Below are 60,948 nucleotides of genomic sequence, written 5' to 3'. Positions count from 1 at the left end.
GTGATCACAGCAAGCCGACGAGTCCTCTCTCTTTCCTCGGTAGCATGTGCATTACACATCAATTCGAAGTCAGACAAGTTCCTCGATGCCACTCAAATCTTCATCAGTGGAATCAGTGCTCGACTCATCAGAGGAGGAGTTGCACGAGTGAGAAATGCTGAAGACAACCTGTTCAATTTCAGCGTCAACAATCATATCGCGTTGCCATGCTTCAGCCTCAACTTGGTCCACATGAACACAACAGTTTTGCCAGTTTTCCTGGCTTACTGACGCCAGTGCTTCCGGCAGGAGCTTTTCCACTTCAGCCAAAGTGAAACATTTATTGCGACTATGAATATTGCATAGGAATTAAATCTGCCAAGTGACACAAATGCTACCGTTGAAAAACACATTAAAATGCATGCATGAAATAGCTGGAAAAATCCATGCACTTATTACATCCGCAAACATGAGGTAAAACATAAAAATTATCTACACTGTGTGTAAAACTGCTCAGTTACTGATAAACGGAAGCTGTTTTTGAGGTTCAATGCCCCAATGTAACTCAAGCGATGAGGCATGCCATGGTGAAGGGCTGCCAATAACTTCGACCATATGGGGTTCCTTAACATCCACTGAAACTGCACAGTACACGGACCACTATCACTAATCAATGGGAGAACATTCCATTAACCATAACATGCATGAAAGGAAAAACAGAGCATTCTTACAACCATTGTGTTCAATGCATAATGTGCCTTCCTCGTGAAATAGTTGGCCTTCACCATGTCAGGGCTGGACTTCGAAGGGGCCTTTACGCCAATGTAGGTCACGTGGACGCATCCCACGACGTCTGTGATGCCGCCGCGCAGAAGGAAACGCTCCTTAACATACGCACGCTCGGCCGCAGTCGTGGGCAAAGCGAGCCACCGGTTCTGCACAGCCGCGTCGATAAGGGCGTCGGAGACGTCCCTCACACAGCGGCTCACAGTGCTTTGATGGCGTCCAATAAAACGGTCTGCGCCGACGCTCCCCTGGAAGCTCCCAGCCGCGAAGAACCGGAGGGCGCAGAGGACTTGCTCTTTGACCGAAAGCGAATGAGGTCCGGTACGCACTCTCCGCAGGCGTTGGTCGTCGCCTAACTCTACACAACCATCGTACCGATGTTTTGAAGAGGCGAAAATGTCGCTGGAATTCGTCGTCGGCCATGGCAGTAAACGGGTCCAGCCGGCCGTACTGACATTTGCCGTCAGAGGAAGCGATGACCCAGGCTGCTGCTGCCGCCATGACAGTCCCGAGATGAATTCGGGGCACTTCACCGTTCACGAGTTTAGCTCCGAGTTCTCCTGTCAGTCAAAACCATTGGTCACGCCCCCGGCGTGCCGTACATAAATTATAGGCGTACGCGCTATGGGTGGGCCACTCCCAACATCCTTGCCGGCTACAGGTATGCTGCGCGGCTGTGCTGATTGCTGACAGACATCCACGATGTTGACCATGGAAATATAACAGGCAAAACGGACGTGATCGCGGATTAATCTAAGCACCTCTGCGAAGGACACGCAACGTGACGACAGCTGCCGATTTCTTCGCTCGCATACCAAGATTGCACAACACTATAGCCTGTTGCAACCACGTAAGACACAGCACAACGCTGACGCCGCGTCATACCTGCTTGCAAGGCGTCTAACACGGAGCACGGCGACGAAACGGTGCTTGAAGCACGTCCTACTCCAACAACGTCGCATCACAGGTGTTTGGCTTGGCCGTCCTTTCATCGCTGATAGAGGTCAGCATCAATGTGTCAAACACATTCCGGATGGACAAACGGTCGCTGCTCCAGACCCAGTGCAATAAAGAGTTTGTAATTTCCAGCACACAAGCACTGCGCAATTCACAACCGTAACCCCTTTCTCTGTTATAAGTCCGATTCCATTATTACAAACAGGATCCCTCATCTGCCCGAACGATATTATTGCGATATCACTGCGGTATACAACGGCGATCGACGTTAGTGACAAAACCAGTCCGCAAAACCTTGAAGTGCTCGACGTAAACAAATACTACGCACATACACGCGCCACCACCTTCACAGCTTTTAGTCAGCGTCTGATGACATAGGATGAGTTGTGTCACTGGGTAGCACGCTCTTCGCATCCGCAGTGCACTAAAGAGGCGTCACACACAACAGGCATACGTAATGAATCATTGAATACAGCCAAACAGCATTTTTTTTTCTCACACCGCATCACAGCCGCTCGCCAGGCCAATTTCTACCGTTGAGACTCGCCAAGAGCGCACTAAAAGCAATGGTTGGCCATAGCGGGGTGCGGCAGCGGCCGTATCAGCGGAGGATTCCACCTGAGGTCACTGCAGAGAGCAGCAGTGACGCGGGGGTGCAGTGCAGTTCAGTTTTTTGCTTTTGTGTATTATGCAAGCCAAAATATGCATGACTGTTATATTTAGCTATACAACACAATAAAATATATTATCGCAATGGCCGAAAAATAAGACAGATTCAGCGTGTAGTAGTTGTTCAGTCTTTCCAGTCGAAGGCAGCGCTACCGGCGGCGTGTCAGCGCAGGAGCTCTCTCGTGTTCGGCACGGTGGGGTGCCGCTCTAGTTCGTATGCAAGCCACACTGCAAGCAATAGCCTCACTATCGCCACTAGCGGCAGAAAGTGTCAAATCTTTGTTAATTTTCTAAAGCTATGCTTTTCAACAACGCTCTATTGGATTCAGATTTTAAAATACATTTAGAAATGAAGATAATGTTCGTAATATTATCTGTTGCCTTTTAACGTATTCGAGAGAAGAGAAAGGGTTGATACAAGAGTGCACCTAGTGCGCACTGTTCGTCTTCGGAAATGGAGAGACAGATAAAGCCTGAAAGAGAAGACACACCTTTGACGATCCCGAAAAGGCGTGTCAAACAGCTAGCGGCGAGTGTGCAGATAGCAGAAAAGTCACGATTTCGCGATTGCTGATATGGCGCTGATAACTTCAGGCAGCGCTGCGGCCTGGTATTGCGCGGTGTATTGTGTTTGAAGTGTGAAACAGGCGCGCAGGGTGCGCTTGTGTCGCCTTTACGTGGCTTTATCTCTACATTTTATTGTCCGCTGCCTGCGCACGTTCCGCGCTATCTTCGTTCACTGACTGCTGTCATCGCAAAATCGGATGAAACTCGGGCAAGCGCCAAACTCGGGCCTTCCGGCATAGCGCCCCAATAAAGAGTTTGTAATTTCCAGCACGCAAGCACTGCGCACTTCACAACCGTAACACCTTTCTCTGTTATAAGTCCGATTCCATTATTACAAAGAGGATCCCTCATCTGCCCGAACGATATTATTGCGATGTCACTGCAGTATACAACGGTGATCGACGTTAGTGACAAAACCAGTCCGCAAAACCTTGAAGTGCGCGACGTAAACAAATTCTACGCAGATACGCGCGCCACCACCTTCACAGCTTTTAGTCAGCGTCTGATGACATAGGATGAGTTGTGTCGCTGGGTAGCACGCTCTTCGCATCCGCAGTGCACTAAAGAGGCGTCACACACAACAGGCATACGTAATGAATCATTGAATACAGCCAAACAGCAATTTTGTTTTCCCACACCGCATCACAGCCGCTCGCACAGCCAATTTCTACCGCTGAGATTCGCCAAGAGCGTACTAAACGCAATGATTGGGCATAGCGGGGTGCGGCAGCGGCCGTAGCAGCGAAGAACTCCACCTGAGGTCACTGCAGAGAGCAGCAGTGACGCGGGGGGTGCAGTGCAGTTTAGTTTTTTGTTGTTGTGCATTATGCAAGCCAGAAGATGCATGACTGTTATATTTTGATATACGACACAATAAAATTTATTATCGCAATGGCCGAAAAATAAGACAGATTTAGCGTGTAGTAGTTGCCCAGTCTTTCCTGTCGAAGGCAGCGCTACCGGCGGCGTGTCAGCGCAGGAGCTCTCGTTTTCGGCACGGTGGGCTGCCGCTCTAGTTCGTATGGAAGCCACGCTGCAAGCAATGGCCTCACTTTCGTCACTAGCGGCAGAAAGTGTCAAATCTTTGTTAATTTCCTAAAGCTATGCTTTTCAACAACGATTCATTGGATTCAGATTTTCAAATAAATTTGGAAATGAACGAAATGTTGATAATATTATCTGTTGCCTTTTAACGTGTTCGAGAGAAGAGAAGGGGTTGATACAAGAGTGCACCTAGTGCGCACTGTTCGTCTTCGGAAATGGAGAGACAGATAGAGCCTGAAAGAGAAGACACCCCTTTGGCGCGCCCGAAAAGGCGTGTCAAACAGCTAGCGGCGAGTGTGCAGATAGATAGCAGAGAAGTCACAATTTCGCGATTGCTGACTTGGCGCTGATAACTTCAGGTAGCGCTGCGGCCTGGTATTGTGCAGTGTACTGTGTTTGAAGTGTGAAACAGGCGCGCAGGTGCGCTTGTATCGCCTTTACGTGGCTTTATATCTACATTTTATTGTCCGCTGCCTGCGCACGTTCCGCGCTATCTTCGTTCACTGACTGCCGTCCTCACAAACTCGGATGAAACTCGGGCGAGCGCCAAACTCGGGCCTTCCGGCATAGCGCCCCTGTTATGCAATTAATGCAGGCAGACAAAATTCTGCAAACATTTTCAGCGTTTGCTGATGTAATTTGAAACGTATTCGTATTAGGTCAATTGCAGAAATACTGAGAACTAAACATTTACGCATTATTGAGTGTCCGGTGGAGTTTGATAACTTATATTAAACTGCCAGACATCCCAAAAAACAAGTTTTTAATACGAAAACCCCCACGTTTCGGAACCGGCTCGGCTTCTTCTCCAGGGCAGACAGGGAGCCGGTGGCTTGAAGCTTTCAGTACACAGTTGAGAGGAAAGAACGAGTGGGGGATAGTGAATAGTGCGACAGGGATGGGAGGTGGGGGGGGGGGGGGGTGCGCCAACTTGGCGCCTACGACTTGCAGTCACGCTGCCTGGCTGTGCAGGGTTGGCTGCTGGCATTTTCGTTTGAGAGCTGCGGTGCGAAGTCCCGAGCAGACTCAGGGGGAGGTTTGGAGTGGTTTGAATGTGCCAAGATTTTAGTGGGACTCTTTCGGTAAACGGCTTCGGTTCCGAGGACAGGGGTTTCTTCGAAGTGGTTTTGTGAGCTGAGTCTTCAGATTGCTCGGCTACCGGTATTCAGTGCTGGTTCAGTCACCTCCCCTTTCCGTTAAGCTTATTCCTTTCCTCATAGCGGACCCGCGGGATAGCGGAGCTGTGCAAGGGACGGGAAGACAGTGTGCGTTGCTGGTGGAGCGAAGGGCGCTCGTCGGTCGCACAGCCGACGTAAAGGTTGATTCGTGGGACACACAGTTCGGAGGGGGATCACGTCTGGAGGACGCAGATGGCACATCAATGGACGCTCATGGACATCAGCGTCGGGAAAGTGCGAAAATTGGATGGAAATTTAAGGTCCTTCTTAAGCGTATCACTAGACATCGTTAATGGTTTTTGCTACTGTCTTTTTTAAGTAGTACGTACGATTACGTAGACTAATCAGCATATTTCAGTAGGCATACTTGATCACGTGATGCACCACAGGACACAATCCACATCGAACGTACGTGTCTCAGTGGTATGAAGGCAACGTATCCTACTCGAAATTGAAGGATCATTGGCTCAATTCCTAACAAATTACTAAAATTTTCTTTTCTGTGCAGTTTCATTCCACAGCTCAACGTGTAACGTCACTATCCTCTAGATTCATACTGAATTAGTGTTGCAATGCGCACGGCTTTTCCTTCGTCCGCCTGCTCTATCACTGTCACGTCAAAATCATGCCATGTCTGGCCCTCCCTTTTCTAGAGCGCCACCGCTGCACGGACTGGCCAAAGAACTCAGTTCCGGCTGTGGCTCGTGATGATTTTTCATGAGCGGTTTACAACGGTCGCTCCTATTCGTGCCACTTCAGACAGAGCTACCGAAGGGCGGAAGATATTTCAATTCGTTCACTGAGGTAATTTCTGGTTATCATTTCAGTTTCGGTTTTGCTCAGTACCTGACTTCTAGCCTTAGCTCTATCATTTAGCATCTAAATGTTTAGCTGCTAAGAGGGGGGCAACAAACTTTAGAGTCAGTTCTTTAAAATATGAATGGTGCCCACTCTTCTGCAACTACAGCATCCCAATGACTTCTTGTACTCTTGTTCTCAGATTATAAAAACATATAAAAATCAAAGTGTGGCCACCCCTGCTTCAGCATTGCTCTGCCAGGCTTAAACCAATTCAGATATAAAATCCAAAAAGTGAAAGGCTTCAGACAAAAAAAAAACTGAGAAAAAAAAGCAGAAATGACAAATAAACTCATAGTAATAATTCCAGAGAAAAACGAAACTGTGGTCGTTTGCAAAGGCTGACAAAAAGAATACCAGAATACTAAGCGAAAAATGCGGTGCAGAACGGCAGGGCAAAGTCGGGGCAGTAATCTATAAAGATGCTTTTGCCCATTTCCTATCTCGGATCCGTTCGGTCCTCCGGCATCGGTCAGTGATGTTCGGTGACGTAGCGGCGGCTTTCAAGCACCCGTGGGAAGAAACCGGACTATTGGCTCATTGGTGAGCGGAGCTTGTCGACGGTGCATATCGCAGGTAATGGCTAAGCGCAGCGTGCTGCTAGTGGCGAAGGCTATCGTGGACGTTGGGACCCGCTGTCTTGTGATTTGCGCGATTGGTCACTTACTGCTTTCGTGCGATGCGGCCGTCATGATGACGTCAGTCCAAAAGAGACTAAAAATGAATCCTTAAATATAAGAGGAGCGGCGGTCTTTAAAGTAGCCACACATGTAAACAAAAGCAAAAAGATAAAAACACGAAAGCACACTACGGCCATTAAGGAAAGTGATGAGTATTGTAGACATATAAAGAAAAAAATGAAGAAAAAATATATACGGTTTGGTTTGGTTTATGGGGTTTAACGTCCCAAAGCGACTAAGGCTATGAGAGACGCCGTAGTGGAGGGCTCCGGAAATTCCGACCACCTGTGGTTCTTTAACGTGCACTGACATCGCACAGTACACGGGCCTCTAGAATTTCTCCTCCAAAGAAATTCTAGCCGCCGCGGCCGGGATCGAACCCGCGTCTTTTGGGTCAGCAGCCGAGCACCATAGCCACTGAGCCACCGCGGCGGCTAAAAAAAAAAAAATAAAAAAAATATGTACGAGGCATGTTCAGAGTAAAGACACCACGGCCACCAAGCCACTGAAAACTTTTATTCCATAAACCTTTAACTCAGAACTAATCACATCACTGCCTTTATACATCCTCACATTTACCGCCAATATCCTAACAACCTGGGACAGACTGTTTAGATGAGAGCTCATGGAATTCTCCGGACTGCCCTGTAAACCACGTCATGACTCTTTGTGCCGACTCGTTGTGATCGGCGAGCGGCTTCCGAGCGAGACGTTTCTTGAAGTGAAGAAACAAGTGAAAATATGTGGGGGCCATGTCCGGGCTCTGGAGATGGTGCTGAAAAACGTCTCTCTTGATTCTCGAGCAAAACGAGGCGATGGCGTGCGCCGTGTGGAACCGAGCGTTGTCGTGAGGCATGCGTACGCCACGCGTCAGGCATACGCTTCGTGTGTCTTGGATTAACCGCAGTAGGCCTTCTAAGATTTCCAGTATGCAGAGAACATAATTGTTGTCCATGAAGGCAAAAAGTCATTGCTGAGTTAAATGGTGGGGAACAGTTTAAAAAACGTGGACGGGAAGAGGGTGACACGGGCACACGCTGACTAATAGCTGATGCATCAGTTGTCGGTCAGGATGTGTGCGTGTCATCTTCTTTCTCTCTACGTTTTTTGCGCTGTTTCCCACCTTTTAAAATATACACGAACTATCCCAACAACAAGCTTTATTAGAGTTCATTACTGAGTCCAGAAATTGGTCTCATTCCTGTGCACACAGCGTGAAAAATTTCTAACCCGTCTTTTTCGTTTTGTGCTCGTCGGTGAGCATCTTTGGCATCCACTTTGCCCACAACTTGTTGAACCTTAGTTCTTCAGCTGCGGCTTCATGGTTCACGGCCATCGACAGTCCGGGAGTGATTTCATGCAATTCCTTTATCCTCACACGCCTAATCGAAAGAATTTCATCGTCGATTTTGCAAGGAAGCTCATAAGCGACAAGCAACCCCCTCCCGCGCCGTTTGCGTCATGAACATCTGTTCTGCCCTGCGAGAATTTCAGGTTCGTGTTCTCCACATATTGTTGATTCATGGTATCACCATCAACAACAGAAACCTTTCTGTAAATTTATTTTATTTATTTATTTATTTATTTATTTATTTATTTATTACTGCCAGCCTCCATTTGGTGGCCAAGGCAGGAGCCGTACAAGGATGCATCGTACATCGCGACAAAACAAAGCAAGTAAACATGCGAATAAAGAAGCAAAAGCTAACACACAGGATTTTATAGAAAGACAAAGAGCAAGGTTAAATGCACTCGGTTACCTAAAATACAAAAGAAAGCAAACAAAAGAGCATGAATGAATACACTGCGCTTAAAATGACGATATGACAGCAAATAAAAAAGTCTTCTGATCTGCCAAACGGACCACGTCACACGGAAGCCCGTTCCATTCCAATATCGTTCTTGGAAAAAAAAGAAAACATACGCTTTCGTTCGGCGCCGTGGCACCATGATTGTCAAATTGTGTTTATTGCGCGTTGGTCGTAAAGTGTTGTATGCCATGTAGGTCTCAAAATTAATGTTTGTTAAGTTATTAACAATTCCATGCAACATCTTTAGACCGTGCAACTTGCGACGAGATTGAAGTGTCTGCAGTTCAGATTGCCTCAGTACATTAGTAACCGAAACGTGCCTTCCATATGCGTTGTAGATAAATCTAAGCGCCTTCCTTTGAACGCCTTCAATGCGCTGTACATCTACTTGGGTGTGCGGATACCAAACCACATCTGCGTATTCCAGTAATGGCCGTACGAGTGCAGTGTAAGCTACTAATTTAGTTTTAGATGTGCAGTGCCCTAGACGAATTCTTAACAGCCAAAGCCTGTTGAACGCCTTGGAGACTATATGCCCGATGTGCGATCTCCAACTCAAGTTACTATTGAATACAACCTCCAAATATTTGTATTCATTTACGGGGGAGACAGCTTCACCGTTAATTGTGTATGTGTAATTAAGAGCGCACTTTTTACGCGTAAATGTCATTTTTGAGCACTTAGACGTGTTTAGTGACATTTGCCAGACTAGGCACCACCTTGAGACCTCTGAAAGGTAGTCATTCAGCACATGGTGATCCTCCGCATTTTGAATAGGCAGATATACAACGCAGTCGTATGCGAAAAAACAGCACCGTACAGGGGAGTCGAAGTTTAAGTCGTTTAAGTAAATAACGAACAACAGTGGGCCGAGAACGGAGCCCTGGGGTACTCCTGAGAGAACTGGAGCTGGCATAGAATTGGAACCTGAGATCTGGACGTACTGGTGCCGTTCAGAGAGGTAGGAATCGAGCCATTGAACAAGACGCTGATTTTTTAATAGATGTTTGAGTTTTATTACGGTGCGAAACGCGATCAAAGGCCTTCGCAAAGTCGAGAAATATTACATCTGCTTGCCCACCCTGATCAATGCATGCCAAAAGTTCATTGGTTGTGTGAATTTGTTGCGTTACGGTAGACAGGCCACGCCGAAACCCATGCTGGTTACTAGAAAAGAAGTCACTGCTTTCTAGAAAAGAAATAGTGCTTGAAAATGAAATGCTCCATAACCTTACCCGAGGTGCACAGGAGTGAAACTGGCCTGTAGTTGTTTACACAAAGTTTGTCACCCGATTTGTGGATAGGGATGACCTTTGCAGTCTTCCAGTCAGCCGGAACTTCTGAATTTAAAAGACTTTCATTGTAAATGGTGACAAGATATTTCGCACACCATTCTGTGTAGCGGGAGAGAAACGCATTTGGAATGCCATCGGGCCCAGGAGACTTCTTTTTGTCTAAACTGAGTAGAGCTGCAAAAACTTCTTCGACAGATATTTGTAGGTCTGGTAAGATAAGGCACGTGGATCTAAATTCAGGCTCTTGCCTACTGTCAGTAGAAAACACTGAAGAAAAGTAATTATTGAAAGCTGATGCAGTGTCGTAAGAATGCTTACTTTCTTTGTAATTCAAACGAATTTTACTAACTGTATCCTTCTTCTTTGTTAAGTGTATTCAAAATTTGTGTGGGTCTGCGGTGAGAAAGTTATGCATTGAAACGTTTAAAAAAGTGTACTTAGACTGTTTAATTTTCATGCGGAACTCTGTGCGAAGTGACTGTAGGGAAATGTGCCCTGTTTTAAATCGCTTGGTTCCTAGACGCTTGATACGACGCTTGAACTGGAGCAGTTCGCGAGTAATCCAGGGACTACTGCGATTCATTTTTCTAAGTTTAGTCGGCACGTATCTTGTGATACATTTGTGTACAATAGACTTGAAGTGCACCCATAGGTCATTAATTTTCACGAGACCAGCCGCGTGTTTCTCAACGAATTCAACGTAGTCTTGTTCCAATAAATCTAAGATACTTTCGTCTAGGGCATTGTTGAAGTCAAGGAATGGTTTTCTTAACTCACGGACAGGCGGTCGCATCATGTTACTTTTGAAGAGTACAGCAGAAATGCCTGGTATGATATCAACAAAGATGCCAAGTTCTTCAATAGTATCGGTAATAAACACAAGGTCTAGAAGGGAGCTCGAACCTGATGCAGTACATGTCGGCCCCTGCACGACCTGCTTTAAATTAAATGCAAAGGCGATATCAAGCAAAATATCAGAATGTTGACATGAGGCTACAGTACGCAGAAGTTCCCAGTTGATTTTTGGTAAATTAAAGTCGCCACACATCATTACATAAGCATATTTTTTACCATGTTCTAAAATTCGTGCAGTCGTTCTAGAACCGAGACGTCTGCATCCGAGGGTCTATACACAGAACCAATAAAAATGTTCGAATTGTTAAACCGAAGCAATATCCAAACCATTTCGATGCCTGTATTATTAGGAATAACTGTGTAATCTAGTCCCTTTTTTATAGCTATGGCTACGCCCCCTCCCCTTCTGCTACGGTCGTGCCGTACTATCTCATGAGTGTTGGGTATTACTTCTGAATCAGGAATAGCTTCGTAAACCAAGTATCGGTTATGATTGTGATGTCTGCGTCGTGTGTGATAAGAAGACCTTCTAAGTCATCGCATTTATTCCATATGCTTCTGGCATTAATGTTGAACAAAGAAAAAGAGCCCGCAGTGGGGCGGACTTTGAGGCATTGGCTGGGTAACATCAGAGTCTGCGCATGTCTGTGATATTTGCGAGCGTCCGAACAGACTGGTCAGGGATCATTTACGGGCACTCTTACCTCGAGAGTTTCATCCCATCGGAACAGTTTTCCGTTGATCTTTATTTTGTTAAAAAAGAGCCCCACCTTCGCACCATTTCCTTTTTTCTGATGGGCGATGTCCCAAAGCTTCTTACGTATCGATTGAACCCGTGGCGAAAAGTCTTCCGAGATGATGTATTTCGTGTTGTTTAGCTTGCTGCAATTTTGAAGGATCCTTCCCTTGTCCCTTCTTTCAACAGTTTAAAGATTAGTGGGCGGCATTTCTTTTCAGCAGGTCTTCCAAGTGTGTGAATTCTCTCGATAGCTACATTAGGTACCTTCAGTATGTCGTTGAGAATTTTTTCAGACACAATTGCGTCTAAGTCCTGGTGCTGCTCTTCATTATTTTCTGGCACTCCGTAGACAATTAGATTATTTCTCCTGCTTCTGTCTGCTAAGTCGTCAACCTTACGAAGCAAAGTTTCCACAGTTTTTTGCATTTCGTCGACTCTCTGTGAATAAGATGTAACAGTAGAAGTCAATCCGTCCAGTTTTCCTTCGATAGCAGCTGTCCTGTTATTTGTTTCGCCAAGTTGTTGATGTACTGACTGCGTGGTTTGCTTTAGGACATTCAGTTCAGCCAGAATTTGTGCAAACATAGTTTCAGTGCCAGGTCCAGGATTAAGTTCGACGTCGCCACAAGAACAAAGCAAGCCCACGAAACAGTGGTAAATCGCCAAAATCACTACGCTCAGGGGCCGTAATGTTCGCTGGTGGCCCGAAACTTGCGAGCAGAAAGGAATATTGTAAAAACGAAGAAGGCTACACGCGTGGGCCGTATGGTCATCGCCTGGTGCACGCTCCTGGCTGGGATGGCTGATCTCGGATTTCTGTTGACACTGCTACCGTTCAGAAGCTCCTCCAAATACCCCCCCCCCCCGCCCCCCTTACAGTACAAGGGATCGTACCTCGCATTTGACGGAAGGCTGTCCCATCACAGACCTTTCTAAAGCATGCTTCATGGCGGCCAGGCACTGGCGGAGCACTGCAGACCGGACGAGAGGGGGAAGTACAACATGACTAGCTTTGTGACTTATCGCAGTATTTATGCTGTACGGATGCGCCTCGTATGGGTAAAAAAAATTGCTAATACAATTACACATGCATAGAATGAGGAATAGATAGAAGGACACTTCCTGAAGGCATGTCCCAAACAAAGGAGGCAGTAGTAACAGAATATCATGGAGGGAAAAAAAGAAGAGGTGTAAGTAGCAAATGAAAAAGTTTGAAGAATACGAGGAAATATAGTACAGTCATATTCAAAGAGCGCCAAAGAGAAAAGAGGAGGGTGCCAGAATGCCAGGAAGAGGCGGGTACCGGGAGTTGAGAACAAAAATTGCGCAAGCGGAACAGTCGTGGAGCTTCAGCGCACATAATTGACAGGTGGAAATGTCTTTATGAAGCGAGAAGGGGAAGATGGTGTCCAGAATAGAGCGCGGCATCCTGCCGCAGAGCAGGCCGAAGGGAAATAACGGGTGGCATCATGGTTCGTGGTGTTGTATGCGCAGGTCACGAATGGTAACACGGCATCCCAGTTTTGCTAATCCGATGCAACGTACATATACAGCATATTGGTGAAGGTGCGGTTTGTGCGCTCTGTAAGACCGTTGGTCTGGTTGCGGTAAGATATGAAGTGGCTGTAGCTTCAGCCGCACAGTAGAGGTAGCTTGTGCTACGAAGACAAAAGTAAACTGCCTTCCACGGTCGCTGATGATAACACGGGGCGCACCATCGCGAAGAATAGTAGAGTGCAGAATAAAAGGCGCCATCGTTGACACAAGCGCTCAAGTTTCCACTTATCGCGTCAAATCTACACAGACTATAACGCAGCTGCGTCCTTCTGAAGAATTCGGAAAGGGGCCAAGAAGGTCAACACCAGCTTTGTCAAAAGGTGTCGATGGTGGCTTGCCCGGCTGTGGAAGGCCTGCAGCAGGAGCTATGCGAGGTTTTAGATGTTGACATTGGTCACAGCTTGCGACGTTCTCCTATATAGGTTTGGACAATTGAAGCTCTGACGATGTCTCTGCAGTGTACGGGCGAAGCCCTGGTGGCCCAACCTGATGTCGTCGTGCATGATGTGTAGCACATCATTGCGAGAGATTTTCTGGGACAATGAGAAGCATGGAGGCACCATCGATCGGATAGTTTTTGTACAGGATTCGGTCTTGAACGATGAATGTTGTATACCGTGCTCCCGTTCGGGCCGCAGGAAGGAAAGGTTTCAATGCAAGGTCGTTTTGTTGCTTGCGCCGAAAGGCCTCTATTTGGGAACGGTGAGGAGAACAAAACGAGACACCCATCGAAGTCTTTCTCCCCGCTGGATGTAGGTGGTAACGGACGGCACAATAAGCGGTCGCCATCGCTGTGGCGCCGACCAGTTTTGTAGGCGAGAGAAAAGTACTCCTGCAGGCGTAGAGCCCAACTCGCGAAACGACCAGACGGTTCGCGCCATCCTATGAGATAGCATAGGGATGATGGTCGGTCTCGCTCATCCTAATCGGATGACCATAGCGTAAGAGCGAAACTTGTGGACAGCAAAGCCAACAGCCAAATATTACACTTCAGTTGCAGTGGAGTTGCTGTCGGTCGTCGGTAATCTGCGACTCGCATACGCAAAAACGCTTCCGGCGCCAGTGTGAATCTGGACAAGCAGCGCCCAAGGCCGACGCCACTGGCATCAATGTGAATCTCTATAGCAGCGGTAGGATAACCATCGTCATCATCATCAACCTGAGTATGCCCAGTCCAGGGCAAAGGCCTCTTTCATGCCTCTCCAATTATCTGTCCTTTGCCAGTTGTGGCCATCTTATCCCCGCAAACTTCTTAATCTCATTCGCCCACCTCCCAGCTCCTGAAACCCACACCAGCGGGCCGTATCTGCACTCTCCATGCCTATTGTCCCTCGAGGTCCTCGTCATTGCGCATGCGCTCCAGTCATTTGCCCTCCTTCGCTCTCTCCAAGAGTACACAATCTATTCAGACTCACAAGTCTCTATACACCACATACCGAAGCGGGCCCTGACCCCTTCTCTCCAACAGGAGGTGGAACGAGCGGTCTCCGCACTGCAGCCTTCCACCGTTTTCCTCCACTTGGTCCCTGGGCATTCAGGGATTGACAGCAATGAGCTGGCCCATTAGCTCGCCCTCGACACACTTTTCCGGGCACCGTCGATCCCCTGGCCCAAGCCTTCAGAGGACAGTGGGAGACACCAGTCGCCGCACGATAAGAGATGTCTACCTCGAGCTCCGCCTCGACAAACGCCTTTACCCTCCCCCTTATCCATCACTCACGGTTCCGGAGTCTCTCCTTCTTCGGCACATCCAAATGAATGCAGTCATCACCCCGTCCCGCCTCTTTCTCTTTCGCTATCGATCGGACCCTTCCTATCCCAACTGCCCCTGTATCTATGCGGACCTGGCACATGGCCTCTTCGATATCCCGGCTGCTCAGCTGTCAGGTTCCTACTCCCCACCCTCTCTATCCATCATCACCTGGCTCGACGGGCTTAGCGCTGAAGGGGAGTAAGAACAGCGACTTCTTGTCGCCCAGGGGTCGACATGCTCGGCGTATAAATTATGTCTTTAAGGAACGAAACAGCGCAACTAAAACGAAGGACCAAGAAAAAGAGAGACACGAACACGCGCTGACTTACAACTGACTGTTTTAATCGGAAAACCACATATAAATATAAACCACATATCTCTAATCGCTGCGTCACAGGCTCACGTCGTCATCGCAAACCACTAACATAAAAAGAAAGGAAAAACCATTGTCGAAAGGTAGGCACCTACAGGCTCCCACGCTTTTCCAACAGATATATCTCGCGCTTAGACAAGGCTATCGAAGTGCTGCTCACACATGAGTCACCTTCTGTGCAGATATGATACGCCTCTACTACTTCCCGTACCAGTTGTTCTTTATGGCGTAACATGGCCAGTTGTTCTTTATGGCGTAGAGGCGTAACATATCTGCACAGAAGGTGACTCATGTGTGAGCAGCACTTCGATAGCCTTGTCTAAGCGCGAGATATATCTGTTGGAAAAGCGTGGGAGCCTGTAGGTGCTTACCTTTCGCCAATGGTTATTCCTTTCTTTTTATGATAGTGGTTTGCGATGACGACGTGAGCCTGTGACGCAGCGATTGGAGATATGTGGTTTATATTTATATGTGGTTTTCCGATTAAAACAGTCAGTTGTAAGTCAGCGCGTGTTCGTGTCTCTCTTTTTCTTGGTCCTTCGTTTTAGTTGCGCTCTTTCGTTCCTTAAAGATGCAATACCAACTCGCCCACTATGCTATGTTGGTATAAATTATGGTCGAATAAAGGTCTTTTCCTACATTACTTTGGTTTTCTGCATGTTGATTTTAAGAACTACCGTTCAGCTCTTTCCTATCTGACTCATTGACCATGCTTTGCAGCTTGTCTCCTGAGTGATCGAGCGAGGCAATGCCAGCAGTGAATCACTAATTACTTAGGTATTCTTTATTAACTCTTATACCCAACTGGTCCCAATGCAGGCGTCGGAACACCTCCTGTAAATAGGCGGTGAACAGCATTGGCGAGATCGGGTCTCCGGGCCTGACACCCTAACTTATTGGAATTTTATTTCGGACTTTATTAAATACTATGGTAGCCATGCAGTCGTGTGCAGTATTTTTACATAATACTCTTCTACAGCCTTATTCCGCAATGCCCCTTGGCTGCTGAGGTTTCAGCTGAGTCAAATGCTTTCTCCTAATCAACGAACGCTATATATAGGGGTTGGTTATAGTGTGCACTTCCCTATCACCTGCTTGATATTGCGAATATGGTATACTGTCCTGTACTGTTTACGAAATCCTGCCTAATCATTTGGCTATTCCAAGTCTAAGGCTGTCCTTATTTTATTTGCGGTTACCTGGTTAATACCTCGTAGGCGATAGAGAGTAAGCTGTTCGGAATGTAATTTTTCAAGTCCCTGACGTCTCCTTTACTGTGAAGTAAGGTAATGCTAGCGTTTTTTCAAGCTTCTGGTGTGCTCAAGGTCATAAGGCATTGCGTATAGAGGATGGCTAGTTGTTTTAGCACAATACCCCGTCCATCGTTTAAGAGATCTGCTGCTACCTGATCCTCACCAGCTGCTTTCCACATTTGCGTTGCTCCTTAGGCTTTATTTAATTCCCCTTTCTTTACTGGCTGGATTTCCCATTCCTGTGCTCTACTGCTGCTCTCATTAACGTTCCGTTTACATTGGGTAGTGTATATATTTGTGTAGAACTCTACAGCTGCTTTATGTATCTCATCCATATTGCTAATGACATTCGCCTCTTTGTCTCTTAGTGCATAGATCTGGTTTTTACCTATGCCTAGCTTGCTCTTGAATGCTTTTAGGCGATCTCCATTCTTTAAAGCATACTCGATGTTCTCCATGATAAACTTCCGTACGTCGGCTACCTTGCGCTTCACTGGAAACACTGCGCTGGATGTCTGCACAAGATCTCCGATAATTTTCTTGAATTATCTGCAGCTTTGCCCACAGGGAAACAAAGCTTCCGACAAAACTTATTTTGACTTCGACGTCGGCGTAACCTGATTTGAATAAAATCTACTGGGATACAAGAATCAGGTTTATTGGAGTTTTGCTGAAATCGATGTGCTTTGATCAAATCTGTGCGTTCTCAAAGTAATAGGAAATCGACCACTGCCTTTCCTGCGCAGGTGAATCCAGAATGTCAACAGACTGCATCACGGAGGAAAGTCGAAGCGACGACTCCAAGCACTACAGCGCGTGCTTTGCTGTAGTGGTGGCGATTGTAGTCCTCACGGCTGCGCTTGGCGTCTTCTGGCTCCTGCTGGTTCCCAGGGATTGGCAGGGCGCCCTCGCCTCGACTTTGCCTCCGGGACCCATTTGCAAGAACAGCCAGTGCGCCAGCGCGGTGAAAATATTCAAAGCCATTATAAAGCCGGAGGTAGACCCGTGCCAAGACTTTTACACACACGTGTGCGGGAACTACAAGCACCCGTGGGGCCAATTTCTTGGGCAGCTGGATTACGAGATGTACCAGGCGCTAACCCGAACACTGGACGCCGCCTCGTCACGTCCAGCACGGGACCAAAGTGCTGCGCAGAAGGCAGCCGCCCTATACCAGAACTGCGCCGCAGGTCACGTGGACGAAACCGAGGAACTACGGAAGTTCGTGGAGTCTGTAGGCCTGGGTTTGCGCACCTACGCAGACGCAGATGTCCTTGACAAGATCATCATGCTCTCCTTCAAATACAACATCGCCATCATTCTGGAACTTTCCCTGGACGACAATAAGCTCTCTGGCCGAAAACGTGTCCTGGTGCTGGCGGTGAGCAGCTCTCAGGTGCGCTGGATGAGCCAGCGAGGCGTGTACACGCTGCTGGACGATTTCTACCTTGTTCACATGGCCGCCTTTGGGCTGAAAGTTTCTTCGGATGAGGCGCGTCACATTGCGGAGAACATCACCCGCGCCGAAATCACGGCCATGGCCGTCTACTTCTTCGACCGGTCTGTGAACTTATTCCACTTCGCTGCATCATCACGCGTGAAAAATCTGGATGTCCTGACACACAACATACAGCCGCCCCGTTGGGCGTCCCTAATCTCCACCCACTCTGGCGGTGTTTATGGCGCCGAGGACGAAATTCAGGTGAGGAACGCGTCGCCATATCTGCCCAAACAGGCTTGTTTCTCTCAGCGGATGAAGTTGATCGCTGGGTGTATTTGTAATGTGTGTAGAATGTCCCCAAAGTTTGTGTGAGAGGGACAGGGAGGAAAAATATAAGTTGGCCTGTGTCCGTAGGGTGCGCTATTGTAAGCACGAAGAATCCACTTTCAGCGAGAACGGAGCTCTTATAAGATAGAAAAGATTAAAAAACCAAGCACAGGTGTCGCCATTAGCGATCGATTTCGCAAGTCAAATGCATGCGATGGCGCTTTGGGCGCTGATCTCAGAGGCTGTGCTACACCGCCATTAATTTCCCGTCTGTTTCGGTAATGACGTCACGAGTTTCAAACGACTGAAGTGTATGGGGTCACCCGCGAGCAGCCGGCCGGGAAGGCGCGCTTCCGTGCCAGCTATGCGCGGGCGTTCTCGTGTCCCCAACCCGTGGCGCAGTCACAGCCACGGCGGGTTCGGACGAAGTAGGCAACGAACAGAGTACGCTAGGAAACCGTTTATTACCCTAGCGCAAGGCAAAGCACACTGCGGAAGAATGTTCTATCCGATAGTATATGGTTCAGCAGCTTACCAGGTCGTCGTCGACCGGCGTTGAATAATCCAGGGAGGCGCGGGCAGGAGACGGGGTCGGCGGGGCAATCGGGCAGTCACCACGGCGAGAGGGGAGACTAGACAGCCCCTTGTTCCCGCGTGAGCTCTCCTTAAACCCCTATGACATTGCACCCCCCTTGAGCAACCGGTTGCAACCAAGAGGGGTCGTTCACCCCGTTCCTAAGACGCCAGAGCGTAGGCGTGACGTCACGTCCGAGCTGAGAGTGAGGAGAGTTGCCGGGTGCCCTCCTCTCCCCATTCCCTGCGGCATGCGCTCTCGTCTCGTGACTCGGCGCGGGCAGGCGAGGGATATCTGTATATCCCACATCCTCCCCTCCTTAAGAAGCCTCCCGGACAGAGAAGCGGGCGCAACGTTACTTAATCTTCTCCGCCATCCAGGGATCGAAGTTCTTCGGCTCCCGCTGGTACACTTGTTGATGTCCGCGCCACGCCCGCACCGATCAGCTGGTCCGAAGGCTTGACCACCCGCGAGATGATGACGTTGAAAGGCAACTTGCTGCCGGTTGCCGTCTTCCGAGTACGCGCGGCTGCGCCGCTCCGGTGAATATGGTCGACCGCCTCCTTGGCCCCGGCTTCGATTGCTTGGAGGCCAGGTCTGTGGCTGCGTCGCTCTGAGAGACCGGGTCAGGTGGCTTCAGAGGCGAGGGCCGCGGCGCTTTCATGTTAGAGGCCGCGGTTGGGCCGCCCTGGCATACTTGATCAGCTGGCCAGGGCCCAGGGTTGAGGTGGTAATGAGGCCACGGCTGCTCTGACTTCGTTTTGCCAGCTTGCTCTTGGGTAGGCGGGTGCAGAGGCGTACAGTCGGTAGGCAGGCGGTTGGCTCCGATGCGGCGTGGCAGGTAGCAGGGGTGCCCAGGTGGCGGCAGGGTGGCGGCTTCAGGTCGCGGGCTCTGCGTAGCGGCGGGCCATGGGCGCGGCGCGTTGCCGAAGCTGGATGGTGGCTCTAGATGGTTCTAGTTGGTGGTAGTTGCGAACGATGTCGTTCTGATGCGCCCTGCTTCTTTTCCATCTGCGCTGAAAAGGTCAACACAGAAGTAACCAAGTCCCGCAGCGCGTGCTACGTAGCTGTTCGGCCCTCACGAGAGTCATGAGGGTTAACGCAAGTAAGTCTTACGTAACATTGATCGGCATGAGCGGCCCGTACGTTCATGCATTTAACGAGACTGCTTGTCGGCCTGCGCCCTCGCTCTAGTCCGCGCAGGCAGATTTTATTTCTGCCTACGGCGCAAGTTATAGCGGGACGCGGAGTTCGCCGGCTGATCGCAGCGCTCGTTCTCCGACTGCGGCGCGGGTCGGGCTGTGTCCTGAACCCACTCATCTCGCTGCACGTAACGTTTCAGGTCGCATACGTGCACCGGTCCGCCTGTCGGTTTCGACCGCAAGTCCTCGAGCCTGTAAACGAGCGAGGAAAGCTTCTCTCGCACGCGAAACGGCCCGATCCATTTCGGCGCCAACGAGGCCGCGAACTGTCTGCTAGCATCGCTCAGAACGTGTTCGCGCCGAAGCACCAGATCGCCACTTCGTAGTGAACATCCCGGTGCGAGCGGTCGTACTGTGCTTTCTGCTGCGCTCTAGCGGTGCTCAGGTTGCGGCGAGCCTTGCGTAAGGCCTCCGTCATCTTAGCGCGCAGCTGCGTCGCGTATTCAGCTCGTGCTGACGAAGCGACTGGCGTCTTCCTGCTGTCCGTTAGAACCCGGTCCATCGGATTTAGCAGCTCTCTACCCAGATTGAGAGAAGACGGCGCATACCCAGTCGAGCGGTTAACGGTCGAACGCAAAGCGAACGCGATCTCCGGCAGATAGGAGTCCCAATCTTTGTGCCTCTCAGAGTACGCGACAAGCATGTGCTTAATGTTGCGGTTGACTCGTTCCGTGGGGTTCGACTGAGCATGATAGGTGGTCGTTTTCTTGTGCTTAATGCCGAGTGCAGCGCACGAATCTACGAACACCTTCGCAGTGAAGTAGGACGCGTTGTCCGTTATCAGCTGCTCTGGGAAACCGAACCTGGTGAATACGTCCATCAGCTTCTCCATGATCACTCGTGCCGTCAGCTTTCTAAGGGGGAAAAGTTCAACCCACTTGCTGAAGTGATCCGTGACCACCAGCAAGAACTTGTTCCTGCTTGGTGTCGTGGGATACGGTCCCATGACGTCACACGCCGCGATTTGCCAGGGAGTCTGGCTGTTAATCGGCTGCATGAGGCCGGGCGGTCGTCCACCCCGGGGCTTCACGCTTTGGCACACATGACATGAGCGGGCGTAGCGTGTTACGTCCCTTTTCATGCTAAGCCAGGTAGCAAAGCGACACAACTTAATGTAAGTCTTGGGGCCGCTTGCATGCCCAGCGATGCACGAGTCGTGAAAGTAGCGTAACAGTGCCGCTCTCAACACCCGCGGTATCACCACCTTGAACGCCTCACTTGTGTCGTTCTCGGATGGGATATACCTCAGCAGGACGCCGTCGGAATCCAGCAGATAGGAATCCAGCGCGCTCACAGCACTACCAGCTGTTTCCAAGCGCTCCGCACCGACAGCAAAACCAGCTGTCCCCGTGTGCGCGGCGGCCCGGCCGCCCGGCTCCCTGAGCCCGTCGAACACTTTTCGACAAAATGAATCCATCTGCTGAGCTTCGAGCAACTCCTTTCTGCTGAACGCGATCCCCACGGAACTCGCGTAGTCCACGTGGTTCACGCTCTCGCCTGGGGTCAACGGTCGGTCCGTGTCCCTTACATCGGCTACGGCTGGCGACAATCCCACACTCTCTCCCTCTGTCGGGCGGTCGGTCGCGTGACCTTCCGCGCTCTGGACAGGCGCTCGCGAGAGTGCGTCAGCCACGGCGTTGTTCTTCCCTATGCGGTAGCGCACGGTAAAGTCGTAGCGCTGCAGCAACAGGGCCCAACGCGCCAGGCGGCCGCTCGGCTCGCTGAGGCGTCTCAGCCAGGTGAGCGCCATGTGATCCGTCTCGATCACAAATGCCACCCCGTCGACGTAGTAGTCGAACTTCCGCAGAGCAAAAACTATCGCGAGACATTCCTTCTCTGTCACCGAGTAGTTCCTCCCTGCCGGCGTCAGTGAACGGCTCGCGAATGCTACCGGTCGGAGGACGCCTTCATGCTCCTGAAGCAACACTGCTCCTAAGCCCAGGTCGCTTGCGTCGGTTTGAATCACAAACTCCCTGTTTAGGTCGGGTAGCTGCAACTCAGCCGTGTCCGCGAGCACCTTAACGAGGTTGCGCAGTGCAGCCTCTTGCTCGGGACCCCAACTCCAGCGCTCTCCCTTCTTCAAAAGCTTTGTCAAAGGTGCCTGCAGCGCTGCGCAATCTGGGATGAACTGGCGATAAAAGTTCGCCATTCCCAGGAAGCGTCTGAGACCAGCTAGATCTGACGGCGACGGAAACTTAAGCAAAGCCTCGAGTTTATCCTCGCACGGCAGAATGCGGCCTTTGTCGATCGTGAACCCCAACAGTGTTATTCGGGTCGCGGCGATCTGCGCCTTCTTCGGGTTCAAAGTGATTCCCGCGGACCTCAGCCTCTCTAGGATGTCCCTCAAGTGGCGCAGGTGTTCCTCGAACGTTTTCGAGTACACCACGATGTCGTCTAGGTATGCGAGCGCGTGGTGCCACTTCGCATCTCCCAGAACACGGTCCATTAGGCGCTGATAAGTAGCGGGTGCTCCTACCAAGCCAAAAGACATTCTCTTGAATTGGAAAAGACCTCTGTGACAAGTGAAAGCAGTCTTCTCCTTATCACGCTCATCCATTTCAACCTGAAAGTATCCGCGGCTAGCATCGAGCGTAGTAAAGTACTTCGCCCCACCTAGGTTGGACACTAGGGAAGAAATGGTTGGTAGAGGGTACGCATCCTTTCTCGTAACCTCATTCAGTCTGCGGTAGTCCACGCAAAGCCGATATGTATCGTCTTTCTTTGGGACTAAGACCACCGGGAAGCCCCAAGGGCTGTTAGACCTCTCCACAACGCCAGTATCGATAAGTTCGTCTAAGGCGCCGTCCAGTGCTTTTCTCTTAGCCAAGCTGATTGGTCTAGGATTGCACTTCCAAGGCAATGCATCACCCGTGTCTATTCTGTGCCTTACTAGTGTAGTGAGGCCAGGCCGGTCTGTGAATGTCGCGTTGAATTCGTAGAGGAGAGATGACAAACGTGCCTTCTCCCTTTCCGATACGCTGTTCACCTCCGACAACAAAGGGTGCATTGCCCTCACTGGCACGGTAGAACAGCTTTCTACCGCGACAACATTCTCTGTGGGCCCTCTTTCAGCGGCGACTGTCCGCTCGCATGCTTGTTTCCGGGCCGGCGGGGGTGATTTTCCACGGTCACTCCCCGCTAGCTCCGCGTTCGGAGCCGTAATTGACTGCGAGGGCGCGGGCGCTTTTGCAAAAAGCTTCAAGGCGCCGGTGGTGCGCTCTCGATAGCCTCCGCTGGCTATGTCTATCACAATGCCTGTCTTGGCTAGGAAGTCTCGCCCAAGAATTACAGGAACGGATAAACAGGGAAGATGAACGAGGCGTTGTCGCCGCACGCGTCTTTTCCAGCGAACCACTATCCTAGCTGCACCGCTGGATTGCGCTGTGCCGCTCGCGAGGCGAAAAGTGGTATCGCACTCTCTCAACCGGATTTTGTTCTGGCGGAGATGGTTTAGCACTTCGTCACCGAACAAAGAAGCGCTTGCCCCTGTGTCGAGTAACGCGGTGAATTTCTTTCGAGCTATCGTTAGCTCGATGAACGGCGCTGGCAAGTCAACAGAACTTCCTACGCGACATGCCAAAGGCGCTAATAAACCGGGATTCTCTGTGTAAGCCGCGCGGGATCGCAGGTCGATCACCGGCGGCTGTTGCCGTTTCCCGACTGTGTTTGGTCACGGGTGGGGAGGCGGCCACAGTCGCGGGCGATGTGCCCCGGTTGGTCACACCTGTAGCAGCGGTTGCTCGGGCTCCGACGGGCTAGGCCAACACCACCTGCTAGGCGCTGGTCGCCACGTTCCGGTCGGTCGTTTCGATCTCGATCTCGCGGTGCGGACGGTGGGGGCCGCTCGTGCGGCCGCGTGTCGTCCTCGCGATCTCGGCTACAGGTGTTCCGCTCTGCGGCAGCGTGTGCTGTTCGCTGCGCGTAGCTGAAGGGGTCCAAAGCGCGGTCGGACAATTCCCAACCCCTCGGGACACGCTCGTCAGCAAATTGTGCTGTAGCTTCAGCTCTAGACGGACTACGCGCTGAGCTGCCATTCCACGCGCAGCGCGGCTCAAGTGACTGCGATGCAGGTGGCGGCGGCCGATACGCTCGCGCAGAGAGGATGTCTCCCTGAATGCGCTTCGCCTCAGCTGCTAGCTCGTCCAGGTCTCTAAACCTGCCTCCTCTCAGGTAGGCCGCGAAAGTCGGGTGCGCTTGTCGTGTGACACGCTCAACTTTCTCCATGTTTGTGGCGCGAGGGTCAGCGAGGCGATACAGTTCGTCCATCGCTCGGACGTACTCTAACAAAGACTCGTCAGGGTGCTGGGTGCGGAGTTCCAGCTCCCGCCTCAAACGCCACTCGTAGTTTGCGGGGAGGAATTCGTCGCGGAAGCTTGCGCTATACTCCTCCATTGTCCTCGCTCGGTTACCGGTTAGTCGGTACCAGCGGGCCGCTTGCTCCGTCAAAGAAACAGGCACAACACGCGCGAGCAGTTCGGCGTCTGCGATTCCTGTCGCTTGCTGATAACGCAGCAGACGGTCGAGGTACTCATTAGCCCCTGTTCTGTCATGGTACCCCGTGTAGGTAGGTATGTCTATCCTAAGACGGGGTGCCTGTGCCGGGGCTTGCAAATTGTTTTGCAACATACCCGCTAAGCTCTGCACAACTTGCATCGCGTTCTGCAAGAGCACCTCGGATGACTGCGGACTAACGCCCCCGGAGTTGGGCGCAGCCGCTGATGGCGTCGAACAATGAGGCGTAGGTGCCCTATTGTTCGCACCACGGAGCGGCGGGGTGCCCGATGTGGTGCCCTCCGTACCAGGCCTAAGTCCTGCCGACGCGCCCGGCAATGCAACTCAGCTATTCCGCGTGGAACACTCAAGATTTACGCCTTCCATAGGCAAGTCAAGTAGGGAGCCCTGGCTCTGTGCCGCTAGCTCTGACAGCATGAACAAAGACTGGAAGTCAGGCCTATCAGCTGCCATTCTTTGTTAGCGCGTCGACAGTCGTTCGCTCCAACAAAGTACACTGCTCAATGCCTAGTTCGCCCCACGTTCGGGTGCCAAGATATGGGGTCACCCGCGAGCAGCCGGCCGGGAAGGCGCGCTTCCGTGCCAGCTATGCGCGGGCGTTCTCGTGTCCCCAACCCGTGGCGCAGAGTCACAGCCACGGCGGGTTCGGACGAAGTAGGCAACGAACAGAGTACGCTAGGAAACCGTTTATTAACCTAGCGCAAGGCAAAGCACACTGCGGAAGAATGTTCTATCCGATAGTATATGGTTCAGCAGCTTACCAGGTCGTCGTCGACCGGCGTTGAATAATCCAGGGAGGCGCGGGCAGGAGACGGGGTCGGCGGGGCAATCGGGCAGTCACCACGGCGAGAGGGGAGACTAGACAGCCCCTTGTTCCCGAGTGAGCTCTCCTTAAACCCCTATGACATTGCACCCCCCTTGAGCAACCGGTTGCAACCAAGAGGGGTCGTTCACCCCGTTCCTAAGACGCCAGAGCGTAGGCGTGACGTCACGTCCGAGCTGAGAGTGAGGAGAGTTGCCGGGTGCCCTCCTCTCCCCATTCCCTGCGGCATGCGCTCTCGTCTCGTGACTCGGCGCGGGCAGGCGAGGGATATCTGTATATCCCACAAGTGAAGATCTTTCAATCCTTTTTACCGGCGGTAAATTCGTGTTTTGCTGCCGGTCAGACGTCAAAATAGAAAGGCATACCCACAGAATTCTCTTTCATTAACAACAATATATTGATAGAGTTCTCTTTAGTATACCACTTTGACTCAAAGAAAACGTGGTATGAATAGACACGTACCCAAGGAAGGAGCCAATGCGACCAGACGAACGCCACGAGTGACAACTATTTTCTTACTGTGAGCGGCTCCTGGACTAATAGAATACGAGTAGAATATTCCATTTTGTTTCCATTGTAAATTTTTATGGCTTTTGTGTGACGACACGCCCCAGGTTCACTGTTGATCAACGTCTCCAACCTAGTAATCCCAGACATATGACGTCGCTTCAGAAAAATAAAAAAAAGGAATTGAGACGGAATTACGAGATTATACCGCCCTTCTCATGACGACAAGCTTTACGGAGCCGGTGAAGAGCTGCGCTCGGTTTTTGTTTATTTCCCTAATTTTGGGCAGGCTTCAAAGGTGCCTGCTTGCTTTCCGCGAGTGATAAAATTACGCGGAAACTTCTCAGCTCATTCTGTGTGGCTAACCGTTTCTGTGAAGTTCTATCGGCGTTAGCGGTATCGAATTTAGTCTATGGACTCAGTAGTAGTGGATGCAAAAATTAGAGGAAAAAGTGCAAGACGCTGTAGATGAACTTAATACCAATATTTTCTAAAGTTTGTTCGCCACTTCATGCTTTGCGCTGTTTTGTGGAATTTTAAGGAAAGTTGTCTCGAAGGCAGGTAGCGGTAGTAGCGTATTTGCATATAGAGGGGCTCTAATTGACGGCACTAGGCAGCGGCTGTTCATCGATGACGCTAATTTTCTATCGCACCTAAGCCAGTTCCGCTGGATGAATATTTATAAGAAATGCACCAACTGATTGCGAGAGTACTTGAATAATTTTTTTTTGGATGTGAACACCTTGGCTCGATCTGTCAGGCCGCTAATATGTCGCACGCTGAAGCCCCATTGCCATGTTTGCCTTTGCGTATGCGTGTGAACGTGGGCATACGAGGCCACGGTCTAGATATATTGTTACGTGCTTAGCACGCACGGGGGGTTATTCACAGAGGGGATCGGTCGGAGCAGGATGGAAGCAGGAAGCCTACCAGCGTCCCTCAGCTCTTTTTCTTCCTTTCTCTCTGCTGGTCCTTCATCTTCTGCTTCTTCCGTCGAGGCTCTGTGCAAGCACGTGACATTTCCCTCCTCGCAGACGAAGCCCGTCGGGCGAGTTAAATAGACCGTCTGGGATGGAATCGCTTGAGGCGGGCTACATGCACCACCTGAGACTGGCGTGACCGTCGACCACTAGCAGTTAGTCGCGATATAACGTAATTAACGTCACTAATGCACTCCAACACAACAAACGGTCCAGTGTAGTGGGATAGCAGTTTCTGACACAGACCACGCTTGCGTAGAGGGGTCCACAACCACACAATGTCACCAGGAACATAAGAAACTTCTTGGTGTTGGACGTCGTAGCGGTTCTTGGAACGCTCTTGCGAAGATAAAATTCGAACGCGGGCAAGCTGGCGAGCTTCTCCAGCTCTGCAGAGTGTGGTCGCAAGAGAAGGTTCGTCCTGGATGAAAAATGGTAGAATGGTGTCAAGGCCACAGCGAGGCGACCGGGCATAGAGCAGGTAAAAGGGGCTGTAGCCAGTTGTCTCATGTTGCGCTGTGTTGTATGCATGAGTAATGAACGGGAGGACGCCATCCCAGTCCTTATGATCTGCAGCGACGTACATAGCAAGCATGGTGGTGAGCTTCCGATTAGTGCGTTCTACCACACCGTTCGTTTGGGGATGATATGGCGTGGAGTGGCGAAAACTGCAGCGAAAATGTGGCGAAAATGTCACGTGCTTGCACAGAGCCTCGACGGAAGAAGCAGAAGATGAAGGACCAGCAGAGAGAAAGGAAGAAAAAGAGCTGAGGTACGCTGGTAGGCTTCCTGCTTCCATCCTGCTCCGACCGATCCCCTCTGTGAATAACCCCCCGTGCGTGCTAAGCACGTAACAATATAACAATAAATACGGTTCCCGACTTTGAAAATAATATGTAACCTATTTGTTGGAAGGCAAGTTTCATCACGCCTAGGGAAAAACTTACCCGAGAAATTCATACAATCTTGTCAGTTTCCGAGATATTGTTGTCAGATTCCGAATACGACACCCTTCAGTGTCCGTGGCAAGTCACCGCCGTTTACATTGCTTTTTATGGTGTGATTGCAGGCAAAGGTTAGCGGAGTTAATGGCGTGATTCTAACCTTCGAGAAGCGTCCCGTTTGCGGGACTATGCTTTCGAACCATGCGATGCGATTATTGCGCATAGCAACCAGCCCTCACCACGGTCGTTAGAACGGTCAGCAGTGGCGCAAGCATGAATGCGGAGTATGCTGCGTGTGCTATAGCTTAAATGAAGCACAGAAGTGCTTTTCGCAGCATACGGCCGAATTACGATTTTACATCAACCGTACATGGTTAGGCGAGATAACTCTTTCAACCTTGCGTCTGGTGCAGGTGGCGTTGTCCGCTCTGACCTACATCGACCAACTGCACGTCTACTTGGGGCGACAACTAAACCTCCTTGCCGCATGGGAGCTGATTCGTAACCTAATGCCGCTCACTTCTCGGAAATTAGCCGCCTCCATTTACCCGATGGAATTCACCAAATCAGCTTGCCTGCTTGCTGTCAAGCGAGCAATGGAGGTTCCTCTTCTCTCTTGGTACCTGTTTAAAGAGGTGCCGCAGAGCACGGTGACAGCGGCACGAGACATGACGGACCACATTCGGAAGTCCATAATGGAGGAGATCGACAGCGCCACTTGGTTAGACAATGCCACCAAGACGACGGCGATGTACAAGGTCCATACAATGGAACTCCACGTTGGTTACCCGACTTATTTTACCTCTGAGGAGGAGCTAAACAATGTCTACCGCTCGTACCCAGACGTCGGCAAGACCTTTTTTGCGCCATGGCAAGAGGCAATGGGCAAGACAACTGCTTGGCGGATCACCAACCATTCTAGTTATTAGTGAGTACCGATGATAAATACGAATAAACTTTCGATACAGGTGAGCCGATAATCTGTAGGATATACGATTCTAAATTAAGCAGCTTGAAAGGCAAGGGCATGAAGTAGACACGACAAGCACTGACTAGGAACTGAAGATTATCGATGGAAACACAGGTTATGCAGCCGCGCCACGGAACACCGCAGAACGCACAATTACCTGAAAGCATACAGAAAATCAAAATTCATGAACGGCTTCGAAAACCGCTCTCATCAAAACAGCCTAATTCACTACTTGCCAACGCGACAGACACCTCGCTGACACATTCGTTGCGTAGTCGCACGATATGTCTACCCTAAGAGATGTCACCTCTAATCTGTAAAGGATGAACAGCGAAAATTTTCGCAGCAGAAAAATATGGGCCGCAATCTTCACACGCCTTAAGTTAAACCAAGTTTGAACCTGTACCTGTTTTTAAAGACCCCTCGTGCTCTCTTAATCGTACATTATTACACCTGCCAGCTAAGAGCATGACTTCTTCATGTCTGACCTCGGGTCGGACACCGCAATGCCATCTTTAACAATATTGGAATGGTTAGGTCAGTAATCGAGTAGCGGCTTAACGATCCTAGGCGATTATCGCCAACACACAAGTCATTCAAAGTTAATCGAGTAAGTCATAGTCTCGTGGTCTGATAGGCTCATAGTCTCAAAAAGTTTCATGGTTGCACTGTCGGTCAGGGAGGGGTGTTTCGTCTTCTTTCTGAGCGCTTGCACAAAGAAATAGCGTTAGATGCCGGGGACAAGAAATGTAGGCGGGTGACTAAATATACAGGAAGGTCATACGAGAGGCTGTGCGTCTGCTAGGCGAAATGAACCTAATTAAGCTGGTGCATGTTTTAAAAGACTTTAGGGAAGGTGTCTATGACATATTTATTTTCGGGGGAATCTCACGAGTTAAATGAGCCATTTAGAGCGATTCTTTCAGACAATATTGTGGCAAAATTTACTCTAGAGTTATCTGCAACAGTATCTTTTTACTTTGCGTCTGGAAGATCTTTTAGAGGGTGGTTTAGTATCTAAGGGCTGATAATCGAGTGGATTGTTTCGTTGTTAGCGTCAATGCGGAAGATTTATTTTATTCGAACCCGCACAAGACCTCATCACAAATATGCAAATGCGTATAGCGAACATAATAACGAGACTGCTTTTAGAAACAGCTGTGGAATTGCAACAGCGCAGTTTTTAGGAGTAACGTTCTTTTATTTGAAGAGCATGTTTGTGCATTATGACTGCGCGATATATGTCTGAAAATCCGGTGTATATATTGGTTCAAAGTTTGCCCTGTACTGTGTGATACCTTCCTAAGCCAAGTGGACAGAATGATTGCCAAGACCTTGCATTGGCTGGGGGATAAATCTTTAGATACGCTGATGATGATTTGTTCTTCTACAAAGGCCAATATACTCAAGTCGTTTAAGGTGCAAGGTTGCGGTCTTAGGTTTAGAATGGGGCAAATGTCGCAAGAAAGGGTGCTGCGGTTTCTGAGCCTCAAAATGATCGACCGCACGCCCCATGTGCATTAGCGATATTCACCTGATAGTGTTAAGCCGCTACTTGATTGCAGGCCCAACTATTGCATACTTATTATTAAACATGACATTGCGGTGCCCACCATGGTGTTAGTCATGATGATGTCATGCTGACACACCATAGGGATTAGCTTCCATGAGCAGGTTTCTATGCTGACGAACTCAGAATTTCTGAGCTACGGCATTGCAAGAGCGCGCGATAAAATGATGAAAAAGCTAAAACCACTGTGTGCTTATTTATGGAAAACTCTTGAGAGTGTGCCCTAATTCCCGATGAGCTCCCTGAATAACCTATATTATCGGCATTTTCGCTTATTTCCTCTTTTGCTAGCATGGGGGCTCTTCTATGCGATTTTTTCGGTGTGGCTGGCGCGGTTCCGTCGTCTGCCATTTTCCTTTTCGCTGGTGCTGTTTTGGAGTGCGGCACTTGCCTCGATCTTGGAAGGGAAGTGCGAGAAGGGCAAGGTAGACAGTGACAAGCAACGAGAGGGCGACGCTGCCTGAAGTTGAGGCTCACCAGCGCTGGTTTTCCCGTTCGTCCATGCCGTCGTCCGCTCCCGCCGTCCACCACGGACGAGGCGGAGCCAGTCACGTTAGGCGTCGAAAGGCTCCGTCCGCGTTGGAATCAGTGATTTAGTCTGTCATGTTAATAGGCGTTTATAAATTACCGGGAATATGTAAAAATGTTTAGAATAAAGAAGCAGGTATGTTTCCAGAAAGAAACACGTATTGGGTGAGACATGGGAATATTATATAGTGCCTAGCAAAACGAATGTGGTTTACAGATTATCGATATTTTGCGAAACGGTATATGTAGGCCACACTGGCAGATGTATTAATGTACTAATACCGGAGCCCAAGGGCCACTTACAGAATGTTAGCGGTTCAAACTTGGTTTTGCTTTGCAAGGCTTTTGAATGTTTGCACCGTATCTTTCGGCCAAGGACATTTTGGCAGTTCACTCTTTGCAGATTAACCGGAAACTGGTAACCGGCATATTAACTCACTCGATGACGGTTGATTAATCTTCAGTGAGTCAAGACTTATCTTTAGACCCGGTAGCGAATGTGTCAGTGAGCCGTCCATCGCGTTAACCAGCAGGCACTCAACCTATCTTGATCGGAGCGGTTTTAACCGATTAGGGACCAAGAAGAATCTAACAGCGCGATTTTGTTCATTTTTTGTGCATCATGTTCACTGATAAAGAAAAACTGGTTACTGAAATTTCTTCATTATTGCTGCATGCGTTCCGAATGTACACCGGTGTACTTTTTCTAGTACTCTGGGTCCTCCCCATACCATAAATCGGAACTTCGCTCCACTCCTACTTGGTTGTGTGAATTTTGTTAATATGTCCACGATTTTTACGCAGGCTGATAAAACACTACTTGTAGGCTCTCATGAATCTTTTCTGGCTACACTGGCACCGCAGTTATTCGATCTGCGCGGGAAGCTTTCTCGTTTTCAAAGGAGCATCAGACACGATTGAGCCAGAGTGTCTGCGAACCGCTGGTTGCTGCATGTCAAGGCTTAGATAGTGATGAGTAACGTTCTTACCAAAGCAAAATACTCAGCAGGTGCGTCTCTAGCAGCTTGGTAGATTGTTCAGGGGATCACAGTTGCAAAGTAGAGCTTTCGTGTCAACAGCCACCCCCCCGTTTTCCCTTGATGCTGATATATTAGCAGTTGACGGCTTGATCAGAAAGATCGACACCGGCCATACCACTGTTATAAAAGGAAATGAGTTTTGGCTTACAAAATTCCTTTTTTTTGCGCGCTCTAGGCAACCATCGGCTTTTAAAAAACTGTAGGTTCAGTGGTTTGATAGTTGCAGGCCATAGTGACCACACTGTTGTCCTTAGACTTCAGTACAAGCACGTAACCCACACTATGGAAGCAAGAACCAATTTTTCCAGGCTGCTTCTAATCAGCTGCTTTTTTTGGGCCGAGTGGACGCAACCTAAACTCGTTTTGGCGAACGGTGCCTGTAGCCCGAAATTCCACCCAGCGGAGCGTTACAAGTATGCCTTGGCTGATAAAAAAATTGCCAAAGAAGATGAAATGGTCATCAAGCGTTGAAATATTCTCAGGCAATGACAGGATAACGCGTGCTTCGGAAAGTTTCGCTTCCAAACACAAGGAGTTTCCACAGTAGGTGTGAAATGCATGATGGTAACCATCTGCTTTGGAGAACTTCCAATTCTTATAACCAAAACTTCATTGTAACGAATTAGTCACACCATCTTCATATTCAGGATAGGTAGCGGCAAGTACAGCAGTCTCCGATGCCTCGCTAAGCACGCTATGCGGTTTTTTTTCCCGAAAAATTGCAAGGAACCACGAGAACTATGACCTGGAATAGATAGGCGTTGTTGTGCACACAGGAAGACCCAGTGTACTATAGAAAGTACAGCAGCATGTAATTTGTCGTAGTGCAAGAAAAGCCAAAGTCGCGGGACATTCAGAGCCTTCATTGTTTACCTTCGTCTTTCGTGCTTCTTTTTACTTGAAACTAGAATACTATTTACATAAACGCGGCCATGAGAAAAATATAAGCCCACGCCTACCGATGCAATTCGTGGGAAACAAACATCCTGAAATTTTACTATGGAAAGATGACATACTGGGGGGGGGGGGGGGGGGAGGGGGAATGCGCCTTTTTAGTTGAGGGGAGTCAGTTGATCTACTGGTGACAAGAGCATGATCTACTTGAAGAAAAAAAATCGATCTTTGGTATTGAAATGATAAAAAGTTAAACTGTACATTTAAAAGTACGCTGGCCGCTAATGGTTTAAGGGCCGCTCAAGAATTTTGATTTTCTATATGCTTTCGGTGATCGTGTACACTTTGAGTTTGGCATGGCGTGTCTGTATAATCTGTTTGCTTCAGTAAACTTCAGGCGTGAGTCAGCGCTTCCGCTGTCTACTTCGTGTGCTTGTCTATCAGTGTGGGAAATTTAAAATGCCCCCTAATCAGCTTACCGAGATGTCTATTCTAGTTAGTTATGTCTTTGACCTGCGGCATAAGTATGCGCGTTGTTGTGGTCTTATATGCAATATTTGAGTTGTTACTGCTCTTAGTAGGCTTCGAAGCACTTAATAGGTATGTGTTCTAAGCAGGGCTCAGCATCCTACCGTGCTTAGAATCGACTTCCTTGTACTTTCTTCACTGTGTCCCTGATATGGTTAAAATATGTTCTGCGTATAAGCGGTTTGAAGCCGATTAAGTGGGCGTCCCAGCATTTCCACCACTCAGCCAACTTTCCGCTCCCTGCTATAGGATACAACAGTTAATGCCTGCCGTCGGACAACCTGCTTTCATGCCTGTTTAGCGATGAGTTTTTGCCCAAAGGTAGCATGCAAATTGCAAGTGTAGCAGGCAACGAGTGCTGCGCAGATTAACCTATTACAGTGCATGCGCAGCTTTTCGGTGGCTTCGACGAACGCGGCGTACTCCCCTCTGCGGAACAAAATGCTTCTTCCGGCTCCGATCCTGCGACCGCCATTGTTCTCGCCCGCATTGCCCAAGGCGGTCAACTACGCCTCTCTGGGTGGGGTCATCGGCCACGAGATTACGCACGCCTTCGATCTGCAAGGCAGCCTATGGGACGCACATGGACGCCTGCGCAACTGGTGGTCAAACCACTCCAGGGAACAGTTCGGGCAACGGGTCGACTGTCTGCGTCGGTCACACGGAGACACTGACGTGAGTTCCCGCTCGCGAATAGGAAAAAGCCAGAACTGATCACTTTGGGAATTGAACGCAATATGACGTCTTAAGTTAGTCTTGTGAGGGCTGCGGGGCTCAGCTGAGCGCTCGGATGCATTACAACCACCCGTTTTGAAAGACTGACCAGTAGATGTCAATGGATGTGCGTTCTTGATTTTCATCTCCGACGAATGAGGCTTTCCTAGACGGTAGTGAATCTGTGATGCTAGTGCTCGCGACCGGAGTGCCGTGGCCGCAGCTGTGCGGCAGAGGGGAAGAGTACACCGTGCACCCAGGGCAGCGCGGTGCAAGAAGGAACGTCTTCAACACCATGCATGAGCAAATGAGATGGGGCCTGTGGTTGTGGTGAGAATTCCAGGCTTCCTCATTTGTGCGTTCCTGCGTGGCAGAAGTCTGTGTGTTGAGGATCGCGCGAACGAAACACAGTGGCCCTACGTAGCATATTCTTGAGTGCTGAATACTGCCTATCAAACACAGCTTTAAGGATGCTTTTACCTCTTGCTAATTGGCATCCTTGGCGTATTGTGGGTTTTTATAAGCGCGGTTGTACAGAACGACGAGGCCAAGATGATCAAAGGTTAAGTGTGAGAACTTGTGCAGCTTTTGAGCCTTTTCTATCAGACAACTACGTTTAAATGCCTGTTCTAGCGATTTTTAATTCTAATAGAACTTGTTTTCCTAATGGAATCCTCCCATTAGGAAATCTAGCATATAGAAATTGGAGAACTGGGGTCTCCAGAGCGTGCGTGTTTTGTTGCCTTCTTGAGCGATGGTGTCATTCATTCTCATCTAATTGAGCTGTTGTGACAAATTTCCTCCCTTTGCTTCATATGGGTTGGCGTGTTTTGTGCAGTAGCAGTTTCGTAAATTTTATTATATCTGCTAGCGACTTCTGCTTGCGCGCTTAGCCTTCAGCAAGCTGTGATTAAAATGAAATAAAATATATTACAGGGAATTTTATTTATGGCGCACTTGAGCTTGGTCGCGCAAACACTCCTGTATGCATAGATCCGGCTCTTCTTAACGCAAGGTTAACTCCCTTAAACTACCTCCTCCAAGCTGAAAAAATCACCGGAAATTCCTTTTTTTTTGCGGCGAACCTGTGTCTCATCCGGTATCATGGCGGAGAACGGCCGATAGAACCGCACTGTGAGGTCATTCTTGCGGGCCTTCAGTCGTTGATAGGATTTTCCCACTTCACCTTTATAACACACAACCGCGTTCTCGCATTGGTTATTCTGAATAAGCGCCTACGGTTGCTGACGGCATGCCGAAGAGAAAAGCGCCGTGAGGAGCCACTGCGTTGATCTCCGAAACAGCAGGGATGCGAAACTGTCGTGAGCGGCCTATAAGGCGGGAAATTTATAGCGCTTGGCCAAGCAGTGAATCAGAGCGCTGTAATCGGGGCGCATTCGGGCGCACGGAGAACATTGTCATTAGGCATTTTAAATATTTCTGATGCTCTTTATTTTTGCACAATTAAAAGGTCTACTTTCAGGCTACTCTATCTGAAGCGCCTGGGCGGGACCATAGCATGTCTCTACACAGCTTTTCTATTCACAACTAATCGTTTAAAGCGATAATTAAAAAGGTAATTGAAAAGCTATTCGTAATGCACGTAGGGAGAGGGAAAAGGCAAGAGACAGCAGATGAACTGGACGCCGAGGCTCGGCTGGCACATAGTGATGGTGCTTTCATTGAGATAGCCTTTCCTAGATCAGACATCGGAGCCTTGTTGGCGGATTTAATGCAAGCCGCAATACAGTCGCACTGGAATGATTCGAACCATCAACAGGACCGCGTGTCTAAGCTTGACGCCAGCTCACGATTTCATCTGCCATCTAGGGTGGTGCGACGTCACGGGAGTTTGCTCCACCGGTTACGGCTTGGCGTTACCTACACCAAACACTATCTTCACAAGATCGGCATCGAAAGTAACTCAAATTGCGTACAGTGCCACACTCGAGAGACTATTGGACACCTTCTTTCCGAGTGCCAGAACTATACTGCTGAAAGAAGAACATTGGAGGCGACCGTGAAACAAGCGGACTGTCACCCTCTCTCTGAGGAAAGTCTTCTGGGCGCCAGGACGAGACGTTCTGATTGGTGGCGTGTGACAAATGCCGCGCTCAACTTTTTGTGTGAAACAGGCCTGGATATCCGTCTGTGGCCGCCTGTGCACTACCTACATGATTAATGACATGTGTCGGTGTTTGTATTGCAGACACCAGTTTTATGTTCGTGTACTCGCCGCGATGCGAGTGCCAGCCAGCGTTTGTGTGTGTGTCGACATCACCCGTGAAATTCATTGTCATCAACCTTCATTCGCACTTTCCTTTTCCTTCCTTCCCTTTCCCCTGTGTGAAATAGCAGGCCAGGGCCATGTTACCACCCGCCGACCTCTTGCATTTTCCTCATTAAAATTCCTTCCTCCCTCTCTCATGGGCGAGTTCGTTCATTGCCAAAAGCAAAGTGAACCAATTGCCCCAGCAGAAAGTATTACTGAATTTCATAATTTAGTAGTAGGAGGAACAAAAGAAATGCTAGCCGGTACGTTGCATAACTTCTAAAATTCAATTCAGTTCTTTTTGGAGGAAATCTTTCGTTTCTTTTCAAATCGTGCTTAAATTTTGCTTGAAACACTTCTATATATTGATACGAAGATGCGGGGACGGGAACGGGCTTATTTGCAAGCCAGGATCGGGGACGTCACTGAACGGTCAGTGTCAGGCGGGCTCCACCGCACAGTCTCGCGCCCATCAGTCCGCCATCTTCTTTGAGACAAGATCAGATAGTTAGACAGTAGTATTAGTTGTTGAACAAGGCGATATGTGGAAACCACAAGGCGAGAGTGTGTTGCAGTCTAACACGAGGCGTCATTCGCTGCGGCGACAGCCTTGAGCTCTCGTGCAGTGGACAACAAAGCTGATCTGTTCGCACCGCCCCAGGTTGGAATGTCAGTCGTAGCAACATTTATTTTAGTTACTTTTGCTTATTTATTGTTTGCCTAAGGTCACCGTCAAGGTAAAGCTTCACACAAACCGGTGGGCTCGTTTGACCTAGTGAAGCAGTGCTTTCGCAATCAAGTGTTCGGCGACAGCTGTGTTTTACCGTCATTAAAGAGAATACGTGTATGCTAGAAATAGCAACGTTTGCTATGATATGCAGGGCCTTCGCAGACCTCCTCGGTCTTAAAATCTATTCTGGGAAACAATGAAAGTGTTCCAGATGCGTTTCAGGTTCAAACCAAACTTGCCTCGACGCGAATTGGGAGTTGATCAGTACCACTCTACCGCAGGACGCGGCCATGTCCGAGAACATGGCTGACTTCTCTGGATTGGTGTCCGCCCACCAGGCATTCTTGGGCCACGGCGACCGCATGACGCTTGGTGACCTCAAGTACAACGCCGACCAGCTGTTCTTCGTCGCCTCGTGCGTGAAGTGGTGCAGCGAGGGGAATGCCCTTCAGTCCGAGATATACGCCTCCTGGGCGGACCGCTGCAATGTGCCTCTCAAGAACATCGAGGCCTTTTCCGAAGCCTTTGAGTGCCCCGCTGGCGTTGCTATGCATCCGGAGTCCAGATGCGCCTTCTGGTAGATTGAGCATGTATACTTATAAAGGTCACTTGAAAGTCCTTGCTGTCATGTTTTATTCATTCACGTACAGAACTCCAAGATATTTAAAGAAAGCCGGAAGCGCGTTACCATATCGACGACCACCGCTGCGAGAAGGCCATCGTCGTATTGTCGCCGAGCTTATGCACACACTCAGTGTGAGCCTGGCGGTGGTGATACGCTCTAAACGAAAGGGAGTAAAAACAAGAGTAAGCTTCCCTCCAGCCCACTCCCTTTTAAAAAGGGGTAGCTGTGAGCGTCTCAAGGCATTTTTTTCCCGAGTGCTTCACTGCACAGCTGAGAAGATAAGAGGAGCGGAACATCTAAAGTAAGGTTGCCTGAAGGAGTATAGTCCAGTTTTCCTACCTAATCCTAGAGAGAGAGAGAGAGTTTTAATGTGTTCAACGTACCAACAAGCCCAACTACGTGTCATTTTTTCAGAGAGTCCAAGGTAGAGAGAGGGTTTTTGACTTATCTCTTCATTTTGGCAATAAGCATCTTTGGTGGGGCTACCACACTAGGTCTTCTAAACCTTTACTCCATTTTCACTCCGGGCATTCTAAAGTAGTAAAAAATGCAGTTGTCTCCTGATGCTTACGCTCTGCTTTACTTAAGTCTTGCCATGATAAAATAGCCACAAGGTTTCATGAACAAGTTAATAGATTGACTAAGTCCGGTTATCCGCTTTCGTTGATTAGCGCTAGTTGTGAAAAACTCCTGTTGTGGCTCAAGGGCAGGGATGCCAAGAGGGCTATGTTATTCGACGCGAAAAAGAAACCTGTCGTTTTGCCCTATGTACATCGTTTTTCACATGGGTTACGAAATGTTGCCAATCGATACGAGGTGGGCACAGTAATCTCAGCTCCCGTGAAGTTATCTGGATTGTGTTCGGTGGTCAGAGCGAAAGCAGAGGGATTAAAAAGTGATCATCGTTGCCATGTTAATCACAAATCTAGGTTTGTGCCATGTAGAAAAGAGGTGATTTACAAGATTCCTCTTTCGTGTGAAAAATACTATGTAGGGCAGACCGGGCGCTGTCTAAATGTCCGGCTGTTCGAACACAGAAATTCTTTAACGCCGACAGCTCTTGAAAATTTACCGAAGCATTGCAGGGATTGTAAATGTCGCCCCCTTTTCGATAAGACTGTAGTACTTGACAGAGCATATCATCAACGTACAAGGGAAATTATTGAAGCGTTCTATATCGCGAAAGGGGGGGAAAAGTGTATTAGTGACGCATCCATCGCCTTAACAAAAAGTGAGATTGTGTACCTCCAATCGGTTGTCAAGTAACAGTGCACATGTTTTATGTTGCTATGCTATGTACCTGCTCCCATCGCCGGCCTTTTATCTCCTCGTCTTGTTTTTTTGAGTTGTTATTTTGTTTTTCCTTCTTTCTTTTTCGCTTCCATATCTATGGTATATGTTCTGATATCCTTCCTAATAAAAAATTCAGTCGTGAGAAAGCGCTCGTGTCCTGTCTTCACCTTACCTGTGTCTTGTTTTTCGCGCTACGTTTTTCGAAGATGTAAAGGCAGGTTGCCTGAACACTATAGTCCCATTTTTGAACTTAATCCCGGAGAGAGTTTTAATGTGTTCAACGCACCAGCAGTTCCAACTAAGTGTCATTTTTCCAGAGGTACTGTTACAAGAACAGTTAAAACTCCTTTTGTGCCTTTCTTGACCGCCTGAGTTTGCGAGCAGTTGATTGTGCCAGAATTGTTGCGACTGTGTTTAGCCCACATAAATGGAAAAGAATAGCGCACATTTTTAGCCAAAGCCATAATTTATTAGTTTAAAACCACAACACACACGACTCGATGTAGTGAAACAGAAGGTTGCTGAAATAACCCAAGAGACAATTTTAAACTTTCCAGGAGCAGAGCACGAGCTAGTTGCATGCAGTGCATAAATGGCATGCGTGCTGTGAATTTCGGTGCAGTTTCCCGGTGAAATTAGGGCTGCTATTGTGAAACACGTAGAGAACGATATTTTTCTCAATACAATTAAAAGCTACGCAGGCCAAGTGAAACAAAATCATGCGCTCAAAAAATGATAAAGCAAGGGAAGGCAGTGGAGGAAAAACATACGAATAGTGATTTTGCAGTCACAGGAACCGTTCAAAAAAGCACTTGCTTTAGCAGATTGCCCAAGCAGATGTTAATAAAAGAACAGATCTCATTAAAGATTGGAGTGAGCTTGGAGACTCCAGTCTATAATGAGGTTCGTTCTCACCGCAGCCTGCCCGATCATTACCTCCTGAGACTTGTGCAGGCATTCGTGATAATCCGGATGCTATACTCCCTGTCCTACCTCTACCTTACCAAGACGGAGACGGAAAAGGTAGATGCACTAATCAGACCCGCCTACAAGGCGGCCTGAAGTCTGCCCAAACGCACCGCCCCCCTCCCCCCCTCTTTCATCTCTTACGCATGGGAGCGCAAAACACACTCAGTGAGCGGACAGAAGCACAGAAGGCATAGCGTAGACAGACATACTGTCTTCCACTCCCACTGGACGCCACATTCTAGCTTCGATCCATCTCACAGCGATCAGTCTACCTCCAATTAACTCCCACAAGGTTCCATAATACGTCAGAAATCATCTCACTATTCACCCCTACTTAAAACATGCAGCCGAATATCGATGGAGGCGAAATTCTAGAGGCCCGTGTACTGTGTGACGTCAGTGCACGTTAAAGAGCCCCATATGTTCGAAATTTCCGGAGCCCTTCACTATGGCGTCCCCCATAGCCTGAGTCGCTGAGCCCGTGCCCTTAGAAATAGCCGCTAAATTAGCAGCACTCGAAGCCAAATTTGACCACAAATTAAAAGAGCTACACGCACGCCTCGAGGCCAGATTCAATCACCTTGCCGCCACCCTCACAGAAGAACTTGAGCAGCGCATGGACGCTATGCTTACCATGATGATGGAGCTCTTGGAACACAATCTTAACCATCGCTTCACCCAACTTCAAACCCCTACACTCCCCCCATCCTTCCTCCGCAAGCACAAACCACCTATCCTGAGCCACACATACCAACCGACACCCGTCTTACTTCCATCCTCAATCCCCACACCATCCAATATGGCGGGGTTAACACTAATTATCTACCCATTTTAACTTGGAACTGCCGCGGCTTCCGGGCAAAGCGCGCGCCTCTGCAACTTCTCCTTCCCACCATCACACCCACGCCCCACATACTACTTCAACAGGAGACTGAACACCGGGCAACCCTCCCCTGCTACACATCTACACACTCGGATATCACTAACACACCCAGGGCGTCCACACTCATCCACCGCAGCCTCACCTACAAAACTCATCACATCACGTCTGAGACGCCCTGCGTGATCACAGAACTTATACATAACACACATTCACTTCCTTCTATATTTATAGCAAACATATACCACCCCCCGTCCCTGCCGATGGCCCCGCTAGAATCACTTCTGCGAAAGCTACACCATCTAGCAGGGAAACATCCCCTACTCATCGGTGGGGACGTCAACAGTCAGCATACTGACTGGGGATACACAACCACGACACATCGAGGTCGCAGGCTCTGGCTGCTCTTGCAGAACCTACAACTCACTGTGCGCAACACGTTTCAGACGCCTACGAGGATCGGCAACAGTGTCAGCATGGACACCAGTCCGAACCTGACGCTGAGCCGCTGTATCCGCGGCGTTACCTGGAACAGAACACAACATACACTGGGCAGTGATCATTACATTATACAAATCACTGTCCCGTAAAAACCACCCCGTCACACAAATACAACACACAGACTAATTAACTGGGATGCCTTTCGCGCTTTACGCACTGCCCTCCCAGACACTCCCACCGCAGACATCGACGAATGGGTGCAGTCACTCAAGCATGACGTTCACCACAACACGCGAGACATTGAAACTAAAACCGAAACACCTACCCTTGACACACGCCTAGCCCACCTCTGGGAGGCTTATCACAGCATCCTAGAACGCTGGAAAGGCAACAAACACAACAGAACGCTTAAGAAGCGGCTGGCCGCGCTGCAGACACAAACCCAACAGCACTCTGAGGAGCTCTGCCGATCCAACTGGGGACAGATATGTGACGGCATCGCCGGAAACCTGTCCAGCAAACGCGCATGACAACTCCTCCGACACCTCATTGACCCCACGCGCACGAAATCAGCAACACAGCACCACGTGACACGCCTCACACATGAACACATTGACGATCCCGACACCGTTCTAGACTCACTTCAAACCATGTACACATCTCCAGGCGGCCCCATACCTCTACCCCACTACACAGGACAAGCAAATCAAACACTCGACACCAACATCACGGAGACGGAAGTCAGAGCGGCCCTCCTGACTCTCTGCGCCAACTCCGCACCTGGTGCAGACCAAATCACAAACTCCATGCTCCGTAATATGGATGACCAATCGATCACCCACATTACGAAATACTTCAACCAGTGCTGGACGGAGGGTAACCTTCCGCAGTCCTGGCGCCACGTGAAGGTAATATTCATACCTAAACCCAACAAACCACTTACACTTCAAAACCTTCGCCCGATTTCGCTAACCTCATGCCTCGAGAAGCTCCTCGAGCATGTTGTGTTAGCGAGACTCACAAGTCACATGGCGGACAAAAATCTTTACCCGCATTGCATGGTGGGATTTCGCCCCCATATAAGCGCACAGGACGCCAGGCTGCAACTCACACACGACATTTTCGACCCGCTTCTTCCAGGTCACACCAAGGCAGTCCTAGCTTTGGATCTCTCCAAAGCTTTTGATAGCATTGAACATCACGCGATCATGACTGCTCTATCCCCATTGAATGTGGGTGTGCGCACGTATGCCTACATTCGAGTATTCCTCACTGACCGCATGGCTGAGATACACTTCGGCCCTCTGTCTTCCCCCTCCTACACGCTTCAGAGTATCGACACCCCTCAAGGGTCCGTCCTTTCCCCCTTTCTCTTTAACATTACCCTAATCCCCCTCGCCCGAAATTGGCAACTACTTCCTACCTGAAGCACACACTTTATGCCGACGATATCACCCTATGGACCACCCACGGCAGTGACGGCGACATAGAGAACACCTTACAGGAAGCAGCCTCCCTCACCGAAAATTACGCACGGACCATCGGACTGTCTTGCTCCCGAGAGAAGTCCGAACTGCTCCTCATCCGGCCTAAAAACCACCGCGGTCCCCGCTTCCCCATTGCCATTGAACTGAATGGGGACCGGGTACCTGAGGTTGGCACCCTCCGTGTATTGGGCCTGCACATCCAGAACGATGGCAAAAACACCACTACCCTCAAGAAATGCCAAGCAGGTAGTATGCGCGATATCGTACCTCATCCGCAGGGTTTCTGGATCATCATAGAGGCTTGAAGGAGCGCGCCCTATGTCGCCTCATTCATGCCTTTGTCCTCAGCCGTGTGCTGTACACTACCCCATACTTACACCTATCCAAACATGACATAAACGCTTTGGATGTTTTGATTCGCAAGGCCTTCAAGGTAGCACTTCACCTTCCCCTCAACACACCCACAGACAGATTACTAGGCCTGGGCCTCCACAATACGATCGGGGAACTGGTGGAGGCCTACCGACAGGCCCAATACATCAGGCTCACACAAACCTCCACAGGTCGGTATATCCTGGACACCCTCGGAATCAAAATACCGGCCAACGACCCAACCCTCCTCGCCGTCCCACGATCCCTTCACCGAGGGCTCCTCATCAGGCCGCTCCCGAGGAATATGCACCCGTCCCACCATGAGCAGCGCCGCAGAGCCCGTGCGAAGGCACTCCATCGAGCGTACGGCCCCCAGCCGGACGCCGTATGTGTGGACGCTGCCTGCACGGGTGATGAAGCGACAGCAGCTGTGGTGGACTCCTCTTTATCCGCCCTCCTCACACTACCTCTCCCTCCAGACACGTCCCCAGAGGCTGCAGAGGAAGATGCCATTTCCCTTGCTATAACCCGCACGGAAGCCCGGTACATTTTAAGTGATTCTAAAACTGCGATTCTAAATTTTGCTCGAGGCCGAGACCATATCCCTGCTTTTGGCATACTGGAATTGCCCGCCCGATGCCCTCCCCGCCCCGCCAAGTGGAGCTGATATGGGTGCCCGCGCACTACGGGAATCCCGGAAACGAGGCCGCCAACCTTTTAGCCCGAGGTTCTTTAAACCGGGCTGAGGTGGCCTCTGATCGGGGATTCACGAAGGAGCGCATGCACTCATTCAGCGAGCTGACCCAGGCGCACAGAGCCTTACGCCAGCTCTACCTCCCGCCCCACCCCTCCCTAGATAACAAACACGCAACACTCTGGCGCATACTACAGACACACACACTCCCTTCTCCCCTTAACCTAGCCCCTTATCATCCCTCCTTCTCCACTCCGGCATGCACTCTATGCCCAGAACCCTTCGCCTCTTCCCTCCACATCATTTCCCTCTGCCCGGCGGACCCTCCACGCGGTACCTAGAGAACCTCAAGACCTGGGAGTACTGGGAGACCCTGCTGCGCTCGGAGGACCCGGCCGTGCAGACCATCGCCACCGGCCGTGCTGCCAGTGTTATGGACCTTCGGAACATAAACACTTGAGTGCAGTGGGGTCGTGCGAGGACCCTGGGGCGTGCCCCGAATTCCTGTGTAAATAAAGTTTTCTCTCTATCTCGCTCTCACATCTCCGTCGACACCCGGACCGCACCGTAAGGAAAAGGAGGAGGGATGGGAATGAAACAACAAAGAGAGGAAGAGGTGGCGTAATGAAGGAAATGAGAGTTCGATTTGAGGAAAGGAAATGACGCAGCAACTGGCTCATATATTTTGGTGGTCACCCGCCACGCCCGATTATAGATCGCCGGTTCGAATTTCTGGCACAAGCTTCGCTCTAAGTTAATACCAATATGCTGCACAAAAAATTTGGCAGAGGCTTAGCTTGGTTAAGCCCGGTGTGTTGCGCAAGAAACAGACCTGGCTGCGCCTGGTTTGGCTGGTGGTGTGTCTTAGTAGTGCTCTTAGTAAAGCTTATGCTTATCAAAGTTTTGCCCATTGTTTCACATGGCGTTATACTCACCACACGAGGGCCCCCCACTTGCTGGGAGATTTATGCATGCCTCGGTCGCCAAAACGAGCGGCTGACGCTAACGGTCTAGAAGCTGCGAGCTACGCGGTCAAAGCCGGCGGCCGAGGTTGCGGATAACCGCTGGATGGATGGATGGATGGATAGATAGGAGCGCCCCCTTTGAAACGGGGTGGTGGCAGTTGCCACCATGCTCAACTTTTCTTTCATAGTTTTTATTTTTAATTTCTTTTATTTTTATTTCCCGTTTTTTTTTTTAAATTTTTTGTTTTCTATTTATTTATTTTTATTTCTTAGTTTGATTTATAGTCTTCTTTAATTTTTCGTTATTTGTATTTGTGGTTTCTTTCCGTTCTTTTTTTTTTTGATTCGCTGCAGCTGCGCGAAGCTGCTGCGCGGCGCGGCGTGGATCCGCTGGGACAGCAGCGACGAGCCGAGTTGGGCGCGCAGCTGCTGCTCGGCGCACAGTGGTTACGCTGGGACGATCGCGACGAGACGAGTTGGGGCTCTGTCTCTCTCCGTCTGGCGTGACGTCACAACGGAGGTCATGCTAAAGGTCAAACGTGGTTACACCTCCGAGACGACACTCAAGGGCTCAAACTGCGAGCAGTATTGCTTTCGCAATAAAAGCTGAATCGTTTGGCACCATCCAGAACATTCTGCGGCAAACGGTTGGCGTAATACGATTTTTTCGGACGCGCGGTGCCGACAACTACAAGCACTGCTACTACGACGCCGACTGCTTTTCGACCGTTCGATCTGTATACGCTATCGTGTAAAACAAAATGGGGCAGTGGCTTAGCTCTGATATTCCAGGCTATACGTAGCATGAGGTGAGGGCGAGGTGTCCGCATCTCGGTGGACACTTGAATCAGACGGAACGCGCGTAACTGCTTTCTTGCAACTATGTAAGTACACCTCAACAGTGCTAAGTGGCGGTAGTGACAGGTGTGCGCTGCATGCGTTGGCATTGGCAACGTTGTGCCAGAAACGCGGCGCTGCAGCCACAGGCCATCGGCGTTCGTTGTTTTCTTTGGCGTTTGCCTTGACAGCGTTTTAATCTCCGATCATTTTAATGAAAGGAAGTGCGCATAATGGCTACCTGGGTCAGTGGACGCCTCAATCGTGCTTGTAGGTACGTGGGGTGAGGAGAGAGAGATGTGGGCTGCAGGCATTGACAAGGTTGTGCCAGAAACGCGGCGCTGAAGCCATAGGCCGTCAGTGTTCATTGGCGTTGTCAACGTTTTACAATGCGGTCATTTTAAGGAAGGGAACGTGAGTGCAGGCGGCGAGGCACGCCAGCTGTGCGTAGTGGCGCACTTGCTCTTCGCGCATGCGCAGTATGGTGGTGCAAGAGCACGCGATACGGCGACACTGTGGGCAATGTAGCTCACGCAACAATATATTGTCGCGAAGTGGTGACTGCAGTCCGGCGAAGGTTCGGGCTGACTTGCGCCCGCAAAGAACGGAATCACTTGGGGGCGGAGTAGCAACAAGCGTGCTCGGCGGTCGTCGAACAGAATGCCTGCCGCTGTCGGCCATGCTATTTTTAAAGCTGATATCGAGCATTCGAGATAAAGCTTAGAAAGTTATTAGAACCTTCTGGAACAAACTAGAACCGGCTCCGTCCGCATGCGATCAATCGAGATAAATCTAGGCGCGTCTTGCGTCAGAAGCGATAAAGCGGCGCGTCGGCAGCCTTGAAGCATGAACAAACAAATACTACAAACGAACGCTACAAAGACCCGCGGCGTTACTCCCCTCTCAAAGAAGCATCGACTCGATGCTTTAGAACGCAATGCGGCTATAAACAATAAAAAACGGATTCTGCGAAAATAAACACCGAATGTGGAAACACGGCGTCCTCTAGTGTGCATGATAGGGCTTTAGGCGTACGACATGGACTACTTCTGGTCGTACGCGGCGTCGCTGGGATGCAGTCATTTGGTCAGGAACGACTTCATAGTGCAATTCACCTAGCCGACGAAGAACCTTGTACGGGCCGAAATAGCGGCGCGAAACCTTTTCACTCAATCCTCGGCGGCGGATGGGCGTCCAAACCCACACTCGGTCTCCTGGCTTGAATTCCGCGTTGCGTCTTCGTAGGTTGTAGCGTCTGGCATCGGTCCGCTGCTGGTCTGATCCTTAATCGGGCAAGTCTTCGGGTTTCTTCTGCGCGTTGAAGGTAGGCGGCGACGTCGACGTTATCTTCCTCGGTAACGTTCGGCAGCATGGCGTCCAGCGTGGTCGTGGCCTCCTTGCCATGGCGAGCCTAAAAGGAGTCATCTGGGTGGTCTCCTGCACTGCGGTGTTATAGGCGAAGACTACGTAAGGCAAGATGACGTCCCAGGTCTTGTGTTTGGCGTCGACATACATGGCGAGCATTTTGGCGATGGTTTTGTTAAGGCGCTCGGTCAGTCCGTTGGTCTGCGGGTGGTATGCAGTTGTTCTCCGGTGGCTGGTTTGGCTGTAATGGAGAATGGCTTGCGTCAGTTCCGCCGTGAATGCTGTTCCTCTGTCAGTGATGAGCACATCGGGGTCGTCGTGTCGCAGAAGAATGTTCTCCACGAAAAATTTCGCGACTTCTGCTGCTGTTCCGTTCGGTAGAGCTTTTGCCTCGGCGTACCGGGTCAGGTAGTCGGTCGCTATGATGATCCACTTATTTCCAGATGTTGATTTCGGGAAAGGGCCAAGCAAGTCCATGCCGATTTGCTGAAAGGGCCTTGAGGGGGGTTCAATGGGGTTCAGAAATCCTGCTGGTCGGGTTGGAGGGGTCTTTCGTCGCTGACAATCTCGGCAGGTTTTCACAATGTGCGACATCGGCAGACAGTCGGGGCCAGTAATACTTGTCCTGAATGCGGCGGAGAGTGCGAGAAAACCCGAGATGTCCAGCTGTCGGCTCGTCGTGTGAGGCCTGAAGAACTCCGCGCAGGCTGATAGGTACAACAAGGAGGTAGGCTGTCTTGTTCGCTGCAAAGTGTTTCTTCACGAGGACATCGTTCTGTAAACAGAAAAAGACAATCCTCGCTTGAAAGAGGCGGGGGTGAAGAAACCTTGCCTTCCAAGTATTCGATCAGGCCTTTTATGTCGGGGTCCGAGCGTTGCTGTTGTAAAAGAGAGCTGGAGCTGATGGGTCCCAGGAAGGCGTCATCATCGTCGACCGGCGGCGGTGCATCTACAGGGGCTCGTGACAGGCAGTCGGCGTCAGAGTGCTTGCGTCCGGATTTGTAAACGACGGTTACATCAAACTCCTGGAGCCGCAGGCTCCATCGAGTGCGGCGGCCGGAGGGCTCCTTCAAACTGGCGAGCCAGCACAGTGCGTGGTGATCGCTGACCACCTTGAACGGTCGTCCGTACAGGTAGGGGCGGAATTTCGACGTAGCCCAGATGATGGCAAGGCACTCCTTCTCAGTTGTCGAATAATTAGCTTCGGCTTTAGACAGGGAACGGCTAGCGTACGCGATGACCTTCTCCACTTTGTCAATTTTCTGAACGAGGACAGCGCCTTGGCCCACACTACTTGCGTCGGTATGAATTTCAGTCTCGACGTTTTCATCGAAGTGCGCGAGGATTGGTGGGGACTGTAAACGATGCTTAAGTTCGTTGAAGGCTTCCACTTGCGGCGCTTCCCATATAAATCGCACGTCTGCCTTTGTCAGGTGGGTGAGTGGCTCGGCGATGCGGGAAAAGTTCTTCACAAATCGTCGGTAGTACGCGCAGAGTCCGAGGAATCTGCGCCCAGCTTTCTTATCGGCTGGCGGCGGAAACATTGCGATAGCAGATGTTTTCTGCGGGTCTGGGCGTACTCCCTCCTTGCTAACAATGTGGCCTAGAAACAGCAGCTCTTCATAGGCAAAGTGGCACTTCTCTGCTTTCAAGGTTAGCCCGGACGATTTGATTTCGTCTAGTACTGTTCGAAGCCTTTTCAGGTGCTCCTCAAAGTTCGAGGCGAAAACAACAACGTCATCTAAATATACCAGAGAAATATGCCACTTCAGGCCTGCCACCACTGTATCCATTACTCGCTGAAATGTCGCTGGTGCGGAACAGATACCAAACGGCATCACCTTGAACTCGAAGAGGCCATCTGGAGTGATGAATGCGGTCTTCTCGCGATCTCTCTCGTCGACCTCCATTTGCCAGTAGCCGCTCTTGAGGTCCATCGATGAGAAATACTTAGCGTTGCAGAGCCGATCCAGTGTGTCGTCGATGCGGGGGAGGGGGTAGACGTCCTTCTTTGTGATGTTGTTCAAGCGGCGGTAATCAACGCAGAATCGAAGTGCACCGTCTTTCCTTCTCACTAGAACAACCGGTGCCGCCCAGGGGCTCTTTGAAGGCTGAATAACGTCTTCGCGCAGCATTTCTTCCACTTGGTCCCGGATGGCTTGTCGTTCTCGCAGCGACACTCGGTAGGGGCTCTGGCGGAGAGGTCGGGCGTGCTGGTCGGTATAATGCGATGTTTGGCAATCGGCGTTTCTCGGACCTTCGGAGATGACGAGAAGCACTCGCTGTAGCTTCGAAGGAGATTGCGGGTCTGGTCTTGTCTGGTCCGGGGCAGGGCTGGGTTTACGTCGAAAGTGGGCGAGTTCTCTTGGTCAGGCGAATCTTCTATGGATGGGTCGGAGAGCGCGAAGAAGTCTCGTACATCGGATACTTCGTTGAGGAACGCAATCGTCGTTCCTCTGTTAACGTGCCGGTATTCTTCGCTGAAGTTAGTCAGCAGTACTTCGGCTTGGCCTTTGCGGAAATGTGCGATGCCTCTTGCGATGCCGATTCCTCGGTCGAGAAGCAACTTCATGTTCCCCTCGATAATGGCTTCATTGTCACTCGCTTCCGTGGCGCCTACGGTGATGATGACGCTTGAGCGCGGTGGGACACTCACTTGTTCCTCCAGGACACTGAGCGCAACGTGATGTTCCGGAGATCTCGTCGACGGGATGGCCTCGTCCGTGGAAAGTGTGATCATCTTGGATCGCAGGTCGATGATCGCTTGATGCTCGCGGGAATATTGCCGCAGCACTACGAAGGTCGCGGGATAGGTAGGTCCCTTGAGAGTCACTCGCGCTGTGCATCATCCTGATGGCGTGATGAGGTGGCCCCCTGCGGTGCGAATTTGTGGGCCGTCCCAAGCGGTCGTTACTTTCCTCAGCTGCGCAGCGAATGGTCCGCTCATCACCGAATAATCGGCTCCTGTGTCGACTAGAGCGGTGACTTTCTGGCCGTCGGTAACGACTTCTAAATCGGATGTCCTGGCTCTGGAGTTGCACGTCGTTCTCGGCGTCGGGTTACGGCTTCGTCGGGTATGTGAATCGTGGGTTGGGCGTGTGGTCGGAGCTTTTCTTGATGGCGGCGTAGTTTTGAAGGCGGTTTGCATCGTGGTCGAGGTTGTTGTATGCGTCGTCGTGTAGTAGGTGCGGCGTCTTCATACGGCGTGGTCGCTGGAGGATCTTCGTCGTTTCCTCGGCAAGCAACCTGACCTTCACAGGTTGCTTTGTTTAGTTTCCCCTACGGGAGCTAGGGGACCTTCCTCGGCGAGCCGTGGCGTAGCTGCGGCCCGGTGATGCAAAACGTGCGGTGGACGGCGACGGCTTGCGGGAAAGACGGCTTGACGACACGTACTCCCCTCTGTGCAGGTAGTCGTCGATTTCACGTGGGGCGTCGATGGAGAAACCATGCAGGCCGATGCGTCTGTACGGGCAGTGGCAAAGTACATGACCGGCTTCGCCGCAATGGAAGCAGAGCGGGCGGTTGTTGGAAGTCCTCCAGGCGTCGCACTTCCTGGGGCTTGGGCGTCGGTCGTACGCTGGGCGGGCGGGGGCAGGGGGACGGCGTTCGGGAACAGCTGGTTCACGTCGAAGAGGCGGAATGCGGCTCTCGCGTTGGGGCTGGGAACTGCGTAGTGCAGCAGCGTAGGTTAAGGCTGGAGCTTCGGCTGGAGGCGAATATGACGGAGTGCCAAGCGCATGCTGCACTTCTTCGCGTACAATTTCCTCAAGGGTCGCTACTTGAGGCTGGTTGGAAGATGGCAGCAGGTGGCGCAGCTCTTCCCGTACAATTTCTCGGATAACATCCCGCAGGTTGCCTCCGAATGTTGTGCCATCCGAGAGGGCAGTGGAGGTCACTTGGGGCTGTCGAGGAAGATGCCGCGCTCGTGCTTCCAAGGTTCTCTCTATGGCGGCTGCTTCTGGTGAATTCCGCGACCGTCTTCGGTGGGTTGAGGGTCAGACCGCCGAAAAGTGCTTCTTTAGCACCACACATCAAAAGGTCCACCTTCTTCTCCTCCGTCATGTCAGGACAGACTCGTAGAAAAAGGCGCCTCATATCTTCTACATATACGGTCACTGACTCGTTCGGGTTTTGGATGCGTGACTGTAGAAGCAGCTGAGCTCTTTCCTTCCTGATGATACTCGTGAAGGCCCTCAGGAACTCCCGTTTAAATAATCCCCACGTCGGTAGAGAATCTTCGTTGTTCTCGAACCATATTCTCGCTGCTTCTTCCAAGGGGAAGAAGACATGGCTCATTTTCGTCTGGTCGTCCCAACAGTTGAACACGGCGACACGCTCAAACTGTTCCAGCCATTCCTCGGGATCCTCGCCCGGTGAAGCGTGGAACGTGGGCGGCAGTCGGGGCTGGTGTAAAATAACAGGGGTTGGTGTCGTGGCCAAGGCTGAAGTCAAAACTGATGGGTCTGTTTTCGCTCGCGTGCAGTCCGGTAGCAGTCCGGATTCTAGTGGACACCTGTGGAGACGACGGCTGCTTCGCCCTTCGCCTTCGGGGGGGAGGGCTTCTGCGGCTTTCGCGTGATCTTCTTCGAGACGGCTCGGGCTGCTCTGACGGCTCCCAGGGGGTGAGGGCGACAGGGACATTCGTTAGCACCTCCACCAGATGTCACGTAGTGGTGACTGCAGTCCGGCGAACAGGAACACAGCGAGGATGTCTTCGAAACGAAACTGTTTATTCGGGCTGACTTGCGCCCACAAAGAACGGAATCACTCGGCGTCGGCGTAGCAACAAGCGTGCTCTGCGGTCGTCGAACAGAATGCCCGCCGCTGTCGGCCGTGCTCTTTTTAAAGCTGATAGCGAGCATTCGAGATACAGCTTAGGAAGTTACTAGAACATTCTGGAACAAACTGGAACCGGCTCCGTCCGCATGCGATCAATCGAGATAAATCTAGGCGCGTCTTGCGTCAGAAGCGATAATGCGGCGCGTCGGCAGCCTTGAAGCATGAACAAACAAATACTACAAACGAACGCTACAAAGACCCGCGGCAATATGGCTACTCGCAGATGTCGCTTTCGGAATCCTCCAGGTTTAACCACAGCTAAAGCACAGCAAATTTTATTGCGAAAGCTAGCGAGCGAGCCAGCCATCGGATAGAGCATCAAAAAATCTCCTACAGGGAATCGGAGGGTTGAGGTCCGTTAATTAAATAATTACAGCAAAAAGTGTTCAAAAAGTAGGCGGGGCCGGAGCAAAAGTGGCGCCAAAATTGAAAACGCTGGAAGTGGGCACCACGTGACCGGAAGTGCGGGCGGAACCAACGCGTGGCGCCGAATTTGGAAACGAAGCGTGGCGCGAAGTTTGAAAACTCAGATGTAGAGTTCATAGAACTTCAGATAATTAATTGTGGTATCGATAAGTTATTTATAAGGTATGGATAAGTGATCGATAGGTGAACGACTTCCTGTTCGAGGTTCTCGACTTCTGGTCACGAGTCTCAGTTCACGTGGAAAGTGTGAAAGTGTTACGTCAACGTCTTTGTATGACGTCATAAGGTGTGAGGCCATGAATTGTAACGTCATGCTTACGCATTTCTCCAAAGCGGATGTCGCAGTGATCGCTAACGTTTTCTTTTACATAGCGTGTTTCGACTGTAATAATTTTCGATAGAAAAACGCGGAGCCTTTCAGTTTCTTTGCATTGCAGAGTACACCCTCTTTCTCCAGAAATGGAGTGGTACGAAACGAAAACAGGAAGAGAGCGAGAGAGAGAAAGAACTTTATTTCAATAGGAATTCGGGGCACGCCCCAGGGTCCCCGCACGACCCCGCTGCACTCAAGTGTTTATGTTCCTAAGGTCCATAACACTGGCAGCACGGCCGGTGGCGATGGTCTGCACGGCCGGGTCCTCCGAGCACAGCAGGGTCTCCCAGTCCTCACAGGTCTTGAGGTTCTCTAGGTCCCGCGGGGGAGGGTCCGCCGGGCAGACGGAAACAATGTGGAGGAAAGAGGCGAAGGGTTCTGAGCATAGGGCGCATGCCGGATTGGGGAAGGAGGGTTGATATTGTGCTAAGGTAAGGGGTGAGGAGAGAGTATGTGTCTGTAGTCTGCGCCCGAGTGTGTCGTGTTTTTTAACTAGGGAGGGGTGGGGCGGGGGTAGAGCTGGCGTGAGGCTCTGTGTGCCTCGGTCAGCACACTGAATGAGTGCATGCGCTCCTTCGTGAATCCCAGATCCGAGGCCACCTGAGCCCGGTTTAAAGAACCTCGGGCTAAAAGGTTGGCAGCCTCTTTTCCGGGATTCCCGGAGTGCGCAGGCACCCATATCAGCTCCACATGGCGGGGCGGGGCTGCATCGGGCGAGTCCAGTATATCAAAAGCAGGGACATGAACTCGGCCTCGAGCAAAATTTAGAATCGCAGTTTTAGAGTCATTTAAAATATACCGGGCTTCCGTGCGAGTGATAGCAAGTGCAATGACGGCTTCCTCTGCAGCCTCTGAGGACGTGTCTGGAGGGAGAGCTAGTGTGAGGAGGGTGGATGAAGAGGAGTCCACCACAGCTGCTATGGCTTCATGACCCGTGCAGGCAGCGTCCACACATACGGCGTCCGGCTCGGAGCCGTAAGCTCGACGGAGTGCCGTCGCACGGGCTCTGCGGCGTTGCTCATGGTGGGATGGGTGCATATTTTTCGGGAGCGGCCTGATGAGAAGCTCCCGGAGAAGTGGTCGTGGGATGGCGAGGAGGGTTGGGTCGTTGGCTGGTATTCTGATCCCGAGGGAGTCCAGGATGTACCGACCTGTGGAAGTTGGTGTGAGCCTGATGTACTGGATCTGTCGGTGGGCCCACACCAGTTCCTCGATCGTGTTGTGTAGGCCGAGGCCTAGTAATCTGTCTGTGGGTGCGTTGAGGGGAATATGAAGTGCTACTTTGAATGCCTTGCGAATCAAAGCAACCAAAGCCTTTATGTCATGTTTGGATAATTGTAAGTATGGGGTAGTGTACAGCACACGGCTGAGGACAAAGGCATGAATGAGGCGACATAGGTCGCGCTCCTTCAAGTCTCTATGATGATCCAGAAACCCTGCGGATGAGGTGCGATATCGCGCATACTACCTGCTTGGTATTTCTTGAGGGTAGTGTTGTTTTTGCCATCGTTCTGGATGTGCAGGCCCAATACACGGAGGGTGCCAACCTCAGGTACCCGGTCCCCATTCAGTTCAATGGCAATGGGGAAGCGGGGACCGCGGTGGTTCTTAGGCCGGATCAGGAGCAGTTCGGACTTCTCTCGGGAGCAAGACAGTCCGATGGTCCGTGCGTAATTTTCGGTGAGGGAGGCTGCTTCCTGTAAGGTGTTCTCTATGTCGCCGTCACTGCCGTGGGTGGTCCATAGGGTGATATCGTCGGCATAAAGTGTGTGCTTCAGGTAGGAAGTAGTTGCCAATTTCGGGCGAGGGGGATTAGGGTAATGTTAAAGAGAAAGGGGGAAAGGACGGACCCTTGAGGGGTGTCGATACTCTGAAGCGTGTAGGAGGGGGAAGACAGAGGGCCGAAGTGTATCTCAGCCATGCGGTCAGTGAGGAATACTCGAATGTAGGCATACGTGCGCACACCCACATTCAATGGGGATAGAGCAGTCATGATCGCGTGATGTTCAATGCTATCAAAAGCTTTGGAGAGATCCAAAGCTAGGACTGCCTTGGTGTGACCTGGAAGAAGCGGGTCGAAAATGTCGTGTGTGAGTTGCAGCCTGGCGTCCTGTGCGCATATATGGGGGCGAAATCCCACCATGCAATGCGGGTAAAGATTTTTGTCCGCCATGTGACTTGTGAGTCTCGCTAACACAACATGCTCGAGGAGCTTCTCGAAGCATGAGGTTAGCGAAATCGGGAGAAGGTTTTGAAGTGTAAGTGATTTGTTAGGTTTAGGTATGAATATTACCTTCGCGCGGCGCCAGGACTGCGGAAGGTTACCCTCCGTCCAGCACTGCTTGAAGTATTTCGTAATGTGGGTGATCGATTGGTCATCCATATTACGGAGCATGGAGTTTGTGATTTGGTCTGCGCCAGGTGCGGAGTTGGCGCAGAGAATCAGGAGGGCCGCTTTGACTTCCGTCTCCATGATGTCGGTGTCCAGTGTGGAATTTGCTTGTCCTGTGTAGTGGGGTAGAGGTATGGGGCCGCCTGGAGATGTGTACATGGTTTGAAGTGTGTCTAGAAGGCTGTCGGGATCGTCAATGTGTTCATATGTGAGGCGTGTCACGTGGTGCTGTCTTCCTGATTTGGGGTGTATGGGGTCAATAATGTGTCGGAGGAGTAGCCATGCGCGTTTTCTGGACAGGTTTCCGGCGATGCCGTCACATATCTGTCCCCAGTTGGATCGGCAAAGCTGTTCAGAGTGCTGTTGGATTTGTGTTTGCAGCGCGGCCAGCCGCTTTTTAAGCGTTCTGTTATGTTTGTTGCCTTTCCAGCGTTTCAGGATGCTGTGACAAGGCTCCCAGAGGTGGGCTAGGCGTGTGCCATGGGTAGGTGTTTCGGTTGTAGTTTCAATGTGTCGCGTGTTGTGGTGAACGTCACGCTTGAGTGACTGCACCCATGTGTCGATGTCTGCGATGGGAGTGTCTGGGAGGGCGGTGCGTGCAGTGCGAAATGCAACCCAGTTAATGAGTTTGTGTATTGTATTTGCGTGAAGGGGTGGTTTATACGGGACAGTGATTTGCGTAATGTAATGATCGCTGCCTAGTGTATGTTGTGTTCTGTTCCAGGTAACGCCGCTGATACAGCGGCTCAGCGTCAGGTCCGGACTGGTGTCCATGCTGACACTGTTGCCGATCCGCGTAGGCGTCTAAAAGGTGTTGTGCACAGTGAGTTGGAGGTTCTGCAGGAGCAGCTAGAGCCTGCGACCTCGATGTGTCGTGGTTGTGTATGCCCAGTTAGTATGCTCACTGTTGAAGGCCTTGGGGTGGTGAATACTTTCCGGGAGCTCCGTGAGGCGCACCTTACAAACGAGTACACGCGCTTGTCGCTAACGGAGTCGTTGGTGGTGGTGAAAAACTTTAATATGGAAAGAGAGTTTGAGGGTCAAAAAACCCTGCTACATGGTCGGTATCCTTAGTCCGGGACACCGCAGGACGAGGCCCCGTCTCGCGCCCGCTTTACTAGAGCCCTTTGAGACTCCAGTGTGGAGGAGTTGAGGAGGGCAGTCTGCCATGCCTCTCGGGTGGGGGTGGGGAAAGGGGGCTGTTGAGGATTCTGAGTACATTCCCACACCATGTGAAAGATATCGCAGACCTCTCCACAGTGCCGGCAGCGCCCATCTGTGTTCGGATCGAAGTGTTTTGCTATGGCAGGACAGAGAAGAGTTCCTGTCTGCAGGCGCCGCAGAGTTCGCTCTTCCGCCTTACTCAGCCCCTTGGCAGATACTGGGTAGAGACGGTGGCTGTCGCAATAATGAATTAGGATTTCGCGGAACAGAAAAAGCGGTTTATGAGCTTCTGAGCCAGGAGAGCTAGGATGAGGAGCCCGGTGTGTGAGCGCTCGGGCGGCCGCATCAGCGGCCTCATTGCCTCGTAGACCCTGGTGGCCAGGAGCCCAGATCACTGTTGTGCGAGTTGGATTGGCCTGAGCGCGTCTTAGAATTTGGGAGGCAAGAGGGGATATTTCGCCTGGAAGATAATGTTCACAGGCCCGGCGAGAGTCTGTGATAACTGTCTCGATTTTGGATCGGCGGCAGCGAGAGCTATTGCGACTTCCTCCGCTCGTGTTGAATTTAGGGCCCGAAAAGATAGCCCATCGACATTCATTCCCCGGTGGACTACGGCAGCCGTGAAGAATCATGTGGGCGACAGCCCTGTGATGTCCACGTAGTAGACTCCCTCTTTATATCCATACTGTCTCTCAAGCGTGCGAACCCGCGCTTGTCGTCTGCCTTCATGTGAAGCCATGTCCATGTTACGCGGGAGCGGAGCGACCAAGATCATGTGGCGCCACAGCACCGGGTGTCCTCCGTTCCCTCTGGTATGCACGTGTGTTGGATGTGTAAGCGGTTTAGCAGGCGGCGCCCAGGAACCGTGTGCGATAGCCGCGTATATTGGTTCACGAGCTGGGCCTTCCGCAACTCCTGATAGGAGTTTACCACTCCCAACGCCTTCAGTTTGGCGTTGCAGGTAGCCACCGGGAGGTCCAGTGCTCGCTTTGTTGCCTTCCTGATGATGGCGTCAATGCGCTCGCCTTGTTGTTTGGTGGTGCGTAGGTACGGCACGGCGTAGAGGATCCGGCTGGTCACGAAGGCATGGGTGAGCCGTAGCGCGTCCCTGCCCCGCAGACCACCCCGCTTGTTGGAAACACGGTGGATCATGCGCCCTACCTGTTCACCTATGCTCTTGAGTTTCGCTATAGGAGGGTCCGGCTTAAGTTTGTTATTGATGAACAGACCCAGGATCCGGAGCTCTGCCACTTCTCTGATGGGACCGCCCGACAGAGATATGTGTAGAGACGTCTTGTCCTTGTGGTTTGTCCTGACGTGTAGAAGGTCTGATTTGGCGGGAGCGCATTGGAGACCACAGTCGGCAGTATATGCATCGACTATGGAGGCGGCCTGCTGAAGGCGGTCCTCCATATCCCCAAGGCTCCCCTCGGTGTTCCAGATTGTGATATCATCTGCGTAGAGTGCTTGTTTTATGCCCTCCACCTGAGCCAGTCGGCCGGGCAGGTGCATCATGGCGATGTTGAAAAGGAGCGGTGATAACACCGCCCCCTGTGGTGTACCTCGTGTACCCATAGAGTACGGGCCGCATTCCTCGTCGTTGATCCGCAGGGGTGCCTGACGCGCAGAGAGGAAGTCTCTGACATAGACGAAGACCTTCGCCCCGCAGTTAGTGGTGTTCAAGTTAGAGAGTATGGTGCCATGTTTAACATTGTCAAATTCCCCCTTATGATCGAGGGCGAGAATGGCCTTGTCGTTTTGTTGCGTGGCTGTGGGTCGTATTATGTCCCTGTGTAGTTGGAGTAGGACATCCTCTGCAGACATGTGCAGGCGAAACCCGAACATAGTGTCTGCAAAGAGGCCCTTACCCTCCATGTATGGAGAGAGGCGATCCCGAACCATCGCCTCCATGAGTTTTCCCACACACGAGGTCAATGAGATGGGTCTCAAGTTGTCCGTAGTCACGGCTTTACCTGCTTTGGGGATGAACGTTACAAGCGATGTTTCCCATTCGAGTGGGAGTGGACACCCATCCCAGATCTGATTTATGTATTGTAGCAAATGGAGGTATGCAGAGTCGGAGAGGTTCGCCAACAGTTTCACCTCGAGGCATTTTAGCCAGGGCCGCCTTAAGGTCATGCAACTCAAAAGGGGCGTCTAAATCCTGATTTAGCTTGCCGGAGTACGTGTACTCGGGCCCAACCGGGTCATTTGTGCGGCAGAGATACCTGTTGCCCAAATTGTCCGCAAGTTGCGCCGTCGTACCTTGGTACCCGTGCAGAGCCCGGCGGAGCTGTTTTTGCGTCTCCCCTTTCGTTTGAGAAGGGTCGATGAGGCTGCGTAAAGACCCCAAGACCCCTTCGAGCTCATCTGACGCGCTGCAGAGTTGCAGCGTTCTATCCAATTGGTGTCTGAGCTGGGCGGCATATGCCGCAGCCTTCTCCGTAAGTTGTGCAATGCGAGCTCTAAGCTTGCGATTCGTCTTGTGTTTCTTCCATCGTTTTGTTAAGCTCCGGCGCGCCTCCCACAGATGCAGGAGGTGATTGTCCACAGCGGGGATCTCGTCGGTGGTGTGAAATGTTTGCGTGTGTTGTTTCTGTATGTTGGTGACCTGTGTTGCCCGCTCCGCATAGCCGCCGGAGAATAGTACGGGAGGGATGTCCTGAGTTTGAAATTGCTGCCAAATGGTTATTTTCACCTGTCCCCATTTTTTACGGGCTGCCTTCGCCACAAGCGTGATGCGGAGAAGGCAGTGGTCGCTTCCCAGGGTATCACCCAGGTTCTCCCATGTGGCGTTTGTAGTGTTCCTAACCAGATATAAGTCAGGACACGTGTAACGGGTGACCGAGTTGCCCACACGTGTGGGGCAAGACGGATCCGTGAGCAACGCAAGACGAAGGGTGGAGATGAGCTCCGCCAGCTTGCGTCCCCTGGCTTTCTCGAAGTGATAGCCCCAGTGTGGACTGGGTGCGTTGAAATCGCCAATGAGCACCAGGTGTTCATTGTCAGACAATTTGAGAGCACGTTAGAAAATTTCGCTGAAAGTAACACTCGGCTTATGCGGGGGAAAAATACATTAAGTACATGTATTGACGGGTCGCGGCGCCTGAGAGGGAGAACCCTCACCATTGTGTATTCCTGCTCAGTCTCCAGATCAAGATCGACCTGAATCGCGGTGTATGCTTTATGCACCAGGATGCAGGTCGAGGGGCCTCCCTGAAACGAGCAATACCCAGAGAATTTAGCATCATTGCCGGGCTCTTGCAAAGCAAGAAGCGCCGGCATGTCACCGAGGCACTGCAGGTAGAGCTGGAGATGTGACCTTTTTCTGCAGGCTCTGAAACCCCTGCAGTTCCATTGAATGATTTCGAATTGGTCTAATTTTTTAGCTTTCTGAGAAGGTTTGCCAGCCATATTGATGTGTTTATTTTACGGTGCTGGGTAGCCACTCGGTTCGGGGGCCGGCGAGCCCCAGGTAGGGGCTGCATCAACGCCGCGGCTATCGGGCCGGAACCGCTTTCTTCCGCTGCCTGTCGAGGAGCTATTTTACGTTTTAGCTGCGGGGAGTCGCAGGAGAGAGTATTTTTTATTTGGGAGCTGACCTAGGGCTGCACCACCTTAAGGACAGAGTCAGTCACCTGGGCCACGATGTCGGGAAGCATTGCAGCAAATGCGGACCTGAACATGCCCTGAAAGGACTCGCGGCCCGCAATCATAATTTGGTTCGGGAGCGCTGCCACCCGCTCCTCCAGCTGCTCGGCTTTACGCTCCAGGGCCTCGAAGCGGCCAGCGTCCGCAGGGGCCGAATCGACCACCGTGTCTGCGTTTTGCCGCCAGACGCTAGTTAGGCAAGATGACACTGAGGATCCGTCATCGCTATCCTCGGGCTCAGCGTTCTGCATGGGCTCGGACTGCCCGGCCTGCTTAGCTTCTAATTCTTGAATTTTACGGGCGAGAATTTGATTTTGGCGCTTGAGCTCCTCTACCTGCCGCTGTAGGGCGAATTCGGTGGGGGAGGGAGGGGGGGGGGGTGGGCCCAGAGACTAACCCACTCCAACTGCTCTCCTGATTTTGGCGCGGTACCAGAGGCGTGAAATCCTCGGCTTTCAGGACCGGTGGCCTCGTCGGGTTCCCGGACTTCACAAATTTTGGCAGCACGGACTGGGCCTTCTTGGGTTCGGGCTTGGGTCCCGGAGCCTGCTTTGGTCCGGCCTTGGGCGTCTGGGTCTTTTGGGGTCCCGGCGTCTGCTTCTGCTTTGGGGCGGGTGGGGGTCCCGGCTTGATGAACTTGCGGTGCTTGCCCGCGCAGCCAGGCGCCCCAGTGGGATGGCTGCCTCCGCAGATGAGGCAGCACGGGGAGCACTGCACTGATGTTCAGCTGGGCCACCGTCAGGAGCAGCAGCAACCTCAGCCCCGCAGCGTTCACAGCGTCCAGGCTGCGGCCGCGGGCAGGTGTCGGCCCGATGCCCCACCGTGCCACAGCGAGGGCAGGCAGGGATCGTTTTCTTATAGAAGCGGACGAGGAGACGCTCGCAACTATAAAGCACGGTCCGCGGCACCCTTGTCCCCGCAAAGGTGACCACAGCAACCTGCGTTTTGCCCAGTTTGAGCACGGATACTCCGTTGGGGTCCTCACTGAGCTTTTTCTTGACGCTCTCAGACGTCTCGTCCGGGGAGACGGTGATGACGCCCATGCAGAATTCGCCGGAGAGCTTAGGGTGGCCCCGGAATAGCATCTTGCGGCCTCCGACCGGCAGCATGACGTCCCGGAGCAGCTTCTCCGCAGCTTCAACTGATTGCAGTGTGCACACGAGAACATTTTGCTCCCACATGGGCCACACTGCAAGCCCCACACTTGCGGCGTCCCCGAGGATGCTGCGAACGGCAGCGCCGGCTTGTCCAGGACTTAAGGTGGC

General features: G+C 51.0%; 1 protein-coding gene and 2 pseudogenes across 1 annotated transcript; 2 read left to right on the top strand and 1 right to left on the bottom strand.

The window, feature by feature from the left end:
- Positions 1 to 11,356: 11,356 nt before the first annotated feature.
- LOC149334407 (uncharacterized) lies at positions 11,357 to 13,538 on the bottom strand (annotated as a pseudogene).
- Positions 13,539 to 17,111: 3,573 nt separating this feature from the next.
- Positions 17,112 to 17,739, top strand: LOC149334406 (uncharacterized; annotated as a pseudogene).
- Positions 17,740 to 37,200: 19,461 nt separating this feature from the next.
- On the top strand, positions 37,201 to 37,491 carry LOC149334405 (endothelin-converting enzyme homolog). Its single transcript, XM_089557917.1, has one exon. It carries the CDS (start codon positions 37,201 to 37,203, stop codon positions 37,489 to 37,491), a length of 291 nt encoding a protein of 96 aa, XP_089414043.1.
- The last annotated feature ends 23,457 nt before the right edge of the window (positions 37,492 to 60,948 follow it).

The sequence above is a fragment of the Amblyomma mixtum genome, chromosome 8 (genome assembly GCF_055824585.1).
Source record: "Amblyomma mixtum isolate Tamu chromosome 8, ASM5582458v1, whole genome shotgun sequence".
Lineage (NCBI taxonomy): Eukaryota > Metazoa > Arthropoda > Arachnida > Ixodida > Ixodidae > Amblyomma > Amblyomma mixtum.
The sequence above is the reverse complement of the archived record's forward strand: the minus strand, read 5'-3'. Positions and strand labels throughout refer to the sequence as shown.

Excerpts from the sequence above, each read along its gene's own strand:
- LOC149334405 (XM_089557917.1), top strand. The coding sequence starts at position 37,201 with ATGTCCGAGAACATGGCTGACTTCTCTGGATTGGTGTCCGCCCACCAG.